Below are 72,089 nucleotides of genomic sequence, written 5' to 3'. Positions count from 1 at the left end.
TGTAGAAGTGTAGGTGGCTGTAAAAACTGGAGGGTCTTAGATTTTTCCACATAGATACCAGCTGTGCAAGGCTCTAAAAATTTCGCAGATCTTCATGAACACTAGAATATTCTCTGCATGTGTAGCTCCAATAACAAGACAGCTGCCTAACTTGTATGCCACATTATCCACAGTAATGGACTTAATTTTAATGACATGGTCAGATATCACATTTTCCCCAAGTTTACACTGCAGAGCTCTGATGAGGTACCCTGGAAGCACATGCAGAGGTACATCTTAGGTATCAGCAGTGAGCATTAACTTTTTTCATAAGCAGTTACCATTTGTCTGTTCCCAACGCTGCCGCATCTGATGTCTCCTGGCAAGTGTTTTGGCCTCAAACCGTAAGCAAGAGACATGGATCAGTGATCCATATGCCCTCAGAAATCTCAGGTAGTGCATCAAGAAGTGCATTTTTGGATTATGTTTCCCTGGAAATACCTCTTCAACAAGGGCACGGAAAACTGTGATCCTCTCCTCCAAGTATGGTAACCAGCATTTTTTTTTCACTATGGGGGCCATGATGATGTCACCAGTCTCTCTCAGAAATAGATAAAGATCCCATGCACCACATCCATGAATCTGGTTCCCATTCAGCTGTGGCAGTAACCTAAAGAGGGTCCACTTCTCTGTGGCAGTGCCTGGAAGATGTCCACTGGGTCTCAGTGCATGCTCAGGTATGGGTGGGGGGTTTTGACACTCTGTCATTCACTCCATAAGGGGAATGATGTATCTTGTAGTTGAGCTGGGCCAATTTGATTTGTTTCTCCCTCACCAGCTGTTCTAACAGCAAATGAGAATGGCAGGGATAATGCCTTTGAGGAAATCATGCACTATGTCTGGTGGAAACAAAAAAACAATATGAGAAGCCACAAACTTCAACTTTGAGAAGCAGCATGCATTCCTAATTCCATAAATGACAGCATTGTCTGGATTTGCTTCCACTGCCTCTAATTGGTAGCTATAATTTGCAGTTCTTGGTCCTGCTTGGTGGCGTTACAGAACAGACAGATTCTCCCTGAGCTAAATGTTTTAGTCAGTCCAGCAACTGCATGTGTTGACAAGTTGTCTGCTGAGACGGTAGCTATGGTACCATGAAAGATCCTTTCCTCTCCACCATACTTCAAAGACACTCCCTATGTTTCCAGAATCTCAACATCAGACAGTAGAGGTTGAAATATTTAATCATAATCAGTAAAGCCCTTTTGAATGAACTTGTGTTGATCAGGAGTAGGAAGGTATGTGTTTTGTAGCTCTGATAAAAACTTGCTGTTCAAGTTTCTAATTTTGAAATACACTGCTGTCAGTTTGTGTTTTCCCTTATTTGACCCCAGGGGATTTACCACCTCAAACTCATCCAAGTAAAATTTATGTTGGACAGTGTTTTTTTTTGACAAAGCAAAGGGTTGCTCTTGCAGATATCGCCATCAGTGAAGTCTCAAAGTACATCATCATTGCTAGGGTCAATATCTCTGTTTAACATTGCCCAGACATCTTCATTTTCAGCAACTCTCTGTAAAATATTGAGAAGTGGTATTTACTGAAATGTGGCCCTGCTAGTTTGATCTTCACCTTTTAAGTGGATCTCAATTGACTTCACCATCCCAAATTCATGACAGCAATATTGTTCCAGTGTCCACTCAGTATTTATGGCTCTAATACAGTCCTCAAAAACCTTCGTTTGGCTTAAAAGTTCAGTCAAATCATCATCATCATCATCAGCACTGATGTTGATCTTCTGGAGGTGAAACCTTACTGCTTCACTATAGTGAGTCAAAAAGGATTCAAAAATTGTCTGGAGATCCTCTATTATGCTTGTATGCACAACAGCTGGAACACAGTGTTTCTCTCTAACTTTAAGAATGAAAAGGCAGAGATTTCGTTTAAGGCCAGTGACAAGGTCCTCTGTTTTGTGGTTCACAGATTGTACAACATTATGTTTAGGCAGCTCATGAGCAGCATCTCCAGCAGGATCCACTGTATCATCATCTTCAGTGTAATCCATGAAGCATTCAGAATCAGATGGATTGGTATCTAACACTAAGAGTCTGTGCTTTCTATAAATATGGGTTCAATATGAATCAAAGCAAAGGCAGGATTTCATATATCCATTTAGGCCACATGTTAATACAAAATTTGGTTCATTTTGGTGAAACAGCCCAATGTGCCTAATGTGCGAATTTGATCCATGATCCTCCAATCCATTGATCTCATGCCAACATATGACATCTATACATGTCAGTCACACTAAGAGTAAACAAAAACAGAAAACTATGTAAGCAATTGGAACAACTTTGTTGATTTTAATCAGCAAAAAAGCTTCAATCTATGCAGCAGTCCTTTACATCATCATTACAATACAGATAAACCACTTTTGTAAAGGCATAGGAAATTTCTTACTCTTTCTTACTCTTTCTTACTATGTCTTACAATGTCCCGGAGAGGAATTCTATTTTTCTGTCGAAAAAGTCAGAAAGGACGACTGGAAACTGACACGGGAGTGCCGCTCCGCACATCTCATCTCAAAGATTCCGTGTACGCGGCCAAACAGTCCACAGCTAGAGTACACATTAATCAATCATCATCTCCGTGCTAGTAGGCGGTGGAGAGTCTGCTCCTTCTCACCCACCAACAGTAGCCCTTGTGGTACAGCATTGGCAGTGCTGCTGCTAATAAAAATATATGTGTGTATATATATATATATATATATATATATATATATACACACACACACATATATACACACACACACACACACATATATATGTATATGTGTATGTGTGTATATGTATAACGCAACCACGTTGGCTGACTTGCGACAAATGCTGGTTGTAGAATGGGATGCCATCCCACAGCAGTGTGTGACCAGGCTAAGAATGATCAAGAAAGACAATATATGAAGGAAGAATTTAGGAAGCCTTAAATATGCTTATCCTAACTGGCAAACTCGTCTGGTCTCCCATATTTGTCACAGCCTATGAGCTGGGCTGTGACATATGGGGGCTCATTTCATCTTTGTTGACCCGGGGTTGGTGTGACCTTGGAGATCAGCCAAGGTAAGCCATAGTAAGCTGTGCGCCTCATTTTATGAATGAGTTGTGCAATCTGTTGTTGGGAGGCATTGACGAGTGTGGTAAGTTGTTTATTGTTTTGGAATAATGTAAGCTGCTGTAGCGAGTTGCTGATTTGGTTGAAGTTTTTGCTTGTGTTGCCAGGCTGGTTATGCTGGTGAGTTTTTTTGTATGTGGCTCTGAGTTCTGTCAGTTCTGTGCGTGAACTTAGTAGATCGCCATTGTTCTGTACCTTGTTAGGCTTAAGAGCAGGTTCCCTTTGGAATTCGTTTGGGGGTTGTTTGTGTGGTGGGAACGTGGCTGGAGCAGTTGTCTTGGGGGCACATTTGCGGCTGTAGGTGAGTCACCATTTTTATGGTTGCTTTACCGGGCTGTTGGGCTAAAGTGCGTAAATACCCGCCACAAGTAGCACCTGAAGACTAGGGGGGAGCTTAGTTGGACTCTGGTTAGGAAGTTAGGGGGACGGGGCTGCGTTGATGTTTGGCTGTGTTGGGGCTGTGCAAGCTCAGTGGGCTAGCGGGTAGGACTTGTAGCCTGGTTTTGGCGCATCAGCAGTGTGGTGTTTTGGGCAGGTAAGCTGTGCTGTGTTTAAATCATGGCTAGTGTGGAGGATTTCTTGAGAGCTCCGTCGGAGGAGTTATTAGAGCGCTGCTCACGTGAGCAGTTGTTAAAAATCGCAGAGCATTTTAAGCTGGAAGTCGGGGATAAGAGGATGAAGGAGAACATTAAAACTATCCTGAATGAAATGAGTATTGTCAGAACGAAGTTGCAGGCTGCTGATCCTGGGCTTGAAATTTTCGATGCACCTGGCACTGGTGAGAGTGGGTTAACTTTTGCAGAGGAAGGAGTTGCTTCTGTTGCAAACAGAAAGGGAAAAACTGGCTGTGGAGAAGCTGACGAGAGAGGCGGAAATAAAAAGACTGGAGGTGGAAGAGCGCAGGTTAAGTTTGAGTGCTTCTGGTACAGGCGCAGGCCGTGTTTCTTTTGCTGCGCCTGGTAGATCTAGTGTTTCTGGTTCTTTTGATGTCACAATTTGCGTTTGGTTCCTGAGTTCTGTGAACGTGACCCAGATACCTTTTTCTCTCTTTTTGAGCAGGTAGCTAAGAGTAGAGAGTAGTCAGACTCTGACCGCACATTACTTTTACAATGTGTGCTGACAGGTAAAGCACAGGAGGCCTACTCTGCTCTCGCTGTGGCTGAGAGTAAGGTTTATGCAACGGTCAAGGCTGCAGTGTTGAGGGCTTACGAGTTGGTGCCTGAGGCGTACCATCAGAGGTTTCGGTCATAGGCGAAGTCTAGGAAGCAGACACATGTTGAGTTCTCCAAGGAGCTGGTGATTCATTTCAGTCGGTGGTGTATTGCATTAAAAGTTGATAAAGTGATCTGGTCATTTTGGAGCAGTTTAAAAATTCTGTTCCCTGTCACATTGCTGTCTATATTAACGAACATAGAGTGCAGTCGGCTGCAGAAGCTGCTAAATTGGCAGATGAGTATATGCTTATGCACAGGGGTGACCGTGAGTATCAGGCTTGCGATAATGGTAGCAGGTTTCGTGCCTCCGGTAGGTGGGAGGAGAGAGTTAGTCCTCGTCTGAGTGGTCCAGAACAGGCTGCACAGGGCCAGATGCAGGTTGACGTCACCAAGACTGTAACTACTGCAGAAGCAGGCGGCATTGGAAAGCTGACTGTCCTAAGTGGGGAAATAGTGGAGCGCAGGGGAAGTCTGCTGCGTGTACTGTTTCTGTTAAATCTGTCAGTCCTGTAATTTCTTCCTGTCAGTAGTAGAGCTGAAGCAAAATGCAGGTTGGTGGAGTCAGACTTCTTGGCTTTGGTGTCTGACAGCTGCATGTCTCTAGTGGGGAGTGACGTCACCATGCCGGTAAAAATTCTGAGAGACACCGGGGCTTTTGATTCATATATTGTGAGTTCTGTGTTGCCTTTCTCTCAGGAAACAGATACGGGAGATTATGTTCTGATGCGGGGGATGGGTTTAACTGTGTTGCCTGTTCCACTGCATAAACTGGTGCTAAACTGTGGTTTGGTCCAAGGTGAAGTTGCCATGGGTGTGCGTCCTGCACATGGGGAAAACTCTGTTGGTAGTCCAGTTTTTCAGATTGTTGTTCCTTCCAAGTTTCGTGAGGAAGTGTTGAAGACTTCTCATGATTAGTCAGGACATCTGGGGGTCCGTAAGATGTATGATTACATCTTGCGTTATTTTTTTGCCTTGTGTGAAAAGGGCTGTGTCCAGATACATCAAAACATGTCATACATGTCAGTTGACTGGGAAGCCGAATCAGTGCCTTGAGCCAGCTCTTCTGTGTCCTATCCCAGCGATCACGCAGCCTTTTGAGCACCTGATTATTGACTGTGTGGGTCCCTTGCCTCATTCCAAATCTGGTAGCAATTATTTGCTTACAGTAATGTGTCAGAGCACCAGGTATCCGGCTGCAGATCCGCAGCGTACCATTACTGCTAAGTCAGTGGTAAAAGCGCTTACACAGTTCATTTCAATCTTTGGGGTTCCAAGGGTGATTCAAAGTGATCAGGGCTCAAATTTTTTATCTCGTTTGTTTGCTGAGGTTTGTCAGCTGCGGGTTAAGCATAACCAGGCTTCTGCATATCACGCTCAGAGTCAAGGGGCTCTGGAGAGGTTTCATCAAACCCTTAAGTCTCTGTTGCGTGGTTATTGTGTAAAGTTGAATCAGGATTAGGAGGAAGGGCTGCCATGGTTATTGTTAGCTGCCAGGGAGGTGGTGCAGGAAAGCACCGTCTTCAGCCCTAATGAGCTTGTTTTTGGGCATACAGTGCATGGACCGCTCTCTCTGCTGCAGGATGCTGTAATGCAACCTGAACCTCCTAGTAACTTGATAGAGTATGTTAATGGGTCCCGGCATCGGCTGTATGTGGCGGGGGAAATGGCTAAAGAGAGGTTAGTCTCTGCACCGGAAAAGATGAGGCGTCTTTATGACAGAAAAACTGAGCAACGTCAGATTGGTCCGGGTGATCAAGTTCTTGCTCTGCTGCCAAATGTTACTTCTCCTTTTCAGGCTGAGTTCAGTGGACCATTTACAGTTTTACGCCAGGTTTCAGATCTGAATTACCTGTTGTCAACACCAGGGCATAGGAAATCCACTCAACTTTGTCATGAGAACCTACAGAAACCATACTATGCTCGTGTGTCACAGGTGGCCTCTGATGGTGAGGAGCAGAAAGAGCCTGTTAAGTCGGTTTCAAAGGCTGCAACAGTGGCAAGTTCTGTTTTCTCCTCTGTACAGGAGGATGATGGGGTTACACCACCTGATGAGAGCTTGCTGCGGGGCCAGTTGAGAAACTTTGAAACGCCGAAAAATCTGGAGTCTCCGTTTGGGCACTTTTTTTTTGGGTCCGAGGGAAACATGCTGAGCTGTCTGTTCTCATTAGAGCAATATGTGTTTCTTTAATGATACACCAGGCTGTACACACTTGGTAGAACATGACATCGATGTAGGTGGGGTGCAGCCGATTTTTGGAACAAAAAAGCAGAAGGTGATGGACGCAGAGATAAAATATATGCTTGAGAATGGTATCACAGAACCCTTGTCTTCCAGCTGGGTGTCACCTTGCTTCCTTGTTGATAAGTCTGATAAGAGCCCTAGATTTTGTACGGACTATTGTAAAGTAAATGGGGTTACTAAACCAGATGCTTGCCCACTGCTGCACATTGAGGACTGCATAGATCAGGTCGGCTCAGCTCGGTATGTCAGTAAGTTTGATTTACTGAAGGGCTATTGGCAAGTACCTCTGTCCAAAAGAGCCAGGGAAATTTCATCCTTCATTACTCCTTCTGGTCTTTTCTCTTACACTGTTATGAGTTTTGGTTTGTGTAATGCTCCGGCAACTTTCCAGCGCCCGATGAACATGGTTGTGTCTAGGCTTGAGGGATGTGCTGTGTACCTGGATGACATGGTGATTTACAGCAATACCTGGGAAGAACACTTACTTCGTATCAGGAAGCTGTTCAACTGTCTGGGTGATGCATGCCTGACTGTTAACTTAGCAAAGTGTGAGTTTGCTAGGGCCACCGTCACATATCTTGGTAAAGTAGTCGGCAGGGGACTGTGCATCCGGTACAGGCAAAAATGACTGCAATCCAGAAGTATCCAGTGCCTGCAACTAAGAAGGAACTGCAGGGGTTCCTGGGTCTTGTGGGTTATTACTGCAGTTTTTGTAAAAACCTTTCGATGGTTGTACCTGCTTTAACAGATCTTTCAAAGGGAAAGGCAAAGTTTGTTTGGTCAGCTTCTTGTCAACAAGCTTTTGAAAATGTAAAATCTGTCCTTTGCTCACCCCCTGTTCTTACAGCTCCATGCATGGATCAACCTTTTAAGCTACATGTGGAGGCTATGAAAATATTGTGGCTGATGCCTTATCCAGAGCACCTTGCTCTTAAGTTTGCTGTATTGTACTGTGTAACCTCTCTGGCCTTCTATTTCTCTCTGTCACTCTTAAATACTTCTCCAGGTGCCGGAGTTGCTGGGTTGCAGGGTGGAATTCGGTTGGCTGGCTGGGGGAGATTCTTCAAGAACGGTCAGTACAGAATGTGTGTACACTTAAGGAGTTAAGGTTGAGTTAAAGCAGTTAAGATATATTATTTAACTATGTAGCTGCCTACAAATATTTTTTATTTTTAAAATGGCTGTTTGTGGGAATCCCGTTTTTATAGGGTCTCTCATATTTGTCGTAGCCTATGAGCCAGGCTGGACAGATTTTACAAGTGGGTGGAGCAGTGGAGTTTACATTGAGTTCATTAGACAGACAGGATTAATGTGTAGGATTTAATCTCTGGTCCATACTCAGGAGCAGAAGGTGGCGGTAATGCACCTAATACGCTGGTTGCCAACTGCAGTTATAAACCAAAAAGATTTTTTTTTCCAAACAGAGTGGTACATTCTGTCAGCCGAGGTGTTTCCTATCTGTGCAGCTGAACTTAGCAGCTCCTCCCTCACGGTCCCAATGCTCCAGGCTACACACACACACACACACACATATATATATATATATATATATATATATATATATATATATATTGAAAAAATCACTTTTTCACCCCCTCCCATGGGGGGTGGTGGTGTGTCTTCCTCAAGCTCAGGTCCTCTACCAGAAGCCTGGGAGTTTGAGGGTTTTGCGCAGTATCTGAGCTGTTCCTAGGACTGCACTCTACTGGACAGAGACCTCAGATGTTGTACCTGGAATCTGCTGGAGCCACTCTCCCAGTTTGTGGGTCACAGCCCCCAGTGCTCCAATTACCACTGGCACCACTGTTGCCTTTACTCCCCACATCTTTTCTAGCTCTTCTTTCAGCCCTTGCTTGGTATTTTTCAAGCTTCTCGTGTTACTTCTTCTTGATGTTGCTGTCTCTTGGGATTGCTATGTCTATCACCACTGCCTTCTTCTGTTGTTTGTCGATCAACACGTGTCCAGTTGGTTAGCCATTACCAGTTTGTAAGTCTGGATCTGGAGGTCCCACAGGATCTTAGCTTGGTCATTGTCAACCACCTTAGGAGGTGTCTTCCATACTGACCTTGGGAATTCCCACCCATATTCAGTGCAGATGTTCCTGTACACTATGCTAGCCACTTGGTTATGGCATTGCCTGTTCTTGTGCTGCCATGATCAGTGCTTGTGTGCTGTCCTTCAGTCCAGCCTTTTCCAGCCACTGGTAGTGTTTCTTGATATCAGCCACTGCTTCTATCTATTGGTGGTACATGCTGTGTAGGGGCTTGTCCCTCCATGATGGTTCCTTCTTCTCCTCTACATCATCGGGTTTCTGCTGCCTGAGGTATTCACTTAGCAGTTCATCTTTGGGGGCCATCTTCCTGATGTATTCCTGGATCTTGGTAGTTTCTTCCTGGCCAGTGGTTCTGATGCTCACCAGTCCTCGGCCTCTCTTGTTCTGCTTAGTTTACAGTCTCAGGGTGCTGGACTTGGGATGAAACCCTCCATGCATTGTAAGGAGCTTCCTTGTCTTTATCAGTGGCCTCTATCTCCTCCTTTGGCCATCTCACTATACCAGCAGGGTATCTGATGACTGGCAGGGTGTATGTGTTGATGGCTCGTATGTTCTTCCCATTCAGCCAACTTTTCAAGACCTGCCTTACTCTGTGTAGGCATTTGGCTGTGGCGGACTTCCTTGCAGCCTCCTCAAGGTTCCCATTTGCCTGTGGGATCCCAAGGTACTTGTAGCTGTCCTGAACATCTGCAATGCTGCTTTCTGGTAGTTCAATCCCCTCGGGTCTGATCATCTTCCCTCTTTTTGATACCATCAGACCATACTTATATAGTCTGAATGACATTCTGATGTTGTTGCTGTTGATCCTGGTGATGTGGATCAGTGAGTGGATTTCTTGCTCATTCCTGGCATACAGCTTGATGTCATCCATGTAGAGGAGATGACTGATGGTTGTTCCACTTCAGAACTGGTATCCGTAGCCACCCTTTGAGATGATCTGGCTGAGGGGGTTCAGGCCTATGCATAGCAGCAGCGGGGATGCAATTGACATGGGGTTGGCCTCCAAAGTCAATTTCCACAGCCCCATTGAGTTCTTGATGAAGGCTCTTAGTGTCCTGTTGATGATGTACAAGCATTCCAGTATCCATGTGCATGGCATTGAGTCATAGGCTTTCTTGAAGGCAATCCAGGTGGTGCACAGGTTGGTCTGCCTGGTCTTGCAGTCTTGGGTGACTACTCTATCGACCAGTAGCTGGTGCTTGGCTCCCCTGGTATTACTACCAATTCCTTTCTGGGCCCTGCTCATGTATCGGGCCATGTGCATATTCATCTTAGCCGCCATGATGCCTGAGCTTCCATGTTGTACAGAGACAGGTTATTGGCTGGTAGTTGGATGGGATCGTGCCCTTCTGGGGGTCTTTCATGATCAGGACTGTCCGCCCTTGGGTTAATCATTCTGGGTGGGTCCCATCCATCAGCAGTTGGTTCATTTGTGCTGCCAGGCGTTCATGGAGTGCAGTTCTTGGATGTCTGCCATTGTAATGGTCGCTGGATCTTGCTCTGGGAGATTGCTGTGGTCTGCTCTTAGATCCACTAGCCACTGAGCATTGGTGTTATGTGATGCCTCCTTCTCCCATATGCTCTCCCAGTAATGTTCAGTCTCAGCCCTGGGAGGATCTGTTCTCATGTTATTACCTTGCCACTCAGAGGACACTTTAGATGGTTCGGTGGAGAACATCCTATTTATTCTCCTGGCTTCAGCTTCTCCTGTGTATCTCTTCAGGCGGGTAGCCAGAGCTGTGAGCCTTTGCTTGGCAGTCTCCAGTGCCTCAGGTATAGACAGTTTGTTGTACTTCCTTTTCACTTTCCCTTTTGTCCCCACACCTTTCTGTAGCTCTGAGAGTTGACTAACTTCTCTCCGTGTTGTTTTGATCTTGGCCTCCAGCCTCCTTCTCCATGAAGGGTAATGCTCTTTGTGTCGAAGAGAGGAAAGATGATCAGAACCGAGGGGGTTGAACTACCAGAAGACAGCATTGCAGATGTTCAGGACAGCTACAAATACCTTGGGATCTCGCAGGCAAATGGGAACTATGAGGCCGCAAGGAAGTCCGCCACAGCCAAATACCTACAAAGAATAAGGCAGGTCCTGAAAAGTCAGCTGAATGGGAAAAAGATAGGAGCCATCAACACGTAAGTCCTGCCAGTTATCAGATACCCCATATAGGGGTTTCAAATCAGGCTATATTAAAGATGGTCACACCAAATGCTGAGACCAGAGAGATGAGCAGACAACCAATGGGAGTTTATTTCATTACACATCAACATACAAAACTCAGAAAATCATCAATGCAGCAGCCCCTTTCAGCTCACACCCAACCCTTATTTATACCAAAGTGGAGGTGACTTTTGGCACTTTCGTGAATCAATGATCACTTGGATTTTGACCAATGGGAGTAGGACATTTCTTAATTTCATCTTTGCACACTATGTGCAAAGACTATTCCCAGATGTCTCCTGTTTGTCTGGTGGCCTGACATTTTTGGGTGTGTCAATGATCGGCATAGGTCAAAGCGACCTGGCAACAAGAGTATTTGCTTCTCCAGAGATTGTAACCGGACCTTTCAAAAACAACTCTTCATCTATCTCCTCTGGTTACCCAGCTGTTTATTTAACATGAAGTGCTCTGTGTATTAGTTGGCATAAACAACTCCTTACCTAACTTTTCTGGTTATGCAGCTGTTTATTTAACCTGAAGTGGTCTGTGTATTGTTTGGTACAATTCAACACACTATCATGTTTCTTCGCTTCTGCATAATCCCCCTTTAGGATGAATCCTTCATCATATCAGTTTCAAAGATAGCGTGTGATACGTGATTTTTATGTGTTAAGGTACAATTGGATACTCGATTTTGTGAGCACAACCAGTGTCTTCTCACTAACCTAGCATCCCGATCATATGTGATCCAAGTAAATATGAGAGTACATAAAAATGCATATGTATGGTGTCTGTAGTAGCACATGAACATAACACATTCTAGCCTCTGTCCATTCCTCCTGATGGAGGCGAAAAACCTAGTGGTTGTCTTTCCTATGAAAATTCCTCCATTGCCCCCCTCCCGCCGGGCGGCATTTCCATTCGGACAATATACTGCAAAATGAAGTAATATGAACTGCGTGTGAGTAACTTCCTGACATTAAAACACAAAAAGGTAATATAGTCAAAACATATGAAAATTATATAACACAATAAATGATGTATGAATAATATGAGTGTTAATATAGAAATAAAAACAGTAAAAAATGATATAAAACCAAACATGATATGGGGTTAACACTGATAAAAATGAATACAAGAGTACAGAATGATAATATGTGATATACTCAATGTCCTTCATGGCATATACTCCTCTGAGTGCGCACTGTCCATCTTTTCCTCTTACACCGCCCCTTCTGCTTCTGAACTGTACTTGTCATCCAGATAGTCGGGGATTGGGAACAGATCTGGTGTATCCTCCCCCCTCTGCGCCAGAAGAACTCTGCGCACCAGCTGTTTTGGGGTCAACATACTTAGCATTTGGGCTCCTTGTATGTCCATCACAAAGTCCATCTTTTTGTCCATGGCTCTCACACACCATTTCTTCAGGATAGGCACGATGCAACATGTCAACAAGAAAAGCATAATTAATACTACCAATGCACTCACTCCTATTTTAGCCAAAGCGGCCCCCCATTTCCCAAAAATTTCTTCCAACTCATCCAACTTAATGCTTCCACCCTTACCAGCATTTCCAGCCATCTCAACCTTTAAAGCTTCTAGCTTACCCATAGTGATGGAAAAGGCTCCATCAGCCGATGTATAATTTGAAATCACTGTGCAACACAGTGTCCCGAAAAGTTTACAGACTCCTCCTCTCTCTGCTAAAATGCAATCTAATGCCTGCCTATTCTGCATGGCCATGACACTGGTTTCATGTAGCTGTCGACCTAATTGTTTTAAGATTTCAGAGGTGTAATTTACATACCTCTGCTGGTTATAATAAATGTAATTGATCCAATTTACATTTTTATTAATAGTCATCCAAGGAAGTATAGACTCCAATCCTGCCCTGATCTCATTCTGAGCCTTGAGTTCCTCTGGACCAATACTGTTCAGATAAATTTGTTCATCAGATATCTCCTGTCTCTTCTGTCTGCATAAACGGTCATTCCCTCTGTCGGTTGCCAACACTTCCTCCACTCCCTCATAAGTAATTACAATTGGTACTTACATACGCACAAGAGGGCAAAGTCCAATCCATTGATTCAGCAAGGTATTTCTAAGAATGTTATCTCCACACATCCAATAACTGTCTGCAACAGCATACGTCTGTTCATTTAACAGATGTACACTGGGAAGGGTCATAGTTAGGTTTTTACACTTCTGATTTAAAGAAATATTATTTTCATACCACACTGGTTTGCTTACAAACCGTGGATTCATGTTGGATTAAGGGAACCAAGATAGGACCCATGTTACTGCACAGTTAACAGAGGTATTGCCTACTACAACACCTCCATACTGCCCTGTGTATCCCCCACTCGCATAATATTCGTACTCAGCACCCTCGTCTACTTTGTAATTTGTTGGGGGTTCTTTTTGTGAGGTGGATATGTCAAACCTCTTACATTGGTCGCGCACATCACAGTTGAAGTCTTCACACTGGGTCACTAGTCCATGTCTCAGAGGGAAGCCGTACAACATTCGACATATAATGCTGCACATTGGATGTCTATACACATCCCATGGCATCCTGCTCGGCAGATCTTCTTTAGCTACAAAATTCTCTTCTACACACCTGCGTCTCTGTTCTGCCGCACATCCTGCGAAAGTGTAAGTCTCAGGCACAACAGTAAGTAAAACAGTTGGTGTACCTGCGCACACTATACACTCTTCCAATTCCATTTCTTTTACCGTGGGCCCATTTATACCATTCGTTCTGACTGGCGGCTTCCCAAAGAGCATCAAACACTGGTCTCACACTTCCCTGTCGGGGTCTAAACATTTTGGCTTGACTTATACTTGTAATGACAGACTGTGAATCATCATAATTGTAATCGTCAACCTGAGTTGTCTTTTCAACAATTTTGACAGTAGTTGTGTGACTAGGTTTCTCAATTGTTCTAGCAGTAGTTACAGCAACAGTTGGTTTAATAGCAAGTGCAGGAGTAGTTACTTTAACAGTGGATACAGTAGCAGTGGTTGATTTAACAGCAAGTACGGGAGTAGTTACTTTAACAGTGGATACCGTAGCAGTGGTTGACTTTTCAGCAGGTTTAATAATAAATGGTGAAATAGTTTCCTTAACAGTTGTAGTCTCTGCCATTTTCTCACTAACTAGAATGAAGGTGTCCTGGCTCAGTACAGTGTTGCAGATGTTGTGGCCATGGGGAGGAGAATAGTCAGACATTTCAAGCATTCACATGCAGTCGATTTGAAGATGTACAGAATGAGCTCAGGATGCCCATTAAAAGGCTACAACAAGACGTCTCCACCAGATGGAATTCAACTTTTTATATGGTGTAGAGCCTGGTGGAGCAGAAGAGGGCTTTAGGTGCGTATGCTGCTGATTTTGATCTCCCGGTGACATTGATGGCAAATCAATGGGCAATTCTTGAAAATATGATCACCCTACTCGCCCCCTTCGAGCAGCTGACCAGAGAGATCAGTTCTGCACAGTCCTCTGCTGCAGATGTCATCCCTGCTGTGGTGGCACTGACATGGCTGCTTGGCAGGACAAGTGACTCAGACCGTGGTGTGCAAACTGCCAAAAGTACTCTACTGGAAGCTGTCAGTGTTCGCTTTAATGGTGTGCAAAGCGAACCTCTTTATTCTGTTGCAACCATGCTCGATGCGAGGTATAAAGATCGGTATTTCAACTCAGATAAGAAGGCAGGGGCACGCCATCTGCTACTGAAAGTTGTGAATGAAATGGTAGGTGGTGATGGTCAGCACGGAGATGCCAATACTGTGGACCCCCCACTTAAGAGGACCCAAACTAGAACACTGCTGGACATGAACGAAGAAATTATTGAGGAGAATGTCATCTCAGAACTAACATCCACAAGCAAGACAGTATCACAGGTAATCATAATAATAACTTTATTTGTATAGCACCTTTCATACAAGAAATGTAGCTCAAAAAGCTTTAAAATAAAAAAAAATGCCAGCCCTTTGGAGTACTGGAAATCCAACCAGGCCCGCTTTTCTGCTCTTGCCCGTGTGGCATGCAAGTACCTCAGTGCGCCCAGCACAAGTGTTGATAGTGAACAGCTGCTCTCCCATGTCATAGACGAAAAGAGAAATCGCATAGAGTGTGAAAAGGCAGAGATGCTAATTTTTGTACAGAAAAATCTACCTCTCATATTTGACTTACAGGATACAGGCCTGTGAGTCATTTAGCCTTGTTCATTGGACTTAAAAGGAGGGCTATGTTTACAGTAAGGACTGAAGCTGCTTATTTTTCATGCACTTTTGTTTGTTTTGTTTACACATCGCCTTGCTGTTACAGGGTTGTTTGTAGCTCATAGAAAAGTGCAGCTCAAATTAAGTTTATAATTTTAAGGATTGTATAGCCACATAATAGGCTCAACAATGTGAAATAGAGTACACTGACTATTTATGTTCTTTCAGTTCTAACTGCTGTACAGTTGTACAATGCACTTTTCACATGATCCCAGTCTGGACAGAGATAACATTTGTTTCTGTCTATTAGCTCTTTCAGTTGGTTATAATTGCTGTACAATTGTGCAATGCACGTACTTTCACATGATCCCAGTATGGACACAGATTACATTTATTTATGTCTATTTATGTTCTTTCAGTTGGCTCTAATAGCATTTATTTACTTTGCCATACTTGTAGCTATTGTCAGGATTGTCTCAGGGAGAGCATCATCCAAGCCTGTTTAAGTAAGATTACTCTTACAGTTTTGTTTGAAAGAAATGTTACATAAAAATAAATGGCATGTTTTACATATAACCTAAGTTGAAGAAGTTTTCTTATTTTGCACAGTGAATGTTTACATTTTGAAAACCACTGTATTTTATGTCTGAATCTGCCAACACCTACACCAACACCTCCTCTGGATTCCTCTTGAATCCCTCGAAAACTGAAAAAAAACAAAAACAGGAAACTTCTTTTCCCACAGTTAAATATTGTATGCGTCTCTACACCTGACTTAACATGACCTCCTTGGCCACCGACTCCCCTTCAGTCATTTGCATGCAACTTAAAACATGACCTCTCTTAGGTTGCAGACTTCTCTTGAGTCTTATACACACAACGTAGAAAAATGACCTCTCTTAGGCCACAGACTCCTCTTGAGTCTCTTCCCCTCTCGGGAAATGTCGGAGCTCTCAACCCCTCTTGGGTTATCTGACTTATTCTTGCTACCACCGTTGCTGTATTTTAGTTGGGCTGCACTGCACTAAGAAAAGCTATTCTAACCTGACCTAACACCAATACTAGTTTTCACCAGACGTATTCTAAACTGACCTAATCTAACCTCGAGCCAAATTCTTTTCAGCCAACTGTTCTGTACAGAAGTATGGTTGTGGTCATCTATCTGGTCTTTCCCGCGGTTCTTTTGTGTCTGTGAGGTTCTCTGGCCTTCAGTGACTCTCCAGAGCAGCCTCCCAACAGACGGTCACTTGTTTTAGTCAAATTGGTGTAAGGAACCTAAAAGCCTTACCTTTTGAGGATTGCCAGCTGTCACCCTGCGCAGAGTGGACTGCACCTCAGAGCCTCTTCCGACCACAGATGTTTCCCTTGAGAGACTTTGTTTCGTGACGCCAATTATACATGAAGCTCCTCACAATGCACGGGGGGTTTCATCCCAAGTCCAGCACCCTGAGACTGTACACTAAGGAGAACACGGGAGGCCGAGGACTGGTGAGCATCAGAACCACTGTCCAGGATGAAACTACCAAGATCCAAGAACACATCAGGAAGATGGCCCCCAAAGATGAGCTGCTAAGTGAATACCTCAGGCAGCAGAAACCCGATGATGCATAGGAGAAGGAGGAACCATCATGGAGGGACAAGCCCCTACACAGCATGTACCACCGACAGATGGAAGAAGTGGCTGATATCAAGAAATCCATAATAAAACCAGTGGCTGGAAAAGGCTGGACTGAAAGAAGCACAGAAGCACTAATCATGGCAGCACAAGAACAGGCACTTAGTACAAGATCAACAGAGGCAGGGATCTACCACACCAGACAGGACCCCAGATGCAGGCTGTGCATAGATGCTCCTGAGAGAGTTCAGCACATAATAGCAGGGTGTAAGATGCAGGCAGAAACAGCATACATGGAATGCCATAACCAAGTGGCTAGCATAGTGTACAGGAACATCTGCACTGCGTATGGGCGGGAATTCCCAAGGTCAGTATGGAAGACACCTCCTAAGGTGGTTGACAATGACCAAGCTAAGATCCTGTGGGACTTCCAGATCCCCCTTTAGTCAAGCTGACTCACAGAGGAACAGAAGTTACCCCTAGCTCAGTGACATGGGAAAGACGTGTGCTTCAGGGCATGTCCAGTCTTTAAAGGGGCGGTGATGTCATGGCTGCATCATCAGGACGCTCCGCTGTGCAGGAGCGTCTCTGCCAATGAGAGACTGTATGTTGACTGTTCCCTGCTGAGGTGTGAAAATCGCAAAGCATCCTTGGAAATAGAGTTTGCAGTGGACTCCCATTGTCTGTAAGCAGCATTTTGGCGCTATTCCTTTGTCTTGGGGGAAACAAAGGAAAAAGCACCTCGTCTCACAGGTTACATGTAGACCTTCTCTGTGTGACCTTGTGGTTTGAGGCCCAACAATTCATATTTGGATATTACAGTTTTCTTATGAAATCTTAACATTGTTTAAGAAGTTAAGTAACACTTCATTTTAGAGGTCCGCAAATTTCATGGTAATTAGGTGGCAATCAGCAAGTAACTTCTCTGAAATTTCTTTGAAATTACCCCAAAATTGACCTCAAATTTCATGGTAATTAGGTGATAATTAGCAAATAACTTCTTTGAAATTACTCCGAAATTACCTCAAAATTCTCAACTTTCATGGTAAGTAGATATAATAAGCAAGTAAGTTATTTGAAATTTTGTTAAAATTACCCCAAAATTACTCCAGCATTTACCTCAAATTTTACCACAAATAAGTGAGTTGTTGCAGCTTAATTTCCAAGTAGTTTCTGTCTAATTTCTATTGAGTGGACGCCTAAATTGAAGTGGGTTGTTGCAGCCTAATTTCCAAGTAATTTCTGCTTAACTTCTGTGGATCATACCAGCTTAATTTCCAACTAGTTTCTGTCTAATTTCTACTGAGTGGATCCCTAAATTGAAGTGACTTGTTGCTGCCTAATTTCCAAGTAATTTCTGCCTAACTTCTGTGGATCATACCAGCTTAACTTCCAAGTAGTTTCTGTCTAATTTCTACTGAGTGGACCCCAAAATTGAAGTGAGTTGTTGTTGCCAAATTTCCAAGTAATTTTTGCTTAACTCCTGTGGATCATACCAACTTAACTTCCAACTAGTTTCTGTCTAATTTCTACTTAGCAGACCCCTAAATTGAAGTGAGCTGTTGCAGCTTAATTTCCAAGTAGTTTCTGTCTAATTTCTACTGAGTGGACCCCTAAATTGAAGTGAGTTGTTGCTGCCTAATTTCCAAGTAATTTCTCCTTAACTTCTGTGGATCATACCAGCTTAACTTCCAACTAGTTTCTGTCTAATTTCTACTTAGCAGACCGCTAAATTGAAGTGAGCTGTTGCAGCTTAATTTCCAAGTAGTCTGCAGGCCAGTAAATTGAAGTATGATTTTTAACCATTTAGATTCTCACCAATTTCTGTATAATTTCAGCAGATCAGTCCAACCTTGTAACCAATTTTCTATATATCTATATATATATTTTTAAAAATTGTAGCTACCATAAATTACTAGTTACCGAGAAAAACAACTTCATAATCAAGAAACAAGTTACAAATTGCCCATTTTAAAAGTCCTTGCTTCCTTATTGAGGCCTAATAATAGTTCTCCAACAATCTGTGATAAAAACAAAACTAATAAAAACAAACTACTGAAAATTAAACTGACACTTAACCAAATTCGACATGAAATTCAAGAATAGTATAGAAATAACAGGCTAATTCAAAAGAGAAAAATATCTCTAATACCGCTACAAGGAGAAAAGACCTCTAGGCCAAACAAAACACACGACTGCTGACTTAGGAAAATAATAGAAAATATATTTATAAAGGCATCCTGTCCTTTTTCATTTTCCTGATAGCTTCTTTTTATACATGCAAAGCATCTCTTTATAAAAAACATTTCTTTGTTTGATGCAAATCTTTAACTCAGTTATACCACAAAAAATAAAATTAAAAACAAATGAATGTACAACTAAAAACTGCCGTAAATTAAAAAAAAAAAGTATTCAACTCTCAGTGCTTGATACACAAATTAAATGTATCCTCTGTTTGACCAAAATGCACTTATTATCAGTTATCGGTTCTTGACAGTCTTTGTTTTCCCTTAAGTTACCTTAAGGTTGTTAGTCTTATTTGGTCTTGGGTTCCTTCACTTCAAATGTTCCTTTAACGTTGTTTGTCAACTTTGAGTTTCTTTATGACATCAGTTGTGGTTAGTTAAGTCTACTTTGGGCCTAAGAAGAACAAAATAATCTGAGATCTCAGGAAAAATTTAAATAAAATAGAATGCTCCTTAGTTTGGTCCCCTTTGATTTGGTTCCTATTACCCCCTTGGAACGGTGCAACATCCACATGTCAGCATCACGCCAGATGAAGGTATCTTAAATGTATATGTACAAAAAAGGGAGAGAGACTTAGTTCAGAAAAGTTTATGGTAACACTTTCTATGAAGCCATGTCCATAATGCATTATAAACATTCTTATATTGTGTTATAATCTGCTTAAAACACTGTATAATTATAGTTATAAGCACTCATAAATATTCATATCTCTTTATGTCAATAGTCATAACACATTATAAAGCATTTTATAATGACATAAGGTATATAATCACAATACTTAATTGCAGGTCACTCAATGACATTTTTTTGCAAGGATCACAGTGTATTATAATTCTCATAGTTGTAATACATCATAATGATTTTATAATAAATCAATAATCACTGTCATAATTCATGAATATGTGATTATAAGTTAGTTACAACACCAGGATCCCACCGGGCATGTGTGTGTGCCGCGTTTCAGCTCCAACACAGTTTTGCTCTGTCCTCTGCATGGTGTCCTATCCCACCTGGAGTGTTTCAGAAGCAGAGCGTTTTGTCTACAGGGAAGCCAAGCACCTTTTAAATTCAGTTGCACTCCTACTTAAGGAATTACTGCAGCCTAGCCAAAGCCAAAGGAGCGTCTTTAGGCTACTGTAATTACTGTAGTAGCAGGGCAACTAAACTGCCCGATTTTGTTAACTTGCTCAGACTTCGTTGATTTGGTCATTTCCTTGATTTTTGTACTATTGGTAAGTAGGCCACGTAGTTAAATGGTTTCTTAATTTGTCTGTTTTAATTATGTTTATTATTGATATACAATGGGGAGTCTGCACAGGGTGTTTTATTTTGAAAATTGACCGGATGCTCTATGTTACTGTCTGACTGGCCTGAAGAAACCAGAGGGTTCATTATAATTAAACTTTAGAATATATTACACACATATAAAACAGAATAACATAACAAGGCTGTACAGTGTGACAGTTTGATCACATATGCTATTAAAAATAATTCTGTGCGAAGAGAAATATGTATCCACTCATATGTGTGACTTATATTAAATTACTCTTTTTACTTGTAAAACTTTTAATGCACTTAGAGTAACTAGTGTTTCACCTATGTTGGCAGGGGGGTTGGGGCTGCGCTGAGTAAAAGTCGGGAGACTAAGCAGCCAGACATTTCTCCGTTCTCTATTTCTCTGTTTAGTGTCTTCAGGTTAGGCTAACCCATTGTTGCTAACTGTGGAGCTAACCCCCTTAACTTTTCCAGCAGTTGGGGAAAAAACAGACATGACTTTTCTTGGTCTTGACAAGCTGCAGCATTTCTTAACTTACACACTGTAGTCTGTACTGTACATTTACTATCAGACTGACCACTTATCGCCAACCTTTTCCTCTGCTCCGCTCGCATTCACATCACTTTTTTGCCGCTCGCTCTCTCACTCAGCTACTCACTCACCCACTACGCACACATATTACACACTGCCGTATTCCTTAAAAGGAGCTACGCTACCAAGAGTTTCCCAGGCAACAACACAGAGGTTAACTCATGTTTTGGATCAGCGCTGCACAGAGGCTCCCAAACGCTATTGATTTCTGAATGAATGGATATTTGGCCTTATTTTTGGCATTAAAAAATACTTTTTTGGCCTGGCAGGGGTTCTCATTGCCTGATGAGTGAAAAGCATTGATAATGCATTATAAAATGATAGATATGATACTTTTATAAGTCATTATATAATGCTTCATAATGTATTATGGTCATTGTTATAAAGCATTATGAATACTTAGAAGCAGATTATGACTCATTATAAGTATATTTATAATGCATTATAGACATAGGCGTCATGGAAACTGTTACCATGTTTATTTTAGTCATTGTAAGGGTTTAATTCTGTGTGTGTGCAGATTTAATTCTTGTAATTCTAATTTGATGGACACTGAAAGGAATTTCAGATTGTGTGATAACTGCTCTACACACTTGTGTTAGGGCTGTTTTGTGTTTTTCTGAGGGACGATTCTATCTGTGAGTGGAGCTGCTTCATCTGCCATCCAGATCCTCATCACTGCTCGTGGATACCGTCATTATGGCAGGATGCTGACATGTGGATGTTGCGCCATTCCAAGGGGGCAATAGGAACCAAATCAAAGGGAACCGAACTAAGGAGCATTCTATTTTATTTAAATTTTTCCTGAGATCTTAGATTATTTTGTTCTTCTTAGGCCCAAAACAGACTTAAAAACTGACCACAACTGATGTCATAAAGAAACTCAAAGTTGACAAACAACATTAAAGGAACATTTGAAGTGAAGGAACCCAAGACCAAATAAGACTAACAACCTTTAGGTAACTTAAGGGAAAACAAAGACTGTCAGCTGGTCCAGAATGCTGCAGCTCGTCTTTTGACAGGAACACACAAGTGAGAGCACCCCGGTACTGGCTTCCCTCCGCTGGCCCCCAGTACATTTTAGGATTGATTTTAAGATTTTATTGTTTGCCTATAAATCATTGAATGGACTAGCTCCAACCTACCTCTGACCTCTTACAACCACACATCCCATAAAAGTCACTCATGTCTGCTGACCAGTCGCTTTTAGTTGTACCATGATCTAGGTTGAAGCACAGGGGTGATCGTGCCTTTGCTGTTATAGCCCCCAAACTCTGGAACGAGTTGCCTCTGCATATTAGACTGGCTCCCACACTGTCTGTTTTTAAATCCTATCTTAAAATAAAAATTTTAAGATAGGAAAATTTTTATTCCTTGGCTTTTAACCCGGTGTGTTAAAACCAAGAAATGTCTTTTTGTCTTTTAAACCAGTCTTTGTGTCTCAATCGTGTTTTCATGTCCTTTGTTATCATGATTGCACAGCACTTTGGTCAACTGTTGTTGTTTTTAAATGTGGTTTATAAATAAATTTGATTTGATTTGATTTGATTTTTAGCTGTGTAACCTTTGTGTTGAATATTTTGCAAGGCTTTAACTGCAGAAAACAAAGAAATTACAAACTAACAACAACAACTAATAACAGTGACAGTGGTGATATTGATCACTATGAGTTTATTATTTTGATATACCTAAAGCTTATACAACATTCAGCTACTCGGCAATATGATTTGTGTTGACTCTGAATTGAATTTCATTTTACTCACAGTTGTTCTCACTTCATTAAATTAATGTCTTACTATTACTGTCTATATGTCATTTCCATATTGTTGGAAAGCAGTCCGGCTGCGTTCTTTAGACCTTCTGTCTAAGTCATCTTAGTAATTATGTGGTTGTAAGTTGATCCTACCAGGTTAAATGGATAATTTAATACCAACACATGCTTACTTCAATCAGAGAATGTAACTTTTAGCTATTTATGTATGCAAGCACTCTTGCATTGTCATTGGAGTTTGTCCCAGGACTTGATTCCAACAATCAAGTCGAACCTCCTAATTCCAACAACCAGTTAACTTGCCCCCCTTTGCCATCACCTGTGTCTTCCCCTGGGCATGACAGGTCTTTCTCTCCTGAAAGGTATGTTGTTTTGCAAATGCATGGTTTTAGTCTTTAGTAACATGTCTTGTACATAAGGATGTGTCTAGTGATATGTTATACTCTTTTTATCAAATCAAATGAGAAGACTAAAGCCAGCCATGTATTGAGTCAGGTATATCTTATTCCTCTGTGCCAAAAAGCTCCATTGTTGTCCATACTATTAAAAAACATATTAAAAAACTACACTGTTACATTGGCTGACATTACGAGTATGAACATACACACACATTAGTTTATTTTGACTGAATCCCACACACACCATCCTGATGCCACAAGTACTAACTAGCTCAGGAAGTGTGGAATAAACTGCTGCTGAAAATAGTCCCCAACAAAATCAACATTTTGTCATCTTTGATCAGAGTTTGCAAATAACTACAGTAGCCAGCCTTTTGTTTTTATGAGATTTGCTGACAAGTAAAGATAGAATATTGCCAGCTTTATCATTCAATCCCTTATTTTTTCAATGTTTGATTTTATCCTTATACAGGACTGACCTTATAACCATTCTGAACTGACTTGGGGAGAGGATTGATCAAACTTCATATCCCACCAGCAATCAGATCAACATATGCAGAGACTACAATGGCAATGTCCACAATGTACTGAGGAGTACCCTTCAGGCCTTCAGACAGCAGTATTTCAGTCCAGAGGCCAGATTGGATGTGGTTTTTGTTGATAATGAACAAACAGCTAAAGGTGCAGTAGATGGTGGTGGACCCACTCGAGAGTATTTAAGGTTGCTGATGAAGGACCTGAGACAGACAAAAGATAGACCCTTAACACTTATGGTAATTTCACATGTATTCCATTTATGTGTTGAAATGTGATGATTATGAAGTTTTTAACACTTTTAAGTTTAGTTGCATGTGGGGAAAACCCAGCATTTAATCCTATGTGGATATCTCACTTATCCTTGTTTATTATTGTTGTTGTTGTGGTTTTTTTCTGGTAAATTGTGACAAAATGTCCTCAACACATCCTCATACAATCTGTAGGAGCAGCATCTCTATGGGGATTAGTACTGTAGTTTCTCATCTGACAAGAGAACTTGAAACGCGTATGGTATGAATGGTGAAACATTCAGCATTGGACATTCCATTATAGTAATTAAATATATTCTGTTTACAGCCTTGGAAAAAAAACTGTATACACAGATAACACGGATGATATCTGTGTGTGTAATTCATGGAGGCGTGGCGCCAAATTTCTTCTCACAGAGGTTGTTTAGTCAGCTTTGCGATAAACCTACTCACCCTGCAACACTGGAGGAAGTGAGTGAGAGGCTTTTGAAGGCGAGTCCTACTTTCAGTGTACACTGATAAGGAATATATCATCAAATCAAACCTGTCTCTTAGTACCTCAGTGTGATCTACAGCTATTGTATATTGTGCTAGCATTCACGCTACATTCAAGGCAATAATTGTTCATAACTATTCTAGACTAAAGAACCAACAACAGTTGAAGATGCAAAAGCTGCAATAGAGAAAGAAGAGGACAGTCTTGCTATTGTTGGAGCTTGCAGAAGCATCACAACACTGAAGCAGAGGGATGCACTGGTGCAATCTGCTGTTGACTTCTTTTTTGAAGGCAGTTAAACAGTACACACTAATGGACAAGGGCCCACAGCACGATGTATCTGCTGTTGGCAAGTGTTGCCATGTCAGCCAATAAAAGATTTGGATTGGAATTTTTCTACGCTTTATTATGAGAAGCACTTGCTGATGGGCCTCCGGTTGCTCTAGTCAACTAACTTACCATGCACATCCCTAGTATACACAACATAGGAGGCACTGGTAAGTTCCATTAAAACAAAACATAGAGTGGTGCTGCTTCATATTTGATGTGATGTATATAGTAAATGCTGTGGAAACAAAATTTTCATAAAGTAGAGGCAATAAAGTGATGTACTTAGTTGTTGCTGATATTTTGGTTGATTTTTACATTTTACATGCAAATTTGTGTGCAGGTGGAGGGCTTCAACACCCTTGGACTCCTCCAGGAGATTGACTAATCGATGTTGAAGGTACTAAACCCTTGTAAAATAAATCCTCAATATAATAAGCTTTTTTTTAAATTGTTAAATGGAATATAATTTGTCTTGGGTTGTAATCATTGTCCTTACTCATAGCTGCTGTGAAAAAAAAGTTAGTCCAAATCTACATAGTCTCATCTGTTAACCATAATACATACATTTGTGCATTCAGAAAGGAGTTTTAAATTAATCATGTGAATGTGATGGCCTGTCTGTCCTGGCATCCAAGGGTTGTAATATGAACAATATGTTAAAGAGATTTTCTAAACATAAAGAATGCCATAAGTTTAATTAAAGAAAACTTGCAAGTTGCTGTGGGATAATTGTTTTGAATGAAAAAAACATTATTTTAAATGCTCAACAAAAAACTCAATTTTCATTCTAGAAGGAGAATGTGCCCCCTTGACCTTGGAGAATGTGCTGGAATTTGCATCTGGGTCCTCTACTATACCTCCCAATGGCTTTCTCCTTCAGCCCACAATTGAAATTCTTCCAGAATAGTCGGGCAAGATTTTTCCAGAAGCAAACACATGTAACATTCTTTTAAGATTGCCAGTCCACAAAGACTTTGACTCATTCAAAGCACAAATGTGCAGTGCTCTTCTTTGGGCACCAACTGTTGGTGTAGCTTAGACAGCCACCAGTTTCATTGTGCAAGTTTTAAAGAAATGTTGAGGTTTCTCATTTTCACTATTTCATAGTGCACTGATCTAAATGTGTTGAATTTAAGATTTTAAGTAATATTTAAGAGGTGTTGAATGTTGACACAAATTAATTCTTTCAGTCATTTTATTGCATTGTATTACGCTAATGTGTAATATGAACAGGAATGCAGGTTGTTGGGAACTACCAAATCACTACAACCATGCTGAATGTACAGACCAGGCAAATAGACTTTTTTTGGCCACAGCAGTGCAATAAGATGTAAACAAAACTCACTTATTATCACCTTATAACGACACGTTGAACATGATAGCAAGCAGCTGCTTATTTACATATTCAGCAGACACAAAACAATATCATTATCCAATTGTAGTGGTATTTCTCTTCACGTGATGAATGCCTGTTCAATATTCACTCTCCATTTGTTTTGGTCTTCCCAAAATAATATCTGGTTTGATAACTTTGTCTGCTGTTCAATGATTGGCAGGTAGTTTACAATGGATTTTTTTTCTCCTAACACAAGTGGTTAGATGCTGAAATGCTCGGTAGAGGTGAGGGGAACTGCAGTCTTTTTTTTGTAAAATCCTCACTATCAGTGACCACTTTCACAAATATTAATCATATCAGCTGTTAACTACAATTCAATCACCAGTACTTTTATCTGTATGACAAATCATACATGATCCAGCATTTCTCGAAAAATGCTTACTGTCTCAATTTAAGTTTGTATTGTCTCTGGCAATGGTACAGTTGGATTTCGCAGTGTTGCCATTTCTGCCACAGATAGGGCACGGGACAGCTCCAACTCAGGAATGCGAACTCCGTCTGTCACAGGTCTCTGCAACCCTCTCCACAACTCTGCATTCGTCATCTGCCTGGAATTTAAATGTTTATTAGGTGTAAAAGTGATACATTTATTTCTGGTAAGGTTACATATTTTGGCACTACATTGATTAAAAAAATCACCTGACAAAAGTTTGTCCTGTTCCCATCTCTTGCTTTGCTCAACATCAGCTGCAGCGGGGACTGGTTTCTGGCTGATCTTAAGGAGTGGTGGTGCTCTCCATGCTCTCTGGAATTGTTGCAGATGTGACTGGATGTGGCATGTAACATCTATGCAAAGCATAGAGGTCTGTCTCCTTGCCTGGATTAAGCCACCCTTCAGCTTCCAGGTGAAGAAAAATGGTATAGAGGTATAGTGGTATACATCCCTCCACAGCTGTTCAAAAAATAAAACAAAACAAAACAACAGCTAGTCAAAAACACTAGCGGGTCCATTTCACCATTCATTTGTCATTGCCATCTTTTCATTGACACACTGCTGATAAGTACTAAAAACTATTGGGATATATAATTTTTCATTGTATATAAAATTAAAACATATGCCAGATGATGACCCAACAAAACACACTATTCACATTACCAGGCATTGTCTGCATCTTTACCAAACTTGATGACTAGATGTGCAGTGCATGCTTAAATGCTATTCACAGCAATATATATTCATTTTTCAGATTGAAAATTTTGCTTTAAAGAGGCCAGAAATGGATACAACTGACGATGACTACTGTTCCTCTATTTATGCGGGAAGATAAACACAGATGACATTATGAATTCAAATAACTCCCAACTGTTGTTCATTATATATATATTTATACAAATGACCTATAAGGTAATTAAGACAAACACAGCCATCGTGTGAAGGTAAAGCTACACAGATGCTCCTTGATGGACCTCCACTTTCAGTTCAAAATGAATGTGTGTGTTAAAAGTAAAACAACTTAACCTATATTAATTACATTTATCTCATCCCAAGTCTGTTTGCTTTGTGAGAGGGCAGGAATACAAGGAATAACTTGTATAACTGATAACCCCCAGGGCAGACAGAAAGAATTTTAAATAGGCTGTCTCAAATATTTTAACTCCAAGTATTAGAAAGTAATGTGGTAATGTCTGGACTCATTAGACTATATGCTAAGAGAATAGAAGCCTTTTATAATAATAATTATCATTTTTCCAAGTGTCATTTTAAAACCGAATGTACTTTTATTTTTATTGATTTGTGTAATTTATGTAATTAACAAGTAAATGTCTGCAAAGAAAATGCAATACTGTAATGCAAATATCTAGAAACTCAACTTATCAAATTACTTCATCGGTGTGTCAAGCACCTCTGATTGTAGACACTTCTTCCTGCAATGTGAGAGTTCCTATTGAGTCCACGTCTGGTCGCCATGAAGCGTGCCACCAGAATGTTTTCCCCTCCCTTATCTGGGCAGACTGTGGAAGGGAAACTATACTGTTGTACTGCAGACAGGCAACTATCCAGGACAGTCTGGGCTCTGTTGTTGGTCGCTGCAGTCAGGTAAAGGATGAGCTGTGAAAACCCATCAATACCACCATGCACAACCACTCTCCATCTGCATATATGAAAAAGAAGGTCGTTTAAACCACTTTCTGGAAGAGGTAGCATTGAAACACCCATGATAGTGTGGCAAATGTGTGTGGCAAAGTACAAAATTTTAGATTAAGACCATAACTAATCAAGGAAGTTGAAGGAAATGTCATCCCCCAGGAATGATGCAGATCACCTTTAGATAAAAAGTATGCAGAACACCCCTCATATAAATACAGTGTGAATGAAGTTGTTGCTCTTAAGTAGTCAGAAACAAGTGAGATTCCTGAATTGTTAGAGAGTCCATACTACACATTCACCCACACCCTCCTACCAAAATACACCATTATCTATAGTCAACTCACTGCCATAAACAGAAGTTGTGAAAGCATTGCAACTGTTCTACCGTATAAGCTTATGGTTGCCATCAATATGCCAAATGCTGTTGAGAGCTACAGAGTAACATCTTCGCTTTAAGATTCGTAGTGACAGCCTGCGCATCACTACCCCTTGAGGATCCGCATGTCCTAATGATGCCAACACATGTCCGTTTATGAAAGGAGAGTTACATTAATACATGATGTGGCATACATTGTCCACAAGTTTATCATAAATACAGTTATATATGTTACTTTTACAGTTCATATAAATTATGAGGATAGGCTATTTAAAGGCATTCTGACTTCAAGATTATTAGCTATGATCTATAACAAGATTAAAAGGACAATGTTTTTTGTTGAAAGAAATGTGTTGATCACTCTGCTGTCTGTGTTCAATTACATTGTACAAATGAGTCAAGTGCTCATACTTTTGACAAAAAGTTTCCTTGATCTTAAGTGACCCAATATCATCTTGTAGCCAGTGCTGGGGTATTGGTGATGAATGTCAGACACAGTCACATCCAACTCCTTGTCACTGATATTGCTGTTCAAGTCATCTCGTCTGAGTAAACACAAAGTCGCAGCTATTAGAACCAAAGTTGAAAAAAAGGTGAATAAACAATATTTAAATTTAAATTTCTGCGGAAACTATTTTGTCATAGTATCTTTCCTCCGTCAGTGAAAATGATATTTTCTAAGAACAACTTGCATGGGCTGACAGTTAGTGCTAGGTGTTGTTAGCCTTACCTAGCTAAACAGCTAGGTTTCTTACCTTGATCCCCACTGGGCCATTCTGTGATGGAGAGTTTTCAAAGACACATCGAAATGTCTCGCTATCTCCCTGCATGGGATTCCAAGGGAGATCTGCAGCTGTAACTGGTCTCTTTGTATGTCCAGACAGGGCAGAATCACTGAAATGTTACCCTTTCGGCAAATTAAATGCTCCACTTCATTAAATTTAGCCCGAATAGCGTCTTCTAAATGCCACTGGTTGGATGCTTCCAAGTTTTCCCTTAGCTGAAGCACCCTCGTCATTCTTCCTCTACCACCTTCTCATTCCCACATCCATGTCATACCTCAGCATATGACATGCCAAGTGATAGCGAATCGGAGAGCTTGTTACATGGCTAATTTGCACTGTTTTACCCTTACCAGTGCAAGACCCAGAGTGTCACGAAAAGGCTAAGTGGAGTGGTTAAATGGAGAAGCTAAATGACTCAGCAAATCAATTAGCTAATAGGATAAGGAAAATATAAGGGAATTGCCCTTTCAAATACCTGATTGCTCTATTCTTAATTCAGTTTGCAAATTCAGTTATTTATTTGTTTTTAAAACTGCATTTTCAAATTGATTTTGAAATTCCATCATTTATTTAGGAATTCATTAATGTGTTTTTAATGATGTATTTATTAACTGTTTTAAAATTGTTTTTATAAATCCTTTTTTAATTTGAACAATTTATTGATGGATAATTATTTAATTTGTTAATTATTTTTATAGTTCCTGTTTTTATTCATGGATTTATTAATGGCTTTGTAAACCAATTTATTAACTCCTGTTTTTATTGTACAATTAGTTATTAATTAAAGAAATGCTTTATCACAATTTCTGTTACCCTTGTGGTCCTTCATAGATATCTGCTTTAGACTGTTCAAAATACTGTACACTCACAGACTTGCAGCAAAACCGAGTATTGATGATCATACATGCATGAACAATTCATGCGCATCACATGCTCGAGGATGTAACACACAGCTGAGCGCTGTTAACGTCACAAACATTGCACAGTTGAGGACTTGGTTACAAAGCTGACTGTGGTTAATTCAAAAGTATTGTGAGCAGTTGTGGCACTCCTATAGACACTGGAGATATACACATTCTCCTGACTGTGAAAAGAACTGGGTGTATCAAAAGAGTTCCAGTCTGTAAACCAGTGTTTTGTACATGTTTGATGGTATTCAAGAACTTCAGGTTAAAGGTAATGATGTTGAGGACAACATCTCATTTTGAAGGGTAGTGTGTAACAGATGGAATAATGTACATTACCAGCATTTTCATGTCACATTTTATCTTATGTTTAAAATGTTGTTGTCAGCTGCAGCAGTTAGAGAATAGCGGATTTTGTGTTTCCTTATGTTTTATGTTGATGATATCACCCTAACACTGGCAGTACTAATAGTAGTTGTATTCACCAGAGGGCTCCAGACAAAAATATCACCCCTTTTCAGGTATGAGTCCTTTCGTAGAAACATTTTATATTCACGGGTTTGTTGAATGTGTGTGAAGTGTTCAGAAAAATATCAATATTGCAGTATGTCCACTTATTGTAGAGTAATTAAGTAATTAATTAAGTTAAGCTCTGTCATCGATGGAGTTAGTGTAACCACTTCAGTATGGATGAGCTGAGTTATCATATTTTGTTTTGTTAGTTTTGTTTAACTGTAGTATGCTTTGATTAACTTCAGCCATTACAGAGCTGACCAGAGGAAAGTTTGTGTCCATGTATTTTTCAGAGAAATACCCTTTTCAGGACTTTTACAAGAACATCCAAGCGAATCCCAGACAGGACCCCAGGTGCAGGCTGTGCAAAGATGCTCCTGAGACAGTTCAGCACATTATAGCGGGGTGTAAGATGCAGGCAGGAACAGCGTACATGGAATGCCATGACCAAGTGGCTAGCATAGTGCACAGGAACATCTGCACTGAGTATGGGCTGGAAGTCCCAAGGTCTGAATGGAAGACACCTCCTAAGGTGGTTGAGAATGACCAAGCTAAGATCCTGTGGGACTTCCAGATCCAGTCTGACAAATTGGTGATGGCTAATGTGGCCGTATGATGTAGTGGCTCTCCATGCCACTACATAAAAATCATTTGCGCCCTTTTTGTAGAGGCTGTAGAGGTGCGTGGCTTAGCACTGGCCACCACCCCCTAAATACGGCTGCTGCTTCGGTATTTTCTCAGTTATTGCTGTTTCAGCTATTGTTTCACCGCTGCTGCTTCGCAGCTGATGCCTTGCGGGTGAGCTGTCCTGCTGACTGAGCTGCATGGTAACTCCTGCGTACAGCTCTGGCCACTCAGTCTGTAATCCTTTTTAAATAGGTCGTTTTTCTTATTGTTTGCGTGTATTTTCTTTTACTGACATAATTATTCCCTTTACTTAGTTAGTTTATTCTTTTTTTTTGATTTGTGTTAAGAATTGAAACAATTTGGGTTATTTTGGTGTTTCAATATTCTGTAAATATTAATTTGGGGCCTATGTAGTTGTTTTAGATTGTATTGTCACCACCAGGGCTTTTGTACCATTGTTGTTTGCTGTATATTAATTTTCTTTTCTTTTACTTCATAGGTGCTGGGGACCCAATCAGCAGTCCACTCCCCCGGTGGTGGGTTTCCTTCGCACTCCCAATTTTGTTTGCTGGTTTGCTGTGTCACAGGTGGTTTTTCTTCTGTTGTGAATTCGCCTGCCTTGGTTTGATCCCTGCTGCCTTGGTAAGCCCCAACCCTTTCTTCCCTTTTTGGTTCGCCTTCCTGTGCCAATAATTCTTGGGTTATGCCCTGGTGGCTGACATTTTTAGGTAATTACCATTTTTTTGTTTCTTTTTCTCATATTTTGTTTAATAAGTTATTTTTAGTTGAACACGTCCTCTGCCCAAGTGGAATTTATTATCCCAAGCGACAGCAACATCAGGAAGAAGGAACATGAGAAGCTTGAAAAATACCAAGGGCTGAAAGAGGAGCTAGAAAAGATGTGGGGAGTAAAAGCAACAGTGGTGCCAGTGATAATCGGAGCACTGGGGGCTGTGACCCACAAACTGGGAGAGTGGCTCCAGCAGATTCCAGGTACGACACCTGAGGTCTCTGTCCAGAAGAGCCCAGTCCTAGGTAACAGCTAAGATACTGCGCAGAATCCTCAAACTCCCAGGCCTATGGTAGAGGACCCGAGTTTGAGGAAGACACACCACCCCCCATGGGGAGGAGGTGGTGTGTTTTATATATATATATATATATATATATATATTTATACATAATATTTCAGTTGAAAATTTATGGCATAACGTTATTCATTGCCAGTGTCATTGTTAGGCAGTGGTACAGTAAATCACCAGCAGGCATCAGTGTTGCTACATGAGCAGTGTATGTGCAGGGGGAGTCACAGGGAAATCTTGCTTGACCAAATCAGATAATGAGAATCTCTGTGTACAGCATAGAGGCAGAAAATGCTGTGTAGCGATTGTCAACTTAAAGTGATATTTGTGCATTCTGCAGGCAAGCTAGTGAAGTTATTTAGGTGCTCTGGGCAAGGACCAAGTTTACACTGTACTTCTGTGGCACTGTGTTGGGTTCTGTCAGTGTTTATTAGCAACTGTCTACGGTTAGCCAGTTAACAGCTAATGTAAGGCTTATGCCTGCCATTGTAGCGGTCAGAGTGCAGGGCAGGAGCCTGGACAAGGAGCCCTCATGTGAGGAAGCCACTGTCGCTCCTGTTAGTATTTTGTATGACTGTTTATTAAGAAATATGGTGTTATGCTGAGCCAAGACTGTTTTTTTTTATTTGTTTGAGAGGTGGTGTAATCTTTTATTTTTATGACTTTGCGGTATTTTATTATTGTTTATTTTGAGAAAAATCAGAAAATCTCTTTGTACAAGATAGAGGCAGTGATGTAGCGATTGTCAACTTAAAGTGATTTGTGCATTCTGCAGATCCTCATTAAATGTGTGGCACCGGATTGATCCATGTGACATAATTCTGTGCACCACTACATGGACAGTCCATCTCATCTAAGGCTTGGAACTTATTGTTCAGCTGTAGAGCCACTGGGGATGGTGACCAAATGGAATGTTTACCATGGCCTTTGTTGTTCCTGACCAGGACCCATAGCTCCAGGAGGCAGGGAGTGGAGCAGGGTTGGGACATGGGTTTAGCTCCAAGGATCAACCACACCATCACCACCACCACCATCCTTTAAAGCCAGGACATCAGCCAAAGGAATCGGCTTGCCTTCTACACCATGATTAACTAATCCCTTTTCTTGAGTTCCACCTTCAGCCCTCTTGTTGTCTTTCAGCTGTGAGTATTTATGCAGGCATTTTCCACACACAGCCATGATTTTAGTTGTTTACGTTGGTTGGCTAGATTAACCACAGGTTAAAGACAAACAAATCTAGCCAAGCTAGTCTGATCTGGGCACTGCCAGCAAATCACCTGTAGATAGTCCAGAATACACAATAATCCCAATAGTCTCTATAAAAACTGCGTAACTTACTGTGATAGCCATTTTTACCAAGGTCCAAGGTCCATAGGCAGCAGGAATCAGGAGTTATATTTACAGGTAAGTTACTTGCGCAGCTGAAATCCCCGCACTGTTCCCAGGGGTAAGGTCTTTCCTCATACAGATGGTGATCCACAGCCAGCCTTCCCGGTCAGGACTTCCCACGTCAAAACTCAGTGTTTCTCTGATGCAGTTTTGTGGACAGAAGACATGCGGCTGGGAGCCAAGCTGCCAGCTGCAGTCATGTTGTCACCGCATGAAAAACAACTTAAGATCCACATCCAATGACTAAAATCCTTCATCTGGTTAAAATATTCAATTAAAAACAACCAAGATCCACAAAGTGTATGGCAAAAATATGCCCTAAAACTGGATAAAAAGTCAGCCAGTGAGGTAACCACACAACAATCGTTGCATGGTGAAAATTATGTCACTTGCATAACATGAAATTTTCATTAAAATTTCTACACTGCAATGAATCGAGATACTATGCCAATATTGAATGAAAAGGATTTTGCCTTTCCTGCAAAATGTTGCACTTTCTGCACATGGTAATGTTTTGTAATTTTCAGATTTCACTGGATGTGTAATTTTCCTTTACATTACTTTTTTTTTGAGTTTTAGGAGGTCATCCAGTCAGAATTATATTCAGTCTAATCAAGTCAGGCAGGCTTCCATATTGTTGCAGGTCTTCGTGGTGTTTGTCAGTAGGGATGCACAATATTATCGGCATGTCATCGGTATCGGCCGATAAAAGCTCTAAAGTGAAACATCGGCATCTGCGAATTCTGCCGATTATGAGAAGCCGATATGTAGCCTTCTCCTCCGCCGCCTGACTGCGCTTCCCTCGATGGACTCTGTCACCCCGATGGGCCCGGTGCTTCCTCCACTTCACTCAGCTGCCCGTCAGACCTGCTGCTTCTTCCCACTTTAACCTTTGGGGTTACTACCAACAAATGGGCTCATCGTGCACCTCCTCAAATGATCCACCCTGGATGATCACCACTGGCCAACCTCTCATCAGCTCCCTCTCTGACTTCACCCCAGTATCAGAACACACCATCTCAGAACACATCCATAAAGCCAAAACCACCTCCTGTCAGCTCAATCCTCTTCCCACCTCCCTTGTCAAAGCCTGTCTGCCATCCATCTGCCCCATGATCACCAACATAATTAACTCCTCCCTTACCACTGGTACTGTACCTCCCACTCTCAAACTGGCTGCTATCACACCCATCCTGAAAAAACCCGGTCCTGAACCAGCTGACTTTAACCATTACTAGCCCATTTCCAACCTCCTCTTCATCGCCAAAACACTTGAAAGGGTGGTTGCCACACAATTACAGTCCCACCTCGACACAAACAACCTCCATGAACCCTTCCTATCCGGCTTCTGTCCAAAACATAGCACTGAAACAATCCTGGTCAAAATCACCAACGACTTCCTCCGTGCAGCTGACTCAGTACTACTTACCATTCTCATTCTCCTCCACCTCAGCACAGCATTCAACACCATCTCCCACCCACTGCTCCTAGACCATCTGGCTGGCATTGGGATCACTGGTGCTGCACTCTCCTGGTTCACATCATACCTCACGGCCAATTTGTGCAATTAAAGAACCACAAGTCTGGGTGTTTGGGTGTTTCACTGGGTGACCCCCAGGGGTCAGTCTTGGGTCCACATCTTTTCATCATTTACCTCCTCCCCCTAGGCACTCTCCTCCGTCACCATGGGGTCCCTTTTCATTGTTATGCCGATGACACACAGGTCTACATCTCCTCCAAACCCACCACTGCCACCGCCCCCCCATCTCCCTCATCACCTGCCTTGATGACATCCGGAGCTAGATGAGCAGGAACTTCCTGAAACTGAACGGCAATAAAACCGAGGCCCTGCTCATCGACTCCAAATCCACCCTCACCAAATCCCAACTCACCCCAGCTCCACCCATCATCGTCAATGGATTCCCTGTACCCTTTGCCCCACAAGTCAAGAGCATCAGCGTCATTCTGGACAGCACCCTCTAATTTGCACCCCATATTCAAAACATCACCCTGACTGCATTCTTCCACCTTCGCAATATGTCTTGACTCTGCCCATCGCTGTCCCAATCCAGCACCGAAATCCTGGTTCACTCAGTTGTCACATACCGCATTGACCACTGCAACGCCATCCTCACTGGACTCCCCACCAAACTCATCAACATACTGCAAATGATTCAGAACTCGGCCGCCCAGATCATCACCTGTACCAAATCATCCGACCACATCACCCCTGTTCTCATCCAACTTCACTGGCTCCCTGTACAATACCACATTCACTACAAAAACCTCCTCCTCACCTATAAAGCTCTCCACAACCTAGCCCCTACTTACCTCTGCGACCTCCTTCATGAATACACTCCCTCCCACACCCTCCACTCAACCTCTGCTGGACTCTTATCCATCCCCATGTCACACCTCAGTACCATGGATGCCCGAGCCTTCAGCTGCTCAGCACCCAGGCTCTGGAACTCTCTCCCCCCACATATAAGACAGTCAGATTCCATCACCTCATTTAAGTCCCACCTTAAAACTCACCTGTTCAAACCGGCATACTCTCTATAACTGGACAATGTGCACCTTACCTGTTTTTATGCTGATGTTTTGTTTTAATTGATGTTTTTTTTTTTTAAGTTTTTTTTTTTAAATTCTTTTATACTTCTATTTCTTGTAAGGTGACCTTGGGTGACTTGAAAGGTGCCTCCAAATAAAATGTATTATTATTTATTATTAAAAGACAACAACTAACAATCTGCATTTCGTGTTTCCTGAATTGAAAAATTATAGTTTTACACGAAGGTCAGTGTACAAACATATGAGTATTTCAGTGTGTCACAGACAATGAAGCCATTTGAAATAATTAAGACATTTTAAATGAGTTGCAGCAATGTCATCCAACATCACCAGTACTACCCCTTCATTAATATGACTTACTGCCAATTCTGAGTTTGGCAGTGCAGTTGTTTATTCTAAATAGAAATGGGCTCTTAGGAGTCTAAGTGGAAATTCACAGCTAAGGTGTAAAGGCACATTATTAGATTTCCTGATGCTACAATGCTATACATTCAGATACTTTTAATTAATCAATTAATTTAATTACTTTGGTTCATACTAAAATATCTCAACAACTATTGGATTGGTGATCGCTTGACTTTTCCTCTAGCATCACTGAGGAGTGAAATATCTTGACATCTATTGAATGGATTGCTATGACATTTGGTACAGACCGTTCACATTATACCTCCTCTACATCAGCATGGTTATGAATATATTAGAATGCTGACAATAGCATTTAGCATAAAGCACCCCTGTGGCTAAACAAAGCCTCACAGAGCTGCTAATGTAGCTGTAGACTCTTAGTCTTGTTAAACTTAATTTGCATAAAATACCAAAAATGTTATGACACTTAGTTGGCATACTGGATGATGGTGTCCGCAAAAAAGTTGCTATAGTGTCTACAACTTGGCCTGCAAGCTACAACTACAGAAGCGTGCTACTAGCATACTAAGCTAATACTGCATGTTAGTAAGCTGATACTGCATCTCCCTTGCCAACTACCTGTCACTCAAATATGCAACATTGAATATTAATTAGACACTCTGGCCTGCACCCTCAGTGGCTGGGAAACAAATGGGACTTTTTTTTTCTCCATGAACTTTTCCGATACAGAAAAACCATAATGCAACACAAGACAAAAGCAGCTAATACAAATAAAAAGGGCAAAACCCCCCCCAAAAAACCAATAAAAATAAAAATGTACAAGTAAAATAAAAAACAACAGATTTTTACAATAAAAACAGCAGTGTTTGGGCAGTATGTTACTTTTTTCAGTAGTGTAAGGGAGTAGTAGAGTAGTGTAAGGGATTACAATTTCAAATTCACTACTTATATTACAGTTACTAATCCAAGTAATGCTCTGTTACTTTTATACTTGAGGGTTGGCACACTCGCTGTCTTACCGGATTAATGGATGGTTGATATCAGTGTGGTCTCTGCGTTGAGCAGACAGATTGCTCTGGAGCAGGAGAAATGCGATGACATGTGTACTTAGCTGGCTTAGTAATGTTTGCCACGGGTACGCCTACATTCAGGAGTCACCTGATGCTAGTTTAGTTCAGAATTGGAAGGTGTGTGAATCATGCAGTTGGGGTCTGCACTGCTGGAGTGCTGTGTGCAGTTAACGAGGCTACGCTAACACTAGCTGTTGGATGGTCAGTAAATCCTTCCAAATTGTGTCCTGCCCACTTGCTAAAACACAAATGTCTCATTTTCTACATGTGTTAAATGAGATGCAGTGTGTGGGTGTGGAGGACTTTGTGTTGTTTAAAAGGGCAATTTTGATGGATCTGACGGCTGAGTAGTGAAAGTAAAATAACGAGTAATATAACACATTATTTTTGCTGCTGAGTAATAAGTAATGTAATAAAAGCTGCAAGCAGCGATGAACGGGCCCTCGCACCTCCATGCACGTTGGGCCACGATGCAATCGAAGGTCTTCTGTCATGGGCATGTAGATGTCTTCAGACCCGGGCTGTTTTCAGACAATGCGAGAAGGAGATAAACATCACTTCCTTTGTCCACTGTTTTGCCTGCTGCTGGGGCTGCTTCGCTGATTTCTTAGGGGGCACTATTCAGCCAGTTTGTATTACTGACGGAATATTGTCATGTAGACATGTTCAGGCTGGGACTCTTATCAAACATGTAAAGTTTGGTGCAGACTGGAGCATGTACAATAAAGTTATAACAACTTCCTCTGTCATGGCGAAGCATCAAATCTCAATGGTGTGAGGATGAGAATTTTCTGCAGGGTGAGACATGTCTGTCTTGCTCACACCTGTGGCATCAAAATTATGCAAGTTTTGGGCCCATTCACTTGAATTTCAATTAGTAAACAAAACTCTTGATGAGTTTGTGTGTAAAACAAATTAATTTCCTAATTTTCATCAAGTTTATTTTTAGAAAAGTAAAGACTTAATCCACATGACCTGGTCAAAGTTTGATTGAAATGTGTACTGTCAAGTATGTAGAGACAATAAGTAACTGCAGCTGGACACAGAAAAATACTCTGCTCTGCTAGGTGCTTGGGACCTAGTTAAGGAAAAACTGCAGTACAGAGCTACAAATTTTAGTTTTGATTTTATATTTCTGGAGCACTTTATCACTGAACTGTCACTCTCACTCAATGAGCATTCAACCATTTGTTTGACACAAAGTTCATGCCTAGAGATTGCCTCCCCATTGGTTTACATTGTAAGGTGTGATGTGGCACTACAACTTTCAGGGCTTACAATATCTAAACCGATGGAGTTATTACAAAGTGTTTAACAGCTTTTGTTCAGCACAGTGTCATAAGTCATGTCTTCAAGTTTGAAGCCGATACCATTAACGCCCTAGGAGGGGATAGCGTTTCTTGGGGGTCCAAAATTGGCGCAAAGTCGTACTTTGATATTGCGGACTTCCTGTTGGATTTAGGTCAGGGGTGTCTGTGTATGATTTGTAAGTGTTGATGAGACGAATAATAGTTTTGGTTTGATCTCTCTACGTCATTCCTACGGGCCATGGCAGCCATATTAGATACATAGGTGGCGCTATAGAGCACATTTTGGCACTTTGGGGGATAATTTTTACATTTTATCAAATTTTTCACCAGACCTGATGTGTGTGCCAAATTTGGTGAGTTTTTGAGCATGTTTAGGGGATCAAATTAAGGGTTGAATTGGCATAATAATAAAGAAAGAAGAAGAAGACGAAAAAGAAACAAACAAACACACAAAATACAATAGGATCTTCGCCCCTTTGGGACTCAGGCCCTAATTACTTTTACAATGACTAATCTGTAATCAGCAATTAGTTACAATTTTTAAGTAACTTGCCCAGCACTGAAAAACAGGAGGGATATTTCCCTCATATTACGTTTCCTTCTTTGTATAAATTTAAAATTTAGGCCAAACGTACATGTATATGTACACATACATATATATATATATATATATATATATATATATATATATATATCCAATGTCCAATGGTGGACAACAATAAAAACAATAAAGTCTGCCACTGCAAGTCCATATTCTTGTTCAGATATGCACCTGTAGACACCTATCTTTAAAAAGCTTTATTCTTTCTTTCTTTCACAAGATTGTCATTGTGGTTTTAATTTAGCTTGAAAATGTACAAGGTCACTGGCTGCTTCACAGTGGCTGTGAATAACAATATGAGCTGGGTCCCTGAGTCTGTTTGTGTTTTGATTTGCATTTTGCTACTTAACCAATTGGTATGGTCATTGACCTCTGAGAGCATCTGCTTCCTCTGGCTCCAGCTCCTCAGTGTGGACACATAATGTGAGCTAATTCCTGTTTACGGACAGAGGCCCCCCACCCACAGTTTGGTCTCCTTGTTCATGAGGTGCTCAGGGACTGGCAGTTGGTCCAGCTAGTCCGGCACAATTAGGGTTAAAGCCAAATTGAAAGTCGATGTCTTCCTACGGTAAGGTATTACCCAAAGTCATAGTCTTTCTTCTCCAGTGGTAGTAATTAAAAATACAATCACACATCTTACTCTTTTTGTCACTCCTCCGTCTTTTCTTTTTTTTTTTTTTTTTTGCTTCCTCATCTTTGCCTTCTGGCCTCTCCCTTCTCTGTTTACATTTACTTTTTTCAATCTTGTAGCTGGCTTGGATGAGAGAGCTCTCTCTCCCAGATTAAAAAGTGTCTGCGGGATCTGTACACTGTATCCATTGCTTCTCCCCAGCCACCAGGTAATGCAGAAAAAGCATTCATCTCCGGGGCCATTTCACACGCCAGCTAAAGTAATGGTCCCCAGGGAACTTTAACCGCATCATAGGGAGGAGGAGGGGAAGGAGTAGTGAAACAGGAGGGGGAAAAAACAAGGGAATTTTTGGTGTTTGGTCTTGGTAGTAGCAGTTTGCCCCGATAGGACTGTTCTGTCAGAGAGACAGAGTTTGAAGGAGCTCATCGTTTTTTGTTCTACAACACAACCCTATTATTCTGTCTGCTCACCAAGCTGGATCAGATGAGTGTACAGACTCTAAAGTGCCCACACTGACAACACTGTGCGACTCACAAACACACAGATCAGCACACACACACATGCAGCACTGCAGGTACAGTGTGACTGGAAAGAGACAGTAAGGCATGTTGCAGGAATGCTTACACTCACTCTCACACACACACACACACACACACACACACACACACAGTGTTGGGCAGTAACTATTTACATGTAACAGCATTATGTAATTAAATTACAAAATAAATGTAATTGTTATCCGTCACAGTTACTGAGAATAAATATGCAATTGAATTACAGTTACTAATCAAAATGTTAGTGATTACAAAGGGGTTATATCTGAATATATTATTTTTGATAAAAAGCTTATATGTAAAATATAACATTCATTCTGTTGCTTTGCGTATTTTGTCATGCAGGAATGCCTTCATATGGCAAATTTCAATACAACGTGGGTCAGCAAAGCTGTTGGGACAAATTTGAGTGCATCACCATCAAACTGTCTCTACATCTAGACAGGCGTCATTCATTTGGCAGTATGTGCTTAAATGTTGAGCATTGTTTTTGATTGATTCTCTTGTTTGAATTTACACCGCCTCTCATTTGCCAATCAAATCAGTGTGCATTGCATTGCCTCAAAGTAACCTTCCCAACACTGAGCAGAAAGCCCAGTGTTTGTATTTGTATCTGTATTTGTTGAGGCAGCAAAATTATTTGTATTTGTATTTGTATTTGTATTTGAATAAAAGTGGAAAGAGGCTTAAAAATCCTGTTTTTGTTTTTATTACGCTTTTAATTTTAGAAAATTAAAGTGTTACAATAAGTGTTCATAAGTAAACTACCTTATGAAGGAAGTCCCCACACTGGGTCTTGAACTGGAGTCTCCCAGATCATAGACAACTGCACTGACTACTGAGCTAAACTTTACTCATCACCTCATTGCAGACAGACCTCTAACTAACAAATATTTTTTTAAATATTTGTATGAAACAAATATTCGTAAAAAACCCATTATTTGTGCTTTGCCGAATAATGTATTTGTATTCGGGCACACCCCTAGCACACACATATACACACATACACAGTAGGCAAACACTTCACTCACTGAGCGTTTGTGTATTCAGAAATTAAAGATGTAATCTAACTCAATATTGACTTTCAAACTGACACAACTTGACCAAGCTTGAATAAATGTCAGTATACTACATGTCATCATCATTTTCACAACAATAACATTTTCTTTTGAAATTCTTCTTTTGCATATATATATTATTAGTCAATATTGGAGTATTTTGTTTGTAGAAACACCAGAAAAACACAAAAATACTCCTAACATTACTATGACATGGGAGGCCAAAGAAGAAAGCCAATTCTAGTTAACTGGCTTGTCTTTTCATTTTTTACTTATAATAAAAAATTCTGTAAAAAGACAAACTCTATCAATTGTGCAAACCTACCAAGTTCTCCAAATTAAACAATGAAATATGTAGAATACTCTCTATATATTTTATATATTCTATATATAAAAGTTGGGTTGTATTTATTTGTAAAATCAGTTTATCTTTGTTCATGTTGCGTTATATTTGTTTGCTGATTAGAAAACACATTTTTGAGCACAATAATTCATTCACAAATTGTCATCGTCAATTTGTGGATCATGAAATACTCATGTGTCACCAATATTGACGCCAATTTCACTCTATTTCACTCTTCTTGTTCTCGGTTTGTTTTTTTTATCTACACTGCTCTCATGTTTTGTGTTAAACTTAAGCATTTGTCAGTGAGAGCTCTGAGAGAAATATAAAGCTTCAGTGTAAGCAAATGTAAAAAGTTGCTGAGAAGAATGAAAAAAGACAGAAAAAATGGGAATCAAAGGATGTGAAGAAGAGGGAAAAAAAGAAAAGATAAGGAGTAATGGGACTAATTGGAGCAATGGGACACTGGTGAAGAAGCCAAAGACGAAAAGTGAATAGTTTAAAGGTGTTTGTCTTTTTCCTTTGTTCTCTGTTTTACTTTTTTGAACATCATTAACATTCTAAAATTGTGTGTGTGCGTGTGTGTGTGTGTGTGTGTGTGCTTGATGTCTGCACTAGTGTCTCCAGTCTCTTCTGTGATCCCACGACAGATCACAAACACACACACAAGCGCAGACACACGCTTAGTCCCCGGAGCTCCTGAGAAGCGGAGATTGCCTCTTTAAGGTGGAAATCAATATCCTTTCTTTCCCCATCTCTGCTCTCTTCCTCCTGTCCTCTCAATTCCCGGGTCCTCTCTCTCCATCTCGCCGTGTCTCTCAGCCACTTCCTGCACAGATATATTTCCCTCACGTGAGACTCTTCATCAGATCTGAGCCATACACCAAGTGAACACCTCTCTTGCCCCGCCGTCTCTATGAGGGTCCCATCTCTCACACTATAACTTTCCATATATACCTAGCACCACCCTGGAGCTGAGGATTGGGGCATGGTGCAATTGGACTACTACTGGTGGCAAGTCAGTGTGGGGAGGGTGTGTGGGAGTTTGGGTGGGTGCTTGGTGGTGGAAGGCCTTGCACCCCTTTATTTGGCAGGGCTAAAAATACAGCAGGGAGATTTGGCAGGAGAGAGTGATAGAGAGGGGGACAGGCTTAAGGAGGTTGCAACTATAGTGCTGATTTCAGTGCGTGTCAACTTTGAAGGGCAAGACTTTCGAGAAGGTAGAGTTACACATGTGCTTTAAGACACATGTGCTTTTGAGATTGACTTCCATGTGATTAAGATACACATTATACATAGCTACTAATTTAAGGCAAAAATACCATAAAATACTAGTGGTGGAATGTAGCTTAGTACATTTACTTAAGTACTGTGGGCTACTTAAGTACAATTTTGAGGTACTTTACATTAGTATTTCTTTTTTATGCTACTTGATACGTCTACTCAGATGGGAATATTTTACTATTTACTCCATTACATTTATTTGATAGCTTTAGTCACTGGTTACATTTCAAATTTAAAGTTTACATGGAATACATGGTATATGATGAGCTTATAAATTACACTGCATTTTTAAAGATTAAATCAGTGCTTCCCAAACCTTTTGGCTTGTGACCCCTTTTACAAAAAGAAGTGTCTGATTGGAGCTTCTTGTCACATTTCACATGTCTGTGAATTGTTAGCAGTTTAATCAAAGAGACATTTCACCTCCAAACTTCTCACATAGTTTCAAATAAATGACCGTTTGAGGCCCAAAGAGTTAAAACTCTATTTCATAAAAAAGAAAAGATTTGTTATAATGCTCATGCTCACAATGACAATGTTAACATACTGATTTTTAGCAGGAAATGCTGACGATGTTCACCATCTTAGTTTAGCATGTTAGTATGCTAACATTTGCTAATTAGTATTAAAGACAAGTACAGCTGAGGCTGACAAAAATGTCAATAGTTTTGCAAGTATTTGGTCATAAGCCAAAATATTGGATCTATTGGAAATAAGAATTTTGACCTGATGATGGTGCTGCATGAAAGGAAAAGGGATCACAATCGTAAGTACAATTCATCCTGAGGACCACATGAATGTGTGTATTTCATGACAATCCATCCAATAGTTATCAAGATATTTCCCTAAAAAATAAAAATGTCGATCTCATGGTGGTGCTTGAGGAAAAGTCAGGGGATCAACAAAGTCATTAGGATTCATCCTCTGAGGACCATGAATATCTGTACAAAATTCTATGCCAGTCCATTCAATGGTTGTTGAGACATTTCAGACCGCACCAAACTGGTGGACCAACTGAGATTGCCATCCATAGACCTATGCTGCATGATGATTGAAATGCTAGGCAGCTGTGGCTCAGGAGGTAGAGCGGGTCGCCTACTAATCGGAAGAGCGCTGGTTTGATTCCTGGCTCCTCCAGTCCGCATGTCAATGTGTCCTTAAGGAAGATACTTAACCCCAAATTGCGCCTGATGGCTGTGCCATCAGTGTGAGAATGTGTGTGACTGATTAGATTACTTTTGATGGACAGGTTGGGACCTTGCATAGTGGCCCCTGTACCCATTCAGCATATGAATGTGTGTGAATGGGTGAATGTGATTCGTAGCGTAAAAGCGCTTTGAGTGGTCAGAAGACTAGAAGGCGCTATACAAGTACAGTCAATTTACCATTTAAGACATGTATACCATCTTTTTCCCAAATCCCTTAAAATCAACAGGGGTCTTGACCCCCTGTGAAGCTTTGATGACCCCCAGTGTGGTCAGAAGCGCCAGTTCAGGACACCCAGTTTGGCTACGTGCAGCAAGTCCCCTCTATTTATCTACTGAACTTAGTCTTGGATTAAGAATTCTGATTGCTGATAAAGCAAACAAAATTTTGTGTCATAATGTTCAAAAATCTGCACTGCAAAAATATGTAGGGTTCCAGATTGAGCTTTGAGGTAAAATTTCAAAATGTTTAGGTAAAATGACTAGTTAATAATCTGTCATTTACAGACTCAAAATAACCATCAAAAGGACTAACCATGGACTGCTGTTAAAAAGTTGAGCCCAGGAAAAGTAATGCAGGCTAGAAGACGCATGGTGCAGATAGAGTGTAAGTACAGTAGCTTAAGTATCCTGAGCAGGGCAGAATATAGGACAGTAACATGACACACTGAGAGGTGACAACAGATGCAGGAAAAGAAATAGATGCATGTGAATGAAGGGTAAATCAAGCTCAGACCAGACTAGTCAAATGGCAGAGAGAATGATTGAAATTGACTCCATTACCACTACCACCCTCACCTTCCTTGACACCCCTCTGACTCACCTCTCAGTCTTCCCCGCCTTATCCCTCCCACTCTCCCACCCACCCACTTTTACCCCCCAGCAGCACTTGGGAGGCTATTTTTTGCCACTCTTCACTAAATAAGGCCGTGGAGCATGGCTGCGCGAGTGGGCTGGCAGAGGGCTGCGTGTCTCCGGTTCTTACCTTGGTATAAAAACCCTGGGACGGTGGGGGTTTCCTCTGATCACACTGAACCTGTCACTTGCTCCCCCCTGACAGTGTGTCCTTTAGTGCCGTTCATTCGAACTTGCTTTCTTCTATTTTTGACTCTCCGTGGAAAAAATTTAAATACAAAAAAAAAAAAGAAAATCAAACATTGCTTGTACCAGTTGACCTTTTACCCCAGAACCTAACAATTTCATATTTCCTTCATTTGGGGTGTGCAAACTTTTTTTGTAGTCTTTCTTTCATCTCTTTATTTTGGAGGAATTGTTTTCATCAACTGGACGTCATACAGGAAAGTGACTGAGTGGAATATGGGGACAAAAGGACAAGAAAGGACAGGAAAATGTAAGAGATAATTGAGTGTACTCTGAAAAGCTTCCCATGCTACTACTCCTTTCTACCTACCTTTCTTTGTCTTTTTGCTCATCTTTTTGCCACCTTTTATCCATCCAAACTTTGCACCTGTGTTCTTTACCTCCCATTATGCTTTTTTCTTTCCTTCCCTCTTTCCTTCCTTGCTTCCTTATTTCTGTTCTTGTCCTTCCTTTCACTCTTCCATCCATTTCATCTTTCCCCTAACTTCCCTTTTTTCTTATTTCTGTCTTCAGCTCCCTTGCCTTTCTATCTTTTCCTTCCCAGTCTTTCTTTTTTCCACCTTCCCTCTATTTGCTTTTACTCTTCAGTCTACATTACTCCTCCTTGGTTTTCCTTACCCACATTCTCTCTTCAGTCACTCTTTCATTCCCTCAACCCCTCCCTCTCTCTCTCATTCCCTCCCTCTCCCTGATTTGTCCTTCAGCTCTGTCAGCACTCACTATCTCGCACCATCTCCTTCTCTGGCAGTCTGATCAGCTGTCTTCCTTCTAACTTTACATGGCCTGGTGTGGTGAGGAGGGACTGGCAGCTGACGCATTTCCCTTCCCAGCCATCACTTCAAATCGAAGCTTCTTACACAAACCTCTCAAAGTTTTATTGTTTCTTTTTTACTGGCCAATATTTTTTTCTCTCTTGTCTACCTGCACAGGGTATTATGTTTTTATGTTGTTTTATTTTTGTTTGGTCGGCCTGTTTTTTTCCCCTCCTCCTCCTTTTTCACCATAACCAGCGAGAGAGAGGCAAAGCAAGTCCCATGACCGTCTTCTTTTCTTTCCTCTCCTCTCTTTTCACTCCTCCTCCTCTCCTCCTCCTCTTCTCCTCTCTGCATCCTTAAACTCTCCATCGCTGATTCAGCTCCCAGGGAGGAGAGACTCCGCCTGCAGCGACCGCTTCACTCCATGTGAGCCACCATCCCTATCTGGACCACCTTTACTATGGTAGGTGTAGAAATGTCTGTGTATTTATTATTTGTGAAATGAGTGTTTTTTTCTGAGTTTGCTTACAGCATATATTTGTGAGTGTGTGTTTCTGTGTGTGTGTGTGTGTGTGTGTGTGTGTGTGTGTGTGTGTCAGTGTGCTTTATCCCAGCTACTTTCTCACACAGGACAGTTTTTTTTCTGCTCTTTGGAAAACAGATAGATTGTGAGTTAGGGAGCTAGAAGTCTTATTTATTTATCACTCCACTCCTTGTTAGAATTGTTGCAGCAGAGAAAGCATTACAACTGCAGCTTGTGATTTGCATGTTGGCAAAGAACCATCTCTGCACATTCACATGAGGTTAAAAGGTCAAGGGTTATCTCTGAAGTGTTACACTCAGGAGTGTTTTCTAATCAGCTAGTTCAGCCATATTGATATTCAGTGCAAATGATTTAGAATAAAAAGCGTCCTTACAGTACACTCCACAATTTGCCCTGTATGAAGTTTGCACAGCGCTCGAGTGTCAGTACAGTAAGTTGTCAACTAAAGGTAATAAACTTAGGTTTTTGCCTATTTTTATGTGCGTGCTGAATTTATTTGAACTTATGAATTCATAAACATATGACATATACACAAAATTATGTATATATGGTTGTCATTTGATATGAAAATTAATATTAACGTTTATTTTTATAAATCACATGAAATCTTTTTCTCTGCACTTTGTTTTTTTTTTTCTTATTAAAATTCTTTTAAATATCTTTTAGCAAATTATTGCATTGCATTTTGGCCAGCATATGAGCCACCCATCATAAAATATTTCCATATGTCAGTAGCAGAACCTGGTGTAGAAACGCATGGTGTTGCACAGGCCTGCACAGTGTGCTATAATTGCATGAGGAGGACAGGTGAGGTTTATCAGTAGAAACACCACGAGTATGCTCTAATGCGTCCCAGTGTTAAGCTCAGTGTTGGTGCGGCCATCCCAACAGGCCTCAGCTCTATCTATAGACAGGGTGCACACGTGTCACTCTCCAGAGAGAGAGAAAAAGAGAGAGAAATTTAAAGTAGAAGCGAGTTTCTAAAAGTGTCATGCATATGCTCCCATCCCTCTGCCCCCGCCCCGGTGCCCAGGCTAATTTTACCCAGTTAGCAGATACCAGGGAGATCAGTGGTGGTCAGCTGTCTGTCAAGCGTCCAGAGCCCTGACAGGCTTCAGGGTGAATTGCTTGAGGTGGAGAGGTGTCGGGTGTCCCAGCACAGCCTGGGCCTATGGGGGACAGCCTGCTTGGTTGTATATATATGGCGTTAACTGCAGTGACTATGAATGTTGAGAGCATACAGAAAGGAACAAGGTTAATAAGAAGAAGAGGATGAGAATTTATACAGTGTTTCCAATATATATCAATCTGTTTCCGACTGGTTTATTGGGATGAAACATGCTTTTCAATACCACCCTCTTGTAAAGATTACAGAAGTCATGCCAGACGTTGGCAAATTCCATCCATTTCCTGCAAAGCTGTGTGCAATGTGGGTGTATATTACACACTGTCCTTATCTTGCAATCTACAGCAGTTGGCTATTTCTCCCTGGAGAATTGTAATTCCTGCCTGGAATATTGTGACAGTGGTGGTGTAGAGGCCAGAGTGGATAGGCAGGTTAATTCTTTGCAATGTGTCCATGTCTAGTGCAGGCTTGAAGTGTGTATGCGTGTTCGCTAGTGTGCACATGAGCAAAACCCCCCTCGTTTACCAGCCCTGGCTGGTGATTTACAAAACCTTCGTTCCATCACTGGTAGAGAAAAGAGGGAAGGAATGAGAGAGGAGAGGACGAGTGTGATTTATGGAAGAGACTTTTAGTTTAATTACTGGGCGGGTAGGGCTGATGTGCGCAGCCCCCATGGCACTGGTTACACAGTGGTAGGAACACACAAAGGGGCTAGTGGGGGCTAAGCAGGATGACATATTCACATAGATTCTGAAGATGCAGTTGATACACTCAGGCAATTTGTCTGTTCAAAGCAAAGGACAAGACACAAAAGTCAAATTATATGGCATGGAAAAGCAATATATAGTACCTGTGCAGTGGACACACAAAAGGATATGCACAAACACAAGTGTGCAGACACATGGAAGAAATATTGACATAGCTGCTTTTACAAAACAGCAATTTCACACTTCACTGTGGAGTAGTCACGTAGAAAAATGTATCTTTTGTCCCTTGTAAGTAAAAAAATAGAATATTACAAATAAGAAGTGTGAATAATGTGCTGTGTCAACAGTTTTATAGAGATTTGATTACCTGTATTGTTCATTCAAGGTGAAAGGTTGACAGCTAAAGACAAAACAAAGACTTAATGCAGTTTGGCAATGCCAATGCTTCCAGGAGAAATGCATGCTGGGACTGGTGTCTGCCCTGTTTTTGTTTGTTTGTTTGCTTGTTTTTTTTTAGTTGTCACACTCTCTATGTCCTCAATATCATAACTGACCTCATATTAACTGAATCAGATATCTGAAGGGGAAGCCCAGTTGGAAAATTGCGACACAGTAACAGCTGTTCACCTGTAATTCAAACACACACACACACACACACACACACACACACACACACACACTTCACTCCAAATAACCCTTATATGCTTCCTGCTGCTCTGCCATAGGTTTTCTTAGCACCTCTCCCGGAGCCTTTATTAGATGTCTGACGTTAGCAATGGTTCAATTCATTAAAAGCGCGACTCAGCCTTTGTGCATTTGCCTATAAATTGGTATTGATCTTTGAGTAGATGGAGGGGGGGGGGGGGGGGCTGGGGGGAGGAGGAAACAGTAGAGGAGGTTGGGGGCTGTGTGTCAATGTGTATGTGTATAGAGAGGGTGGTTGCTTGTGGATCAGGGACTGAGGGAGGGGGCAGGTGGTCTCAGGTGAATGGGGTTCTGTCAGCCAACAAGGGCAACTGAAGACACACACACATACACATAGAAACACACATACACAAGACACACTGACATACATTTGCAGATTGACAGACAGCACACATGTACAGTAGGTCACACACATGCATTGGCATCCCTTTAGTTTGCTCTGGCTGCTCTTTCTCATAAACCTGTCCATGCACCACTCCACACATGGCATTCACCCTCATCACACCACTGTCTGCTCAGCATTTAGTTTGACTAAAAGAGAGGGAGGAGGGCAGACAGTGTGGTGTGGAGTGTGTGAGCATGAGACAGAGACAATGAGAGCACATGCTATATAGAGGGGAGTGGGCAGTCAAGGGGAGACTGCATAGCATGCTAGCCTATAGACTGCATGGGACAGTGTCTGTGTGCAAGAGGAGAACAGCACAGAGCGGGGAGAAAGAGGTAAAAGTGGAATTGCTCTCAGCGGCTGAGGACTGGTGGGACGAGCCGCTGCGCGCCGGACTAAAAGTTTTCTGTGTGAGGAAGAGGGAGAGATTAAGGAGAGGAGAGAGAGGGAAAGACAGAGAGAGGATCAGAGTGGGGATGTTAGAGAGACAGAGAGAGAGAGAGAGAGAGAGAGAGAGAGAGAGAGAGAGAGAGAGACTGCAGAGGCAGCACCTGGGACACAGACTGAGAGAAGAGAGAGCGAAGCACTTCTTCTTTCCAGTCTCCTTTCTTCTCTGCTCTTGCTTTATTGCTTTACCTCTTCTCTTTGGTGCATCGGCCCAGCTGAAGCAGGGGAGGAGGAGGCAGGGAGGAGGGGGAGGGAGAGAGGGAGGAGAGGTGGGGTTTCTATCCAACATCTGCCTGTAGGTAAGTGCAACATCTCCCTCATTTCTGCCCCCCCCCCCCCCCTCACTCCCTCTTTCCACTGCTGCAGCTGAACCTCTAAGCGTGACACTCAAGGTGAATCGCGTGCCGGGTGTCTGTGTCTGTGTGTGTGTGTGTGAAACTGCTTCATAATGTACAGTATGTCAAAGCAGAGCAGACACATGATCGCCAGACATTGTAGTTATGCTAGTGTAAAAAATGTTTCCTTAAGTGAGAAAAAAGGCAATGTTACAGTGTTTCAATGTTACAAGAGTGAAATATGGTTTCTGGGTGACAGTTATATATGTTGTTAATGAAACAAGGTGTGGATTAATCTGCGGGCAGTAAAGGTCTTGTGTCAATCTAAATTGAAAAAAAATCTTTTTCATCTTAATGATGTAATGAGGTTTGGTGGAAAAACTGCTAGACAGGTCAGAACAACAAAGCTAAATATTTTTTAAAGGAGTTACAAAAGTTATTGAGGTGTAACAACTGGCGTCTCAGTATGTTTTTGTATGAACAATTTGTTTTTGTACTCCTGAGTTTGTATGTGTGTGTGTTTACCTGCTTGTGTGTACTCAGTTTCTATCTAAGTCACTAGTGTATGGAGGGACCCTGAAGCCAGTGCCATGGGGGATCAGACAGGGGCTTATGTGCATTCAGTGGTCAGTGTGGATCCTGATTCAACATCTTTTTCTTCCTCGTTGAGTGGGTGTGTGTCAGGAGGGGAGGAAGAGGGGTGAGGAAGAGGAAGAAAAGAAGCTGGGGTGGAGGGGCCTGATGCGCCACCAAGGACAGTGGCCTGCTTGGGGGACATACTTCTTTATATGCCCATATGAACAAGAGCAACTATGGAATGTAAAGAAGTATGTATCCCAGGTTAGGAAAAATTACAGCGCTGCTTCTGAACAAAATTCAAACATTTAAACGGGAAGAATTTGTGCTTTGCAAACATGACTGAATCTGCAAACTGACTCTATGGAAACTCACTGGATAATGTGTGTTGTGTGCTTTATTTCCATATCATATTCCCAGGTGTTCTGTATGCATGCTTCATGTACATGTGCAGTGTGTGAACATACTTTGTCTGCCCTGTGTAGCCCAGTTGAGTCCAGTCAGCTTGGTGCTGCAGAGAGATGCATACAGTAGAAGACTGTAGATGCAGCTACAACTCCAGTCAGCATTTTCCTCTTGCCCACAATAGATTTTTGGATATCTCTTTCAGTCTGTTCTTCTGAGTTTATTTGCGGAAAAGCAAACATACTTCTTTATACTCTAATGGCAACGGTTTCAAGAACGTGTTCTGCTTTCTTCGGAATACTCCTTTTCTGTTATTTATCAGATTTTTGGATTGGATAGTGTGAATTCGCTAATGCTACAAAAATACACACTCACACACATGCAAACACCAGAGGCAGACAGCAGTTTCCAGTAAATGGTGCAGTGATTAAATGCTTGCTAATGGATAGCACAGTCCAAGAGGATGGTCAGAAAGAGGAAGAAGCAGAGACTGGCTGGTGGACTCTTAAGCTCAGATGCCTGTCTGTAGTCACACTGTCTGGATCTGGGCTCAACTTGTTGGGCCTGGTTATGAACACTGCATATTTAATGTAGTGATCTTGATCTAAATCAGTCCTTTGTGTGATCAAAAATATGCAGATCCTTTACAGCAGTCTTTGCAGCTCCTTGTTAGATCTTGCTCTGTGTGTTCTTTCACTCTCTGTGACACAGTACTTGAAAATCTGAAGAGCAGTGTCTGTTTTGGGAAAGTTTTATGTCTTTTGGTATTTACTAGATAGCTGAAAGAGGGAAAGTGAAGCAAGAATGAGAAAATGACTTATGACGGTGGTTCTGAGTCAAATCTACAGTGTCAGTCTACATGATATCTATCTCAGTCTGCTGAGCCAGCAGAACACATAGGTGCCACTTTGTGTGTGTGTGTGTGTGCGTGTGTGTGTGTTTGTGTGTGAACAATGACTAATCTGGATGTGATTTGGAAGCAGGTATGACAAGTGTGTCAGGTTTTAGTGGCCTACTTTGTATATAAATACTGTATGTGACCTAGTTAGGATTTACCTGTCCCTGTTTAGGTGTTATTTGGGCCAGTTTCAGTGCAGTAATTTGGCCCTTTTCAGGTGTACACCCCGGGGCACTGTGCCAGAGCCGACAGGGATTTGCAGTTGGATTACACTTTCTGTCAATCTTATCTAATCTTAGGGGGGTTAATAAAGGAGAAGAATCGCTTTGTTTAGAACAGAATTGTTTAGCACTACAATACATGCAGTCAGACAGTGTGTTTCAAAGCTAATTAAGCATCAATATGAGAGACAGGTCTAATCTTAACAGCTGCAGATGAAGAGGCCATTGAGATAAACAGTGTCCAAAAATGTGTGAAACACACTTCAGCGAGGAACATATTCATAAAGCTCCTCAAACATAGAAAACGTGTTTGTGAGTAAGTACAAGTGTGCGTGTGTGTTTTTATGTTGGGGGGGATTTATTGCAGTGATTTGTAAGAACCAGAGGGAAAGGTTGTTGTACTGTGGGAGAATTCAAAGATAGAAGGACACAGTGCTGAGGGTGACAGAGAGAGAAGGGGGGATGACAAAAGGGAAACAAGAGAGCAGCGTACACTGAAGTGGGATTGGAGCGTAGGGAGTTGTGGCGAGTGAGCGTGTGAGATGAGGCGAGTCGAAAGAGAGGCAGAGAGAGAGAGTTACTGGATTGATGATGGTGTTCAGGGCTGGTGTGTGTGTATGTATGTGTGTGTGTGTGTGTGGGTGTGTGTGTATGTATGTGTATGTGGGTGTGTGTGTATCTGTGTGTGTGTGTGTGTGTGTGTGTTTGTGTGTTGGATGGGAGGGGGCTGGGCGGGTATTGTTCTGTCACTTTGCCTGTGTCAGCAGGTGGAAGCTCTCATCAGGACATTAAATATGCAACAATGCTGACTGCGGCACCGTGCTGAGACAGTCAAAGCTGGATGACTAGGGGGGCCCCACTAAAAGTAAACCAGCCGCACCATTTTGCCTTGCTCCACACTAGACAGCCATCCATCCACAGACAAACACACACAGAGACCTCTGGTGTCTCAGGGCTGCCCTGACCCTCCCTCCCTGCTCTCCTTGGCTGGCTTGGCGGGTAGCCGGCTGGTAAAGCTGGTTGACTTACTGGTTGACAGACTGGCTGGTTGACTGGTTCCCCCATCTGGAAGTCCACACAAGGGCAAAGGCAAAGCTAGTAATCCACAGGTCCAGTGAGGGATTAGCAGTAGTTACATACAGATCAGTCATGTGGAACATTGACTGTAACGACCGAAGAAATCTGAGTCTGTGAATGAAGAATTTCATGCAAAACCAACTGTACAGCTGTAGTTTAACATGATAATGAACATGGTAATATAAGGGAATGATTGATTTTCAACTCTCTGTCAACACATAATAGTTGCTCAACCTTACTGAGTTCATGAAAGATTTTAGATTTACTGTTCCAAACACCTGTAGAGTGCCTACTTCTCTTATCCAGAGAAAAAGACTTGTTTTAAATTTCTGGTGCATATGAAATTAATAGACTAGCCTAGGAGTTAAGGCACAGACCATGAACTACAACAGCCCTTGTTTAAATCTGGCTGGGGACCTTTTTTGAATGTAGTTAAGCATCTCTCTCTACCCTCATTTCTTGTCATCTCTCTACTATAATTTCTTGAATAAATGCATAAAATGTCCCCTCAAAAAAGCAATAAATAGAAGAAGGAGAAGATAGGGTAGTTTGCAATTAGTAGTCCTCATGGCTGAACAGACAAAATAGGAGCATCCCCAATAAAACTTTGTAGAAAATGTCTTTCACCACAGTGGTGATGATTCAGTGCTGGACAAATTAAAATAGATAGGATGTTAAAAGGAACCATTTTAAAATAATTGCAGGTATTTAGGGTGGTATTTTTTGATGGCAATACAAACATGCAAGAAAAATGTGGTGTTCATGGAAATAAACATCGTGTAGGTGTGAGGCTGGAAGTGTGGTTGAATAGTAATGGGAAATGAAAATTAAGCCTTTAGCATTTACATAGAGTTTCTGTCTGATTGTGTGTGTGTGGATGTGCACAAACATAAAATCATGGACTGTTAGTATGTATCCATGTATACCTGTATGTGTGTGACAGAAGAGAAAAAGAGGAGATGTGCGCAGAGGATGGAGGGATGAGATTGTAAAGTCAGGCATTTTATATTAAGTGTCAAAGTTTATTACCGGGATTTTTTTTTCTTCTGTTTTAATCATGTTTATAGTAAGTGTGCATCTCTGGCAGTTCACGGAATATAATAGGGGTAAAGAGTAATAGAAGTTGAAATAGATGCGGTGGAGTGATAATGTATGTGTCGTTTTGCCCTGATACAAGGACACAGACACAGCCTATTATATCCCCTCCTATGTTTATGTCTCTAAAGTGAATCTCAGGGGGAATGTACATCTGAACCCCCCAAAGTCATCTTCCAATAATAGGAAGACATAAAATACACAAAGAAATACCGTTACATGTACTGGTGTAATGTAAATGAAATGTGTAGATAGACAGACACAAACACACTTGGCAAGTTGCAATAGAACATATGCTATCAGCAGCAGCAATAACAGCCGCAGTATTGATTTATTCAGCTGTTTATGTTCTTTTTTCTAATATGTCCACATTACATGGACATGGTGTGTCTGTACTGAGAGCAGTGGCTCACTGATTTGTTTCTCGCACTGTAGAAGCTGCTTTTATTTGTAGTATCAGTGATGGGCTGAAGCCAAGACAAATGTGTAATTTCCCAGTTTACACTGGCAGGCTGCTCATGCACTCAGTCATCACAAAACAATAGTCTCTTTGTTAAAACAGACACTAGGCTTATTAGTGTGTCAAAGATGGAACATGATGGTACTGTAGCTATCCCCCTGAAATCATGACAAATTACTGCTAAGAAAGAAAGAAAAAAGACAGATGACATCAGATGAAAGAAAAAAGATAAAGTCCTGATAATAAATTACTTCAGAAACCTAATGAATTACTCATAATTATGAGCCTTAAAAGTCAATTAGTCATTTGGCCCAGCATTTTAATGTGAGAATGATGGTGCATCAGTTCAAAGAGAAACTGAGAATCAATTAAGAAAACACAGCATAATCAGAAACCAAATTACGATTTATAATTTAGCAATTAAGTCATACATTCTCTGTGAGTGGGTCAGAGTCGAAGAGCCTCACCCTGCCAGACACACACACACACACACACACACACACACACACACACACACACACACACACACACACACACAAACACACAACACACACACACAGTGTGCCTCCAAAAAGCCGATCAGTCCCTATGCTGGGACAGGGATCAATGTTGAGGTAATTTGTTTCGATCAATTAAACAGACATCTGCTTGAATTAGACTCCAATTGACTGCAAAAGGCCCAACCCCTTCCCATCCGCCTGTGCTTATGTGTGTGTGTACACATGCACGTGTGTCCTTCGTGTGGACACAGCAAAACCACAAACATATCTCTAAAAGGTGAATAATTCCTCTACAGTGCATAATTGATTAGAACAGTTCTAGGACACCAGCTGGATTTGTAAATTATTACATCATTTTGCAGTTTATTTCCTCATTTCCTCCAATTATACTCTTTGCCAAACACGTTTACGTCTTAAGATGCAATGCAGAGAGGAAAAGGAAAAACTTCATCTGGAATGAGCAATGCCAGGGGCAACTTTGACACTTGTTTATTGTTTATGGTACAAGGAGGGAAAAAAAGAGGGAAAAGACAGTTGTATTAGCCCAAGTCTAATCTAATGGCTCCCACTATTGTTCTCTGTACATCAAGTTATGTTGCCGACACTAGAGCCTGTCCATTACTGTACAATACAAGGAGAGAGGGTCTGCTCCCTTCAAATGAACACACAGGATAATTGTTATGCAGTGAAGCTATGAAGCAGAGGGAAGTAATTAAAGGAACAAGGGCATGGTGGTGGTGGGCCGCACCCCCCTCTTCAACATCCCCACTGTGCTACTGTTTCTCCCTGCTCGCTGAAGATTACACACACACACATACACATTTTCACACGCAGGTTACCCTTACATTGACACCCTCATAATTACTGCCAGGGTTTACAGTCATCCTAATATTCTAATTACACTCTGTCTATGTTTATAAGGTTGTAACATTTACAATTTTATGACACAGTGATTGTCAGTTGACCAAAAAATGAGAACAAAGCCCCCTGCCCCCTTCTAATTCTTTGTTCTCATAGTACGATATCACTCACCTCAGAATAAACACTCCATTTTTAATTAGTTCAAAATACATTATGACAGAAAATAGTTATAGGATATTTTTGTCCTTTCATAACACAGCCCCCAACCTCAGAGCACATGCATCCATCTCCTGCAACATTTCAAGAATATATTGCCTGCAGAGGCATCTCAGGGAAAATATAAAATAGAGTCTCAGTGATATATCTCATAAGGTATAACTCGAGATATAATGCATTCCCGGGCAGATTGTTATTTCCATTACTGTTTATGAGAATAGTGAATGAGGACTGTGTGAGAGAGTGTTCTGTAGGTTCATTTTTGAGAAGTGATCTGAAGCAGAACTGGAAGGATTGTTAAAGCCCCTGACAACCAGCTTTCAAATCTTGAGTATTTCAGTTTAAAATTAGTTTAAGTCATAAAACATTTATGACTTAATAAGCAATTTTTAAAAAATTCTTATGATTTATTTTTGTGTTACAAACACAAAAAAAGCTAATCTGCTTCATCAGGACTGTGTGGGTGTAGTTTGATTTGATTGACAACATGAGGTAGAAACCCCCAGAGCTGTCAGTAGATTTTGATTTTTAAAATGCTGCTAAATCCTGATTGGTGCATGGAAATTCACCTTTTTTACCAACTCAGGCCTACCCACTTTAAACCAGTGAGAAGAGCACAAGCAAAAGCACAACTACAGAAATCTCTCATGTGAAAAAGTAAGCAAGAAGCTTAGTACAAAAATAGGTTTCAGTGCCTTTAAGGGTTTTAAGAAGTAAGTAATCTATAATTTTAAGTCAAGCGTCATTCAGAAGATCATATTAATCAACTAATGTGTGTGAGTGTGTATGAAGTGTATGAGCATACTGGACAACAGATGCATTGCCTTTTGATGTACATTAGTTGTGTTTGACTGTGTCTGTGTCATGTGGCTATATGTGATTTACGTGTAGCATGTCCATGCCTCCATCAACCTGCCAATGCTAACATGTCTTCTATCGGAGTGGGGCCTCATGCATCCATTTCCCTTGGGCCTACCAGAGGAGGAGTGTAATTGGGAGCAGCATGCAGGAGTGCTGAGTGCCTGCTATAGCCAGTGATACAGGATGATAGCGAGGCAAACAGGCCAAGAAAGAGAGAATGAGTGAAGCAGCCAGCAAGGCTGAGAGCGAAAGCAGTGGAGTTCAGCTGGTAAAATGAGCCTGTCAGTCAGGGAGTATGTCAGTCAAACAGTGAGTTAGGCAGGGATGCGCTATGAGCATTCCTACGTCATTGTACTTGCTGCTCAGAACTTGTTTTATTGACAAGGAAAAGATAGAGATGGAAATAGAGGTTGGTGTTAGGAAGGGGTTAAAGAACAGAAGACAGAAACGAATAAGGGAATCGTTGTGATGTAAAGGCTACATTAGAACCTAAAAATGTGTGAAGGGGTCATGGCTAACAAGAAAAGCGAGGAACAAATGATCAATAGGCAGAGAAAAAGAGGAACAAAAGAGAAAGAGGGTGGGATCATAAAGAACCTGGATTACGCAGACAGAAAGAGGGAGTCAGTTGCCAAAAGTAAACCTCACTAACTCATAAAGAATTATGTGTTGTGATCTGTTCCACTGATTGTTGTGTGCTTTGAGATAATTGCCTCCATTTTGTTGCACAGAGACTATTACAGTATATGATAGCTGGATTACTATCTGTAACAGTGGGCTTTACACAGCACCAGTAGTGCTGTATCAGCAACAGAGTGTGCTGTAGAAACTATAGGTTTAGTGAACAGCATGAGTGGGCTGTGTATTGGCCTAAGGCTATTGTAGTAGTTATGGTCTCCTTTCGTGGAATTCCACCCAGTGGTGTGAAAACGTTTTTCCCTGTTGGGTCCAGCAACATCAACACATCACCTCAATGGAATCAAATCTGGGAACTGTAATTTTTAGCAAAAGTTACTCAAACAGTATTAAATACTGCTGTGGGGTTGTTGGGGATCATTTACAGCGGCGGATTAATACATATTTGGTGCTCTTTGTTTTTGAGCAGCAGGACGGTGTGTGTGGGATTGAGTCAAAATAAACTACAGTGTGTGTGTTCATTGTAATAATCTCAGGCTGTGCAATAGTGTGGCTCATAAATGTGTTTTTAAAAGGGTTTTTTTTTTATAATAATATAGAATTATATATATTATAATAAATACACTGAGAAAAATATTTATCCTTTAAGCAGTGATGTAGTTTAGGGTTAATTCACATAAAGCACTCATTTTTTTAATGCAAGCTGACAAAAATCATTGCACTATGAATTGAGAATATACATAACAGTAAGTATCATCCACTTTAGTGATGATGAAGTCATATTATATGGTAAAAATGCATAAAGTAGTTTTTGTTTGTTTTAGTGGTGATTTGCATTATGGTGCCGACTGAGTGGAGGTCAGATTTTGATCACTTCCATACTGACTAATCCATCATATATTGTTAATTCTAATGATAAGAAATGTAATATAACTAATAAAAGCAGTGGCATGCATGTTACTATATTACACACAAACATGTTCGCTGAGGCATTGGGCTCAGTGATGTCATGACATGAAACACATGTATACTATAAGATAGATTGAGGCAGTGTTACTAATGGTAAATAAGTTCCTAATTGCATTAAACAGTTACAGTACATAACATTACATAATGCAACATTTTCATGTTGCATTATGGTCATGGTGTATTTTCCATTTGATCTGATTTCCTTTCATGCGTCTCCACTGGTCAGTCTGTGGCCAGACACACAGCTGAGAGGACCACTCTAAGCTTCATGATGCCAGGCCGGGTCAGTGCAGTGGCAGGGAAAGATGGAGAGAGAAAAAATGAAAGAGAGAAACTCTTGGACTCTAGTGGTTTGTTATGAGAACAATAAAGCTGCAGGGCAGAGGGGGAGTTCTGGCCTGGCTACAAAGTCCCTAAAGGAGTAGAGCAGAGGAGAAAGTGGAAAGAAAAGGGGGGAAAGTTTGAGAAGCACAGTGTTGGAAAATTTATTCAGATGTTTTACTTAAGTAAAACTGGCAATACCACAGTGTATACTCCAATACAAGTAAATGTTCTGCATTAAAAATCTTATTTAAGTAAAAGTGTTACCGGCAAAGTATACTTTAAGAATCAAAAGTATAAGTGCATTTTACTGTTTTAGCTGTTTGAGGTGGAATTAATTTTAACTGCAATTCAATGAATCATACTTAATGTATGTAAAGTCTTAATCTGCAAAGTAACCAATCACTACAGCTATTAAATACATGTAGCTGAGTTAAAAGTACAATATCTGTCTCTGAAATTTTTGACCACTTCAGAGCAGTGGAAACAAGCTGTAAACTCAAGATTGACATATCATCAGTGTTTAAAGTTGATATAGTGAACGTATTAGCAAGCAGTTGCTTACATTCGTCAGAAGCAACATTAGCATTCATTCAAAGTCATTCACTATCTTTTTAACTCTGGTTTGTTCTGCAGCAACTGAGAGAAATACCTGGCATTTTAGCTGCTAAATGCTCCGCTATGTTCAACAGCTAGCTGCTAACTTTGCCTGTTTTTTGTTCTGAACAGGTAGTGTACAGTGGGTTTATCAGAGGTCTTTTGCTGAAAACGGCTGCCTGTTGTGTCTGGATACGACGATGATGAGAGCAGTGAGAGTGAACCAAAACAATAGTAAGTTGTGGGGCATAAAACAAAAACAATGAGCTGGAAGATGCTAAAATGCTCTGTAGAGCTGAGGGGAACTGCAGAGTTTGGGGGGGATAATTCTTTGTGGGTTCATCACTGCAAGAGCCCCCTCTCACATACAACTAGTCATGCAATCCATAGTTAGGATAAAAATACTTATTGTAGCCACTTTAAGTACATTACTTGTGTATACTGTATATACTTACCAAATTACTTCCCACCTCTGGAAAAGTGAATATTAAAATTAAATGTTTAATTTACAGCTAAATTATTCATCTTTTACCAACAGTTGATAAGAAAATCAATATAGAGTCCTGGCCACACTGCACTTTAGACTCCTTCCAGCCCTTCATAGTAAACTGTATTTTGCCTTTAAGCCTAAAGGCTTTGTTGACTTAGTTTAATCACACTTACCCATCCCGACACATATATCTTCACACAAGCAACCAAGACGCTGATCTGACACAGATTCTAATCATGATGTCTCTAACTAGCTCAGGCCTCTTTCGATCCCCATTGTCCCAAGTTAGAACAGAGCAGTCGTAATGAAGCCTCTCAATCTCTGTGCATATATAGGCTTAGAAAGAGCGGGTGTCCAACTCTCTCACAATAGAAAGCGTGTCAGCTGGGACTATCTTTATGCCTGAGCTCCTCTCTGACTTAAACTGCATTGGATTTTTTGTTTCACGACAGAACGTATATCAAGCGTGCCTTTGTGGCCCTGCTTCGGCCTGTAATGAATGCAGGGCTAAAAAATACCTAAGTGGTGGCAGTGGTTCGTTAAGGGAGGGGATGGAGGGAGCAGGGTAAGAGGTGGAGGAGGAGGAGGGGTGTTTGAACGTGCTCAGAGTGTGAATCAGACTGCATAGGTAGAGAGAGGAAGGTGAAGACAGAAGGCAGGTCTGCTGCGGTTTGGCAGCCACTGCACATGGATCATGACATCATTCCCTGACAAAACGAGATGACGTCTTCTCCACTTTGATATCTTTTTCTGTGGAAAAAAAAAGAAAATTCAAAAAGTTCCTTTCAAAATGAAGAGCCTGCACATGTAAAACTATTTCATTTAATTTCCGCTGTGCCCTTCATTCTCTTAATCCGATCTCCTTTCACTTGAGAAACTGAAGCTTTTCCCATCATTTCTTGCTATCCGAGCTGTCTCCGTTTATCTCCCTTTGTTCTACTTTGCCAAGAAGTTTAGTGACAGACTGTGTGCAGGAGTTAGCTCTTAGCAATTTTTATATCCTTATGTGAGTTTATGAGCAGATAATTACTGATATTGGCTGTCCCAAGCATCTTTAGACACCACCGCTTCCATTTAATTTTCTTAGCTTTTTTCTTCTCAGCATTTTATATCACATAAAATCGGATACAGCAATGCTGGCGTTGTCGCCATGTTTTTAATCTCATTAGAGTTATTGATGGTGAGTTACTGTGTTGAGGACAGGTCTGAAGGGCAGTTAAGGCTGGTAAGACGACACATGCACATGTAATATGCGGAGGTCTCCTTACTGAACAGTGTTTTAGCTTGCACACTCTCTGGAAATATATTTGGTGAAATTACTGGATAAAGTGGCTCATTAAGGACACTTACAGTGTGACGAATTTCACCTCTACAAAGTCTAAGAAAGACAAAGTCCTCAAGAGTCCAGTAAGGTTATATTAATCAAGAATACATACTCTGGTACTTTTTTAAAGGTTAAATAAGTGTTAAGCCCAGTTTACATGTTGTGTTCATCTACAAATAAAGGCAGATAGGGGAGAGCATGTGAGGGAGGAGAGGATATAATTAAATATATCATCTAAATAGGTATTGATCGTCTTAAGGGTGTTGCCATTAGATTAAAAGGTTAAGGAATAAAACCGCTTTGAGAATTAAATCATTGTGAGGTAAAATCAAGAGTGGTATAAGATAAACACCACAATAATCACAAAGTATGAGTGCTGCAGACACACTTAATGATATCCTATAGACACATTAAAGATGCTGTCAAGATGCATTTAAGGACCATAACCGAAACTGGTCACAGTAGTTTAAACAAATCTACTGGAAAGATAGTTTAGGTTGGATGCACTGTTGATGAAATATCGCCAGAAGGTCAAGCAGGTAACCCTGCTGTTTATGTATGTGGAGATACTGTCAAAGTTGCTCCACATTATGAACAACAGTGTGGACGTAGCTTTAGAGATACCATCATCATAAGCTACAGTAACCCTGAGACTGCTGCTGACTGATAAGGAAAGAGTTCACCACTCAGGTGCCATATGGTAGGCACAGTATGGCACCTGAGCCGAGCAGCCGCACAAGGTCAGGAAGTGTTTTTATCTGGCAGACATGTTTTATCTTAAGGGAGAGTACAGGAGTGAGGAAGTGGCTAAGCAGAGGATAAAGGGTCCTGTTATGCTCCTGTCTCCTTCTCTGATCAACCAATCAGGCACGGGAATAGTGCTGAGTCAGCTGCTGAGTGCTGCTCACGTCCGAATGCAGGGGAGGAGGGGTGGTGGTGGAAGAAAAGCCAGCCAGCCAGTGTCTGCAGTGGACTGCAGTAGCATTAGCACTGCTAACCTCATGACAGGGGGCCTTCGCTGGGGGGGGGGTCTGATGGACTGTTATTTTACACCACTTATGCAATGCTCATCACAATCCTATAGACAATCAAGATTCAAGATTCATTATCATTTTATAACACAAGATTGAATAACCAAATGTAGTTTGTAGTCCCTTAATGCTACTCACAAAAACAGAAATTATATAAATGGATTAATTAATAACAAGTCATAAAAATGAAACTATTTTTTATATTGGAGTGCAGAGGATGAATTGAGGAGTCTCACAGCCTGAGGAAAGAAGCTGCTCTGTAATCTGGTGGTACAGCAGCGGATACTTCTGTATCTCTTGCCAGGCAGGAACAGAACAGGCTGTGGTTGGGGTGGGTATTGTCTTTTAGTATCCTTTGGGGTCTGTGCAGGCTCCTCGCCTCACTGATATCACTGATGCTCGGTAGATGGGTACTGGTGATGTTCTGGGCGATTTTAATCACCCGCCGCAGAGCCTTCCTAAGTTGGGCCATGCACATCCCATGCCAATTTGAGATATGTCCAATCAGGATGCTTTCTATTTCTTCTCTGTAAAAGTTAACAAGAACTTGGGACAGGAATTTTGCCTTCTTAAGTTTCCTTAAGAAGTACAATCATTTTTGAGCCTATTTTACTTGGGTGGAGATGTGTGATGTCCATGACAGGTTCTCTGTGATTTTGATACCCAGGAACTTAAAACTGTTCACCTGCTCCACCCCAGTTCCACTGATGTAGACAGGGGTGTGTGTCTTTGCCTACTTTTTTCTAAAATCAAAAATCAGCTTGTTGGTTTTGTTGACATAGAGCAGTATGTTGTTCTCTGTGCACCATTCTGCAATATTTTTGATTTCCTCCTGATATGAACTCTCATCATTGTTTGAAATTTGGCCGATGATGGTGGTGTCATCCGTAAACTTCACAACAGAGTTCTCTCCATATCAAGGGTTGCAGTCATGAGTGTACAGCGTGAATAGTAGAGGGCTAAGCACACAACCTTGGGGGGCTCCGGTGTTGAACACTAGAGTGGAGGAGGTGTGACCACCAATCCAAACTGTCTGGGGTCTGCTTGTGGGAAGTCCGATATCCAGAGTGTGGTACTCAAGCCCAGAGTGTTAAGTTTTCCAATCAGTTTCATGGGGGGGGATTGTATTAAATGCTGAGCTGAAATCAACAAAGAGCATTCTGGTGTAGGTGTTATTTTTAAGGTGTGCGAAAACTGAGTGGAGAACAGTGGAGATGGCATCCTTTGTGGATCTGTTGGTTCTGTTAGCTCCACCCTAAATGTTGGCACTCAGTTTGATATATAGATCCCACTTTTCCCTCTGCCTCTAGTCAGTGGGTAATTAGCAGGAATAAATACAGCCAGCCATAGAAGATAAAGTTTACAGCCTGACCACAGGTCAACTTGTTTCATTACTATAGTGTGCCTTGCATCAAGGTAATTACCAACTGGCAAACATCATCAGACATGCACAGAGGCCTTCATTAGGATGGTTTGTCTAAATCTGCTTAATTTAAATGCTGCATTATAGAAGATTATTGCATTCTAATTGGATTTTAATGGTTATTTTGTAACAGTGGCCTTACAACAAGAAAGTGGTGCTGTCAGAGTTTTTCCGGGCCTTGCCCTCCCAAAGCGTGTCGCTGAATGGAAAGCCATGTCCTGACAGTCAGTCAATCAGTGAGTCACTGAGAGCCACTTTTCCTGATAAGGAGAGAGAGAGCTGAGAGGAATACAGAGAGAGAAAGAGACTGAGACACAGAGCATGCAACATGGTCAGCGAGAGTGAAGAGGCAGAGTGAGCGATGGGAGTTGCGGCAAGATGTGTTTGTACAGCCCTGGTGTCAGGCCATACATCTGAAATGAAAATATCACGGTGAGCAAGAGTGACAGAGTCCGCTGCGGGACTAGTTTCAAAGTGTCACTCGTCTTGCGAAGGCTGTATATAGTGGTGGGCTGGCAGCTGCTCCATAACACCACCTCTGCTGTGTAAGTCTCCCCAGGGACGCCTCACACCCCGACTGACCTTCCCACCATGACTCCCTGACTGTTGTTACCACTACGTCTCTCCCTCCCTCTCTGCTGGTGTCCAGCTGTCCCTAAACCTCATCCCCTCCTCCCTGTCTCCAATATAAGGGCAAGAATGCAGCGGGCAGCACAGTCCCAGAATAGACAAGTAGCCAGCCTATCTCCAACCATGCAGTCAGGATGACAGAGGGCACCTACAGCATCCACACATGCAAGAGTGCACACTTGCAGCGCCACTTATCCGGGCTATAACTCTTGCTCTGCTAAACTAACAAACGCACAACACCTCCATTTATAGTAGTTTTTATCTTAATGGAGCACCTTATAGTTTAATGTTGAAAGAGCGCTCACCAGTGAAGCTTTCAGCAGGCATCTGAGCGAGGTTAATGATAAAACGCTGCGAGTGTAATGATTCTGTTTGAAGTTGGATCTGAGTGGAGGTGCACAGGGTGAAGGAGCGTTGCCCATTTGATAAGTGTGTGGGCCACAGATTGCTGGAATAAAGCGCAGACGGTGTAGTGAAGGGATTCTCTCCCTAATCTACTGAAAATCCTGCTATGAAAAGGATTTCATGTGCAGGGCTTTCTCCTCTGAAGTTGATATTCACATTTGAACACACACACACAGAAGCTTGCCGACCAATACGCAGAACTTACACACTTGCTCACAATGAGAACACTGTCCATGCACATTCACACTTACACTTTGGAGATAAAAAATAGACATGAACAGCCGTGCAGGTTATATGCTCGGAAGCACGGAATACACACATTCACATTAACTCTGTACACACACACTCACACACACACACACACACACACACACACACACACACACACACACACAAACACACATTGCAGTGCTTCATGTTGCAGATAGAACAACAGCAGCTCTGGGACAGGTAGAGAATTCAGGCCATACTAGCTCGTCCTCTCCTTGTCTGTGTGCTACTTCCCACTTTCTTCCTCTTGCCATTCTCCCCTCCGTTTCCAGCCTCCTTTCTTTTCCTCACAGTTTTTTTCTCAGCCAAGGATGCATCCCCCTCATCAAAGTCTCAGGTGACAAGTTTATCTAACAAAAGGGAGAGAGAGATAGGAAGAATGAACAGGCCTTGTCTTGCTCCATGCTTCCTGGTATGCACTGCTTGTATTTAAGTATTTATTTTTTTAATGTAATTTGTGTGCAGTGAGGCTGATGTATTTGTTATCTAGAGAGGGGTGGATAGCTTTGAGACAGGACTGACAATGCAATCTCTCTCTCCCTCTCTCTCTCTCTCTCTCTCTCTCTCTCTCTCTTAAATACTGGTTTAAATACTAACAGGAGCACATCAAGGGAAATTCATGAAGCTGAGAATTACATTTTGGTGAAAGCTGTAGCAGTACACAATCATGAAAGAGAAATTATAGTTAGACAGATATCACATTTCGTGATATTAAAGAATAAGGCCAGTAGCACTGTAGTTTTTAGCAGACATTACTCAAGGAGGAGTAAAAAGTGCATTTGTTGAGAACTATTTTCAACCGTGGATTAATACACATTTCTGAGTATTTCTGGCAAAACAAAGAGTTGAAAGATGCTAGGCTCTGTACAGTTGAGGGGAACTGCAAAGCTGGGTGATAATGCTCTGTAGATGTTTCACTACAGTGACTCCTTTCACATTACACAGTCATTTGATCCATTAATTAATACTGAAATATTGATTGTTGCAGCTTAAGCTTCGAACATCAGTAGTAATGTGTAGGGAAAGTTGTAATCTACAAGGAAAGATACTGTGTCTGATTAGATATGTAAAAAAAATTAATGATCAGAAAATATCAGTCAGTTGTGCAAAAAATATCCAGACAGAAAATATCAATAGCTTGGATTCCGGGGCCAAGACTCTGCTTTAACAGTTTATTTCCTAATGATTAAATGATTAGCTAAGCTAATTGAACTAGGAAATGAGTAAATTGCTGCAAGGACAAGCAGAGCCGTGCAGTTAGCAGGAAGACTGCTGAGTACATCATCTCTGCGCCCCCACGTTCAGGCGGGCAGCAGGGCTGAACCATGCATGGGCCAAAAAAACTGAAATACAAGTGATCATGGGAAGAGAAGAGATTGGAACAATGAGGAAGTTTGTGTGTGTTAGTGTGTATGTGTTAGAATGAGAGGAGGAGATGTTCCACATAGCACTAGAGGTCAATGAGTGTTAATTTTCCTGCTGTCTTGCTAGCTTCATTAGCAGTATTGGCAGTTAGGTGATGAATTCATTGTTTTCTCAAGTTTGTCTGCAACCATTGTTTATATGTGTTCTTCTCTTATCTCTTAGGGCCCTTCTCCTTGTTTTTCTCATCTCTTTTTCATCAGCCAGAATGTTTTTTTCCCCTTCTCTCTGTATCTCCCTCTCACATGCACATACTCTCGTCCTCTTCTGTTTTTCTTCATCTTGTTTCTAAAAAAGTCTATTTCTTTTTTGTATATTTTTGTTTCTTCTATGCAGTAACGTGCTCCTTCAAGGGCAACGTCTCCTCCGATAATCAATGATTGCTTGCTATGTGTCTGCATGTTTGGGTGTGTTTTGTGCATGCATGTACAAATGAGCGCATTTTGAATGAGCAGCTGCTTGCCTGGACAACCCCTTTTCTTATAATATCTTCCCTCTCGCTCTGTTTCTTTCAGGTCTCCATCCAGATTTGTCTCCTCACTTCCTCTTCCTCTTCAACTCTGTCCACCTTTCAGACCAGGCCCACCCCTAAAATGCTTTGCTAAAGCTGGTAAAATGGAACCAAATCAACTGTTCAATGGATTTGGTCCCCTTCAACCAGCTGTAGCTGTGCATTGATCACTGCGAATTATGCACACACACTTGGGTGGAGGGACAGAAAAGCAGTGGAAAGACTTGAGCTAATTTACTGGAAAACAGCTTGGAAAATCTAAAAATTGAAGCTACATTAGCTTTCTGCACAGAAACAATTGGACTGTGATGCAGAAACTCATCCATGGATAAATACCCAGCATGCACCAGTTACTGCATGGATTTATCTCTATCAAACAGATTACCCAAAAGGCATTGAAGTCATTTGCTAAATCTGAATAAAACAAGCCAGGTAGGTAATTATAGACGCTGAGATGCTGTATCTTGGTGAATTTGTACTTTGTTACATGCTGCTATAAATGCATTCTCCTATGGAGACTTTTTTATTGTACTTTGTAGATTCTGAAGTGTGTGTGCAGAAGTGTGGTATGGTTGAAGAGCTATTGAGTGTAAGAACAAATGCTGTGTAAGAAAAGCACTGGTGCATTTTTGTGTGTGCATGCATGTGTGTGTGCCATTGACTGCTAATGCACATGTCTGATCAATAAAGCCTCATCCTGAAGTTCATATAAACTGCTGAAGTGGTCTTTGCTTTGAAGTGTGGTCTTATTGGGGGGGGTAGTAAAACATACAATTTGATGGTGGTTGAGAAGAAGGAAGCTTGTGGATGGAATTTGACTGAGGACAGAAGAAGACGAAAGGAGAAAGTGGGGAAATGATTTTTAAAAAGGGGGAAAAAGTGGAGATCAAGGATAAATTTGAGCGCGCCCAAATGGATCTGTCTGGTTCCACACACCCTCTTTTCCTCCTCTCTTTAATCCTCCTCTCCTCCTCCTCTTCCAGCCACTGTATCGCCCGCTGTGCACAGCTCTGGAGGTGTGACAGATGTTTTAATGTGGCTGCGATTCCTTATCACCACTCAGCTGAAAGCTCCATTTGCCTTGGTCCACCGTGATAAATGGCAGGCTGAGGCTGAGCGGAGAGAAGACGCTATGCTTAACGAATGGGAGAGAAGGCTTTTCAGAGGCTGAGGAGGAGGAGGGATGGGGGGGACGCAATGAAGATGACACACGCTGCTGGAAATGGTGGATGTGGTCATTTTCTGTTTTTCATGTTATGGGTGTGATGAGCAGGTGAGTAATTATAGGACAGGAGTGTGTGTATGCAATTACAACTGGGATGAAACAGTGCTTGTCAGGAAGCGCTGCTGCAGAAATGGAGAAATCAAGCAGAACATACACGTTACAAATAAATTTGCAAATAAACAAATAAACCAACATTGGTTTTGATTAAACCTTGGTGTGTTTACAACCTGTTAAATCTGTGGGATTATTGAAAAGTCGGTGGCATTACATCTTCTCAATGTTTCAAGTGAGCAAAGAGAAGAAAAACAAAAAAAGGGCAGAAGCTATCCATCAAGACATCATACCTCAACCTATGAACTATGGACACATTATGGAAACACACTGCTGTTTCTCTAAAATGCCTCTGACACAAAGGACACACCTACATGGGTTATGATGAAGACATGTGAGCTGCAAGTCAAAGCAAAAGGACTACACTTATCGGAAAAAGCTACAAGCAGAATCATTTTTGATGCCATAAAGAACTTTTTAATATGTCTAATTTCCTAGTTTAACAAAATTATCCTACAACTCAACATCTACAGTTTGACCTGCACAGTTGCAACTCCCGACCTGAATATTGAAATATCTTTCCAAAGTCAAAAGGTCATAACAGATGACATATCACATGACTTACAAGAAAGACATTAAGCAGGTCAGTTTTGCACTGAATTCTTTTTGAGAAAGCACAGTCTTAACAAGGTCTGGAATGAGAGATGATCGAGCTGCTGCTGAACACACTGGTCTATCGTGGCATATGATAACACTGCCCTTTACTGTCCATCAATTTATTTATCAGCCCGCTGACATTGGAGAGCAAGGAGCAATGTGCCAAGTCACATAAAACAATGGGAGACATTTTAATATAGAAATTGAAATGGAGGTTATAGGGATCAAAAAAGGAGGAGGTACTTTTGTAAAGTGCTGTGTGAGTGCATATGTCTGTGAACATACTGTAGCTGTGTGTGTGTGTGTGTGTGTGTGTGTGTGTGTGTGTGTGTGTTAGTGTGTGTGTGTCAACATAGTGCCAGGCCTCATCATTCACACTGCATTGATGTTTGACCACATTCATCAGCACTGGCTGACATAGCCCTTTAAAGAAGGGATGGCTCTTTTTCTCAACTTTCAGTCTCTGACTACTCTCTCTCTCTCATTTTGTTGGCTCCTCTCTTGAACCTCTGCTAATGTCCTCTGACTTTGAACTTGTTTTCATCTTTCTTTTTTTCCTTTTTGTTATCATCCTTCACTCTCACCTTTTTAAATCCAGTCCATGATATCCTTTTCTTTCCAAACTCCTCACCTCTAGGGTTAGGGTTAGGGTTAGGGTTAGGGAACTGGTGGACGCTTCGTGGCATGGTGTGGGAACAATCACCTCCTTTTAAATATGACCAATACAAAGGAGATGGCTGTGGATTTCAGGAGGACTGCGACTATGCTAAACAATATTTCCATCTTGGGAGATCAGGTGAAGGTGGCGGAGGGCTACAGATACCTGGGCATTCACCTTGACAGCAGACTGGACTGGAAATGTGACACTGAGGCTGTCTACAGGAAGGGACAGAGCAGACTCTACTTCTTGCGGAAGTTTAGGCCATTCATTGTGTGCAGCCAACCCAGTCTCACATCAAAATGTATAATAAATACACTGGGTCACAGTGCAAAATGTATTAGTGTCACAATAATGGCTCTAAAATTGTGAGATGCCTATGTTTTTTTTGGCCTATTCTTTTCTATTAGCCTGCGTCCACATCATGTGACTGTCAAGTTTCTGTCTGCAAAAACAAAATGGCTGACATTCTTTTATTCTCAGTGGAAAATTTTAGGATAGTTTCCAGATTTAGAGGCGTTTTGATGACATTTCTAGTGAGAAATGCATGCATTTTATTTTCATAATCTTTGTTCAGTGAGTGTATATGATGTTTAGTTTGTCAGTTATTACAAAGGTTATTTCGGGTCATGCCAGAAAATTGTAGGAATGTAACGTTTTCTATTGTTGCTATGGTGGTTGCTATGGACACTTATTTATTTCTCATTGTCTTTGCATTGTGTAGTTATCTAAGCTGTTATGTTATTTGTGTTATTTTATATAACTGTTTGATGATGTTATTTCAATAAAAAACGTAGGTTTTAGAGCTCAGAAATTGATTGAATTTGTAATCCAGAATTTGAAGCTTTGCGATTGGCTGACCGGAGGAGTCACCGCTTGGAAGTATTTCCTCACTGTCATCATGTTAAGGTTGTCACATCCTACCGGGACTTTTTCTGTGGTTTTTTGACTCTTTGTGTATTTTGTTCTCTTGAGTTTTCACTGTTGCATTTATGTTGCCTGGTTTTGTTTTTTTCTCTGTTTCCCTTGTGTGTTCCTCCTGTATTTATGTGCACCTCCTCTCACCTGTCCTGCATCAACCTGGTTAGCCCAGCCCTGCTCCTAGTGTCTTCCCCAGTTTATCTGCTCCCAGTCTGCCCGTGTGTTGTGTCACCTATTGTCTGTTTAATTTAGTTCCTGTTTTATTTTGAAATATTTTCTCCTTGTGTCTGGTTCACCTTTACTTCCTGTGTTTGATTATCTCATGTGTTTCACCTGTGTATTGTTTCCCTCACCTGTGTCTAGTTTGCAATCACACCCTGTTTATTTATAGTGCAGTTTTCAGTTCGGTCTTTGTCGAGTCGTCTGCTTTTGTACTGTGTTAGTTCCTGTGATTATGATCAGTGTTCCTATGTTCCTGTGACTTTTGAACCTATCCATTAAATATTCTGCATCGTATCCTGCCTGCTGTCTCTTGCAATTGGGTCCACCTGCTCCACTCACCCACCCTGACAA

The 72,089-nt window shown here is 41.3% G+C and overlaps 2 long non-coding RNA genes across 3 annotated transcripts; one reads left to right on the top strand and one right to left on the bottom strand.

Annotated features, from left to right (window-relative positions):
- Positions 1-25,250: 25,250 nt before the first annotated feature.
- LOC121895085 lies at positions 25,251-37,741 on the bottom strand. Of its 2 annotated transcripts, XR_006095669.1 has the most exons (5): positions 29,165-29,663; positions 28,821-28,954; positions 27,789-28,037; positions 26,584-26,836; positions 25,251-26,492 (listed from the first exon to the last, which is right to left on the bottom strand). It is a non-coding gene; the product is annotated as an uncharacterized LOC121895085 (long non-coding RNA). The 2 variants fall into 2 exon arrangements; XR_006095670.1 differs by lacking the exons at positions 28,821-28,954; positions 29,165-29,663 and adding an exon at positions 37,664-37,741.
- Positions 37,742-45,735: 7,994 nt separating this feature from the next.
- On the top strand, positions 45,736-68,694 carry LOC121896259. Its single transcript, XR_006095948.1, has 3 exons — positions 45,736-46,051; positions 46,937-47,019; positions 68,009-68,694. It is a non-coding gene; the product is annotated as an uncharacterized LOC121896259 (long non-coding RNA).
- The last annotated feature ends 3,395 nt before the right edge of the window (positions 68,695-72,089 follow it).

This window comes from Thunnus maccoyii, chromosome 4 (assembly GCF_910596095.1).
Source record: "Thunnus maccoyii chromosome 4, fThuMac1.1, whole genome shotgun sequence".
Classification (NCBI taxonomy): domain Eukaryota; kingdom Metazoa; phylum Chordata; class Actinopteri; order Scombriformes; family Scombridae; genus Thunnus; species Thunnus maccoyii.
The sequence above is the reverse complement of the archived record's forward strand: the minus strand, read 5'-3'. Positions and strand labels throughout refer to the sequence as shown.